The following is a 72089-nucleotide window of genomic DNA, read 5'->3' on the forward strand; positions in this document are numbered from 1 at the left end:
ATTGTTTGTGTGTTATATAAGATCCCATACGTCAGGAGGAGAATGAAATGAGGGTTCGTATTTACGGCAATCATAGCAGTGCGAGATTTTCATCAGGAAAATTTTGACCATAATTTTCGCTCAATCATCTATGAAAAAGCGTACAGTACCGTCTCTTCGTTGAGGTCGTTTTTACACAAACATCTCCATTTCCACCGCCTCTAACCCCGTGTAGCTAACCAGCCAATAATATGTTCCTAGATTGAGTGAAATACAAACATTCAGAACAAGAAATATTTTATATAGCTTCATACAAAATCTGCTTTTTTAAACTACCTGTCGGGAGACGAGTAATTTCTCAGCTGACCGCTTGTGTATTCCAGCCCGAACAACTGAGGATGGTCTCGATAGCTAATTATTGAAAATATCTGACAGAAAAAGAAGTTTTAAAACTATGATATACTATAATACACAAGTCTTAACCAAACGGTATATTCTGGAAAGTAACTGCAAAAATAAAACTATTTTAAGTCGGCTGGATACTTTTTTGCAATTGGACATGTTCAAAATGGAAACGTGAAATAAAAAAGATGATAAAAGCAGTAAACTTGAATCCAGGTCAGAAGACATGGAGAGTTTGGAGTGTTTGGAGTGTTTGGAGTGTTTGGAGTGTTTGGAGTGTTTGGAGTGTTTGGATTGTTTTGAGTGTTTGGAGTGTTTGGAGTGTTTGGAGTGTTTGGAGTGTTTGGAGAGTTTGGAGTGTTTGGAGTGTTTGGAGTGTTTGGAGTGTTTTTTTCTTTTAAGGTCTGAGATGAACAATTACTGGAACTGACATGGAATGTCGCATGACTTACTGAGCTAAGGGGATGAAGGCTGACGATGTTGAACATATATTATAGTAATAATAGTTTATAGTTTATTATATATTATAGTAATAGAGTTGATGTTCGCGGGCATAAATGTGTTTTTGGCCCTCCTCGCGGAACACATTGTAACCCTCGCTACGCTCGGGCTAAAATGAGTTCGAAGTCGGGCCAAAAACACATTTATGACCGCGAACATCAACTCTATTGTTATATTATTATCATTATAACATACACATGAGTATATACAAAATTAGTAAAATACAATAATTAGTAAATACAATAATTAGTAAATACAAAATTAGTAAAATACAATAATTAGTAAATAGATTTGAATAAATATAGTTCACCTGGTGCAAGGCACTTTTTAATGATAACTCCAAGCTTATACTTTTTGGATAATTTAATACATTCTATAGGGTTTAATGATCAATATAGGGATAAGTATCATAAAATTGTTTGGCTGTTGGGGTTTATAAACTATCAAAACTACAAAATTATATCCTGTCAAAATTTCGAATTTCTAAAATAATGCCGGGTTTATGGTCATTTGAATTTGCTTGCTACTTTTATAATATGCAAAAAAGTAGACTGTAGACACTGATTTTAAGTTCAAATTTATAATATTTCGAAAATATATTATGCATTATAAATTATATAACATACCTTAAATAAATTTAAAGTTTTACATGATTCAAGAACATTTTCATTTGTATACCGAACTGTTTCGCCTTTGGATTTGATTCCGTTCATTAGTCAAAGTACACTTCAAGATGTCGGGCTTCCCTTCAAAATTGTCGAGGCCAGGGATATGACGGTGCTAGTGCTGTGTCCAGCCAGGTAAAAGGTATTTCTGGGAGAATATTAGAGAAAAACCCAAAGGCGTTGCATGTTCATTACTCCAGTCATCGTTTAAACCTTATTGTTGCCAAAGCGTGTTCAATTCTTCCAGTGAAAAATATGTTGAGTCAGGCACAAAATATCGCCAGCTTTTTTATCAGTTTCCCTATCCGCTCACAGTATCTAAGTAAAAAGATGAAAGAGTTTGGTTTAACCCGTAACAAGCTCGCAAAGCCTTCCACGACACGATAGGTAGAACGAATAAGATCCCGCGATGGTTGTTTGGATGCATTCAAAGTTATCTACGAAACACTCAATTTTATGCAGTTTGGAGGATCGCAGGAAGAGCCATTTCCTAGATTAGCTAGTGACGCACAGTCTCATTTTCGCAACGTGGAGAAATTTGAATTGATGGCTGCTCTCATTATCACCCAACATGTTCTGGATCATACTTTGTCATTGACGGTCCAATTAAAGAAGAAAAAAAAATCGATATTGCGGAATCAATAAAACAGATTAATCTTTTAAAGGATGAAATGGCAAAACTACGTGCCTCTGTAGATTTATTCCACAATGAATACTACGACAAGCTGTTGGAATTAGCTAATAACCTCGACGTGGCTGAGTGTTTTCCCCGGGTATGTAAAGCTCAAACATAAAGTGATAATCATCGTACCAGTACAGCAGGTGGTTACAACAGATTAACAGTAACCATTAAGAGTCGTGCATAGGCCACGTGATAACGAAACATTCTGAGCTCATCAATGAGCAATTGTAAAGGTTTTATTGTAACTCATAGGAAAACCTAAGGATATATTTTGTAAAATCTATTATATTACGAGTGTCTTTCCCTAAGTCTACCGACCCCTGAATTCCCCACGCTATCGTCACCCTGTAATAAATAAGTAACGTTGCAAGTCCTCACCTTCAACCACAAGGATTAAATTACGTAATTCGAAGTGCAAAATTGAGATTACCGGTTTCTGAGTTTACCGGTTTATAATGCTCAGTATTTAATAATCCGTAAGACCAATTTATCATTATTATTACTTGACTTACGGATTCATTAAGTTTATCCTCGTCTTAACTCAAAAAAGTTTTCAAAGGACTTGCATCCGGAAGGGATTTACCAGGAACAGGCTAAAATTAAACAGATGTTGAGATTAATGCACGATGATGATTCGTGATCTTAAAATTGCTACCTTTTGAAACTCTTCACGAGTTAATAAGCCTTGACTGTTCCCTGTGAAAGAAAAATAGTAAATATAGTCATATTATAATATATATTTCCTCCATATTGCAAAGGTAATTTCGCTTGCCTTCAGTTTCTTCCTTGTGTAAAACAGTGTCTTTGGAATCTGGTACGACATCAATCTGAAACGATTGTAAAATGAAAAAGCTAGTCTAAATCAAAGATCTCTTTCTTTTCTGCTTCCCCTGCCAGTCATGTTAGTAGCAATGTAAGGGATGGATAGTGAATGTTCTTGCACGAAATAAATTTCATGCAAAGCGAGTTTGAAGAGAAATTCTTACCATAAAAGCGCTTGGTCCATATCTCGGACTACGACTCAAATATAGAGTTCGTTGAACAAATGCCGAACCAAGATTCAACTTTTGACCGGAATCTTGTAATAAAATCGACGAGGGTGAAGATCTGCCGTGTTCTGTATGCAGCATCTTTTGTTCTGCGCTGTCTAAAATGCAGGCAGATAATTTGTTCATTTCGTAAATGCGCCAACAATGGCCGATCTGTTTTAACATTACAAACCTGACTCCTTGAGTTCGGTTTTCTTCATTTCAACATCATCCCGGGTATCTTCAATATTAGTTTCCTCATCTTCTCTACACGATGCAAGGCGATCTTTGACAAGATCTACAATCAATGTACGCTGTCTGTGCTCTTGCTAAGAAGTTCTGTTGTAGTTTCAAGGCGTTGTCTGGCTCCTTCTTAATGAGTTCGGCCGATAAATCATCTGAAATACAACAATATCAATTTGACATTCCGCCAACGGAATGCCCAACCGAAACATTGAACAGGTTTGACCCATCGTTGACAAGTTGTGGGCGAAAACATTCAGAGCACAATTTGACTGAGAAAATAAATGGGCTTACCAAAGAGTTGTTTTGGAATTAAACTTTCATAAATCTCAGTCTTTCCCACCGCTGGTCGTCACAAGATGTTTGAGTCACGAGATTTCTGTACTGAGCATACGGTACCAGTGGCCTTTAAATTGCGGGTAAGAAGGTCAGATGCTTTGGTATCGAATTTTGTGTTTGGCACCTGGCTAGAATCATCTGCACGAGTTTTGCTATCAATGACAAATACGTTCCTAAGAGCTTTCACTAGAAGAATATTAAAACTTGGTCGCTCTGGCAAATATATCTATTGAAAATTCAGCAAGCAATCCCCCTGGCAATAGAATGACATGTGGACTTACTTTCGTAATAAATGGCACGAATTGTTTTCTTAACAATAGCGGACAGTTGACAAACCAGGATGAAATGACATTATCAGCAAGAGCTACAGTGTATTGAGAGTATCTAAGGTGAAACATATCAGTTCGTTTATATTTTATTCATTTTGACAAAACCAATAATAAAAAGTTTCAGATGTTATCGCGTTGAGCCAACTTCGATGATTCTGTGTAAGGCAAACATATTCCAAAGACTTGTTTCAACTGGATCGCTGTGAAGTTTTTGTACAAAGCACAAAGCTGTTACAATGCGATTTAAACGATTTATAAGAATGCTACCAACTTTTTGCCGAATACGATTGTGTGTTTACACAACCTAGCTCTCTTTAGGGGGTACATTGATATTTTGTAACAGATTTCATAATTTACGTAACTTCAAGAAACATACCAGAGGGAAATTCTAGCAGTGGTATGGCAACTTGAGACGTTGGCGAAAGTTTAGTAAACTTTTCCAGATATTGTGGGAGCAGTCTAAGGACAGAAAATTTAGTAATTATTACTTAAAAAATCATATATTTGTGAAGGAGTATCTGGCATCACAAGAGACGTTACGTTTAGGCTGAGTTTATTGAAAAACGTTTCTGTAAATTCACTGAGCACATTATCAAGGCACGATTTCAAATATCTCCAAATAAATAAACTTCTAAAACGCTGCAACTACTTAAATCAACTTCATTCTTACAAAGTGCTAATGGACATAAAAAAACGTCTCAAATTCCAGACTATTTTAAGTAGCCATACCTTGCCATAACTGAAGGCATTTCTAACATACATATGGTGAGACAAGATACGCTTAACGTCGCGAAATGAGCAACCAAGTACGCATTAGACAACACTAGACGAAATATACAACAACGTTTAAGCAAGAACAGACAACCGCTGAAAATAAAGTCACGCAGATTCTTACCTGTTCATCTTGACCAATAAAAATGTGGTACGTACACAGCTCCGTTAATACCTGCACGTGTTACAATAAAATATCCAATTAAATCATTAGTATGGTATGATATAATTATGGTATAAATTGGCTATGGTATGGTGTGATATAATTATGGTATGATATGCATGGTATGGTATGGTATGATTTCGTTATGGTATGGTATGGTGTGATATTATTATGGTAAGATATGGTTATCGTATGGTATGATTTAGTTATGTTAGTTATGGTATGATATGATTTATATGATATGATTATATGATATGATTATATGATATGATTATATGATATGATTATATTATGATATGGTATGGTTATGGTATGGTATGGTTTTGGTATATTTATGGTAAGATATTATGATATATGCAAAAAACTGATTGATAAGAACCGTACTGGAAAAATTCTAGCGTACAAATGAGGTCGGCGCATATCATTAGGAACACGAAATGATCCAGGAAGAAAATCGTAATTTGAAACCTGAATGCAAAGTAAAATTTTTAGTTCATGATTTTGGTGTGAAAGTACACAACTTCACTTCCCTTCCCATTTTAGAGAAGACTGTAGATATTGAACGTAAATATTGCTTTCCAGAAAGTATCAAGTTTTTATTTTGCAGTGCCTCTGGAAAGTTCCTCAGAACAACATCCAACACCTCCCATTCCAATTTCTAGAAAATGAAGAAAGTTGAACTTCAATCGAAACTTAATGCCAGATGATACATTATGATAGAAAAGTTTACCTGTTGTAAGCACACAAGAATAACATTCATCGCCTCGCTTGTCTTATCTTCTGCAGAACTAAAACAAAAATGAGAATGTATTACGCAAACAAGAAAAGGAATTTTGGAAGCAGAATACCTGACATACGTGGCACTATCGTCATTAACCAACCTTTTCTTTCTGAACAAACAAAATACGAAGTGAATTAAACTTTTCTACTTTTGTCTTGCACAAGGCCTAGACGTTGTCAGCTCGCAGACTGAGGAAACATTGAAGAATCTTTAAGAAAACACAATGTGAGACATCATAGAAAAATCGCGAGAATAAAATTGAATTTGCCTTACCGAAAGCCGTATTTCCGATGCACTATACGTCCGATAGCCATTGTCATAATGAGTTTTTATGTGGTACACTAATATATTGAATACTCGTTCGGCTCGTTCTTGAGGTTTACGAAACAATTTCATCTGCAAAAATAGAATGAAATTACTGAAAGAGAAGCAAGTGTTGCATTAAATTACACTTATTTTTGTTCACGAAAATAACTTCATCACAATGAACGAATATGTGTGGACAATCTTTGCATGTCCTTCATTACCTTGAACAAGCGTACTAATCCTAATACAGCCTCCTTGATGTCTTTCTACGCTGTTTCATCCTGAGGCTGCAGCAACAAAGACAAATTAAAGTGATTAGATGTAATTTTATGTCTGTAGATGTTCCTACATATACCTTGCAGTCTCTATAATTACCTTACATGTTCTTTACATGTCGCCATTGCAATGGCATAATCCTCAACAACTCCACCAAGTCCACCTTCGTCAATCAAGCCATTTTCAATATTGTAGTAAATCACATCTGTAAGTCAAAAGCAATTGCTTGTCAATACAAAACAACTTTATACTGAAATATGTAAAGTAGAATGGATATTAGAATAAAAACAAATTAAAAAAAAAATGTTCGTGATATTTGTAGCAATACAATCGACTTGCAAACTTCAACAAATGTTTTAATTCCCATCGACAACTCTGGTGACGGGTTGCAAATTTTAAGGTTGGGAAGGTTTGACTTGGCTTTCTTTGATAATTTTCCACTTGGTGAGTTTTTCTCTCCAAATGTTGCACTTTCTCTTCATGTCATAGATGTTTCAAAATATAAAGTGATTTTTTTTTATAGAGATGAATGAAAGAGTGCAATGGAATAATGGTTTTCAGTCGAGGCCTAAAGAGAAGTCTTTCAGCACTTTTTGTAAATAGTATAGCTAGTAATTTTCAATAAGTGACCGTAAGTAAGAACGGGTTCAAACGGCTCACTCCTTTCACTTACTTGCGAATGCCACTACAGAGAGAAAGATACATAAATATATGCGAGTGAATAATACTGATTATTACTGAAAATGAAAAAAATGAGGAATGATCTAGCAACGGCTTCAGCCAGTGCTTCTTCTCTCAGCAATAAAAAACTCCATAATTCGAAACTCGCTAAAGTGCAAAATTAATGTTTTGAAGTTTTCTGAGCGTCAATTAGTAATACCAGCAAAGTGGTGTTAAAGGTTTTGAGGTATACGATACTTCATCAAATTTAGATTAAAATTTAAATTACAAATAATGTATCCTACGTTTAATTTGTGCTATCGGAAACTGCAGTAGAACGAGATTGAAGCTATAAACACAAATTGAAAATACCAGTTACGGATTTTTGTTAAGCGTTGCAAAGTATTCTACAAACATCGTGCTTATAAAATGTCTCAATATTTTGAACCATGTTTCATGGTATTTGTTTTCAAGAAATAATAGATGGACAGAAGAAACAAAAATGAGGCTCACATCAAATCTCATAGTTGGAGAAAGAATAAAATTAGACCTCTAGATGTCACCCAACCAGGTTGATCTTTTTTGTTATTTTCGGAATAATTTTATTCATAAAAATTTTATCATGTTCGCTCTCTGTTGTCATTTCCTACCATCTGTTGAGACCTCTGTGCCGCTAGGCAAGCTACAGGGAAAGAGCACTGGCTTCCACTGTGATATCTTATCTGTGAAGTCTTATCAATGCCCGTTTCGTTGAAGAAACGATGAACCAAGATTCAACTTCGCGTCATAAAATCTTTGAAACATCAGCCCGACTTTCTTCATATTTCAACTGAAGGCATTTCCGTGAAGTACTTTAGATAAAAAAGTCATTTATATCCGGATTGGGTTCCTCCTCCAGGGCAAGAGTCGTACCTACATTGTTCCGGTACCGCATGAGAAACTCTAGCTCGAATCCTCTTGATCTGACGTATTCTTTGTAACCAATTACAGCCTAGGTATCTGTAGTTTTCTTCTGATTTTGGTGAATAACTGACGCAATCTTAAAAAGAAAAACATTCGTATACCGTCAATATCACATCCGGACATTTAAATTACCCTAAGTTACTGACCATATTTATTTAACATGCATTGCAATATGACGAACCAACTTCGACAGGTTTTTATCGGAAATAACTCTAGGGCCATAATTTGTATTGTTTAGAATATCCCTGAGTTCATCTTTAACGTTCAAACACACGATATTACTGTCGTTATCAATGGAAATGTCAAATACGTTCCTAAGAGCTTTCACTAGAAGAATATTAAAACTTGGTCGCTCTTGCAAATATATTTTGTTGTTTAAGCATGAATACGCTGGGCAGACAGTGTATGCCAATTTAAACAATGATACTGAAAGAATTTTCCTTACCTGACTAATTGAGGCCTCGTTTTTGTTTCTCTTAAGCTCAACTTTTAAAACCTCAGGCTCCGTGCCCTTCTGCAGTGAATCATCTCACACAAACACTTTTCCTGCCGAACAATATGCGCATGACATGTTCGAAGTTGCCCGCTTGTTGACTGTAACCGTGATCAACACATTGCCAAGCAACCAACTTCTTGACGCTCCATTGCGCAGGAGTCGTTCAACAACTGCAGTTCTATAAAAAAACAAAATAGTCATCTTCCCTGAAACACAGTGCAGAAAAATACGAAACCAACATACAGACCTTTTTGGTTGGGTCAAATAAGAAGAAAATGTATATTTGACCATCATATCACCCACGATTTCCATCATCTCTGAACTAAGTGTGTTGCTTGAGTCTTCCTTTGATTTCTCAAGGGAGTTTGGGAGTGAATGGAATTTGGTGGGGGGATTAGTGACTAAGGGTATGGGTTTGCAGCATCTGAAGATATATCTGCGTTGTTAAGACTCTAAAGGAATACAAGGACAAATGATTGAAAACGAGCTTGCATATAAGCAAAATTATGTAACATGAAATGGACAAGTTTATGTAACAACACTGCCTAAGCTGTATAAAGTTTAAACACCACTTCTTAATATCTATTGAAAATTTAGCAAGCAATCTCCGTGGCCATAGAATGACATGTGGACTTACTTTTGTAATCAATGGCACGAATTGTTTTCTTAACAACAGTGGACAGTTGACAAACCAGGATGAAATGACATTATCAGCAAGAGTTACCGTGTATTGAGAGTATCTAAGGTGAAACATATCAGTTCGTTTATATTTTATTCAATTTCACAAAACCAATAATAAAAAGTTTGAGATGTTATCGCGTTAAACAAACCTCGATGATGCTGTGTGAGGCAAACATATTCCAATGACTTGTTTCAAATGGATCGCTGTGAAGTTTTTGTACTAATCACGAAGCTTTGACAATGCTATTTAAACGTTTTAAAAGAATGTTAGCAACTTTTCGTCGAATACGATTGAGTGTTTATACAACCTAGCTCTCCTTAGGGGGTACATTGATATTTCATAAAAGATTTCTTAATTTACGTAACTTCAAGAAACATACCAGAGAGAAATTCTAACAGTGGTATGACAACTTGAGGCGTTGGCGAAAGTTTAGTAAACTTTTCCAGATATGTTGGGAGCAGCCTAAGGACAGAAAATTTAGAAATTATTACCCAAATAATCTTGTGAAGGAGTATCTCGCATAACAAGAGACGTTACATTTAGGCTGGAGTTTATTGAAAAACATTTCTGTAAATTCACTGAGCACATTATCAAGGCACGATTTCAAATATCTCCAAAGTAATAAACTTCTAAAACGCTGCAATTACTTAAATCAACTTCATTCTTTACAAAGTGCTAATGGACATAAAAAACGTCTCAAATTCCAGACAATCTTAAGTAGCCATACCTTGCCATAACTGAAGACATTTCTAACATACATATGGTGAGACAAGATACGCTTAACGTCGTGGAATGAGCAACCAAACCAATCTCCAAAGTACGCATCAGACAAAACTAGACGAAATATACAACAACGTTTAAGCGAGAACAGACAACCGCTGAAAATAAAGTGAAGCAGGTTCTTACCTGTTCATCTTGCCCAATAAAAATGTGGTACGTACACAGCTCTGTTAATACCTGCACATGTTACAATAAAATATCCAATTAAATCATTAGTATAGTATGATATAATTATGGTATAAATTGGTTATGCTATGGTATGGTGTGATATAATTATGGTATGATATGGTTATCGTATGGTATGATTTGGTCATGGTATGGTATGGTGTGATATAATTTTGGATTATATGGTTATCGTATGGTATGATATGGTTATCGTATGGTATGATTTGGTTATGGTTAGTTATGGTATGATATGATTATATGATATGATTATATGATATGATTATATGATATGATGTGGTATGGTTATGGTTATGGTATGGTATGGTTTTGGTATAGTTATGGTAAGATATTATGATAGATGCAAAAAACTGAATGATAAGAACCGTACTGGAAAAATTCTAGCGTACAAATGAGGTCGGCGCATATCATGAGGAACACGAAATAATCCAGGAAGAAAATCATAATTTCAAACCTGAATGCAAAGTAAAATTTTTAGTTCATGATTTTGGTGTGAAAAGTGCACAACTTTACATCCCTTACCATTTTAGATAACACTGTACATATTGAACGTAAGTAGTGCTTTCGAGAATGTATCAAGTTTTTATCTTGCAGTGCCTCCGGAAAGTTTCTCAGAACAACATCCAACACTCCCATTCCAATTTCTAGAAAATGAAGAAAGTTGAACTTCAATCGAAACTTAATGCCAGATGATATATTATGATAGAAAAGTTTACCTGTTGTAAGCACACAGGAATAACATTCATCGCCTCGCTGTAAGGCAGTGAAACAATCCCGGTTGTCTTATCTTCTGCAGAACTAAAACAAAAATGAGAATGTATTACACTAACAAGAAAAGGAATTTTGGAAGCAGAATACCTGACATGCCTTGCACTATCATCATTAACCAACGTTTTCCTTTCAGAACAATTAACATACGAAGTGAATTTGACTTTTCCACTTTTGTCTTGCACAAGGCCTTGACGTTGTCAGCTCGCAGACTGAGAAAACATTGAAGAATCTTTACAAAAAAAAATGTAAGACATCATAGAAAAATCGCAAGAAATAACATTGAATTTGGCTTACCACAAGTCGTATCTCCGATGCAATAGACGTCCGATAGCCATTGTCATAATGAGTTTTTATGTGGTACACTAATATATTGAATATTCGTTCTGCAATTACATAATAGGAAAGGGAGAATAAAAAAAAATTTTTATAACATCAGTGTAAAATGAATGATGGAACTGTACAGCAAAATATGGTGTAGGCATAACACGTGGCCCTGCGAAGTAGTTGGCACTAAGAACCATGCTGTCATGCCTGCCATCACCAGATATCATCAGATAATCTTGGTTTTTTAATGTTGAAAATAATCCGTTTTGATACTTTTTCCTATGAAGATATATCACAGGGAATATTTTTTCCTACAATTATTATATACAAGTACTATAATATCTAATTCCCGTCTGGTCCCTATTAGGCTATTACTCCTGACAATATTGTCGCACAGAAGAAAAACATTAAATATCTCAGCAAGTATTTGGGCTAAAGACCCCGGAATACCAGTAAACGATAGCGGTTAAAACGATTCTTTGAATAGTATATTCCAACCAGCATATAGTTATAACCTGCATTTGTATTATACGTGAAAACAAGAATTAAAATAATAGCTTGCTTTGTTATCTGAAATTACTCACCCATTGCAAGATATATTTTGGAAATTCCATATTTTTTCGCTTTTTTGGTCTCTGTTGTCTTCAAAATGTCTAGAATTTGACATGTTATCATTCTGTTTTAATTCTGAGTAATTCTTGGTGTAGTATGTGCAAAATAATCAAAGAAAGAGCATTTTATAAGTTCTAAGCGATAATCATTGCTAATCACGTGCTTAAGGCAAGCTCGAATCGGACCTAGGTCAGATTTTCGGCTTTTGGCCCGAAATTTTTATTATTGTGAAATATTATTGCCGGTGATGCGATAATTCATATCATCAGGTATGTTTATATAAAAAATGGGCAAAAATCTTCTAAAGGCTTGATTTTGACGCTAAAGATATCAAAATAATCCTGAATATGTGAGCTAAACCACTGCAACCGGTTTTCGTTTGCATTTGGGCAATATCCAAAGAATTAGGCCGCTTTGATGTGTAATATTGAATATATACAACACGTGAATATCGTAGCTGTGAATAGCTATGTATGCATGGCGGTAAAACGCCGTATTTCCACTGGAATTTGCAATATTTAGCCTTGAAATTTACTACATTTGCGAATTTGTCAGTTTGCTATATTTACTATTATTCCATGCCATGCCCAATTCTACAATATTCTGAAAGGTTCAGTAGTTAAATGTACCACAGAATTCAAGTGCTACAACAGTTTGAAAGATTTACTTGCCTTTTAAATTCCGACTTTCCTGTTCGATGGGGTTCTAAAGCTGGTAGGGGAATAAAGCCTTTTAATAATGATTGAACTGTAATTTCTTGTGAACTTCATGAGAGAAATAATCGAACAAATACACTCATACTGTGATACATTGCTTGGAATATGCTCCAAAACGTGTGAAATCGAACATTTGTTGTGCAATCACCTTGCAAATATCAAAGAAACGGTATCAAATTTTGAATATAGATTAACCAATCTGATTGGTTTTTATTGAACCAATCGTGGAGTACAAAAATTGACCAATGACAAATTGACCTGTGTACAGAAATAACCAATCAAGTTGTCTTAATTTTGCTGAATTATGCAAGAGCCTACAGGCTATAAAACAGAGCCGTCTGCGACCGTTTTTCTCAGGTAAGTGAGTTCTTTCTTTAGGTAGGATCAAGGTATGTATAATTAATTTTTTAAATAGAAGTAGACCCCGTGGCCCCGCTGTTAGCTAAGAATCTCTGTCCCCGTATCTGGAAACACGGCTCACTGCTTGTCTAACTGTGTTTTGCTTTTCATTTTCTAGGGAGCTACTAATATTTTTTTTTTGTGTTTTTCAGACAAAGACGATCGTAGTTTAGTTTCAGTATCCAACCCTAAGAAGCCACCCCATATCCATGCCGTCAGTTAAACCCAGCCAGCAATTGTCTTCATGCTAATTGTGATGCTTCATTTTCTAGGAACAACTCACCATATTTTTTGTCGTTTCAGCTACAGAGTTAGTGGGTTGTGGGTTGTTGGATGTTGTGTCGTCGGTTGTGTGTTTTGTGTTGTACTGTCTTGTCCTCTACGTTTCGTATTGTCTGCCAGTCGGTTTGGGAGAAGCCCTGTAGCTCTCTCTTTTTCCTGGCCACACAAAGAACACATTTTGGGGATACTCCTTTTTAGGAGTTCATGGGTTCGAATCCCATGAATGTGTCAATTTTGCAATGATATCTAATGTGGTCCGTCTCAAATACAAAAGCACAACATCCAACGGACAATCTGCATCCTTTCATCACACCAACTACAAGTGTTGTCCTCATACAACAGAATGGAACTTCCAACGGAGCAAAGAGTAACCAATACCCAAGATGAAGTTCTTGTACCTTCTCAAACAGGACAGAATGCGGCACTTGTTAATGAAGTATTCTCGATGTTTAAGGGATCCTCTCAGTTAGACGTCCGATCAGAGGATATTTCAAAGTGGTAAGCTCATTTAAACTTGTGATTACTCTGCGAATACTTCACCCATTTTAATAAATATGAGACCACTAAACTCATTGCTGTCCGGTCGTAAACGGCGCACACAGATAATTTCGGTTTTATCTGGAAGTGTTTTATCAATTCAACTAGAAATTGTATTATCTTAAAGAAAAAACATTTACCCATTTGTATAACTTTAGTTCATTTCAAAAGCTTTCCTATAAGCCAAGATATTTATTGCAGAACTTGTACTTTTTAAATTGAATGTTAGAGAAGCAAAAATACGCAAAGCCTTCCAAAAATCTCGCCTAAAAACCTCCAAATATTTGTAGCTTACATTGGGATCAATATTTTCATATATTTTACTCGAAATACAGTTGCTTTGGCGATTTGTAGTGATATTTCCAACAAATGTGTTTACAAACGGAAACCCGAAAATGTGCATATAATTATCACCATATTAGCGAAAATTTGACAATTATGACCTCTAGGGACAATTTTACCCAGAAATCGATTTCTGGGCTTATTTTACCCACGGGGTAGGCAACATTACGTTTTTGACACCTCTAACCTCACGCGACAACCACTTGTGCATGCGGCTGAGCAACGCCTCGCTATACACAATAACAAATAAAAAAATCTATATTTTTCGAGTTTTTCTGCCCATCCTGACTTAAATCCTATCAGAAAAGATAACTAATGCCTTTACAGTTTATATGTAACGGTTAAAAGACGACAGGATAAAAAATAACGAAGAAAATAACGAAATTCCAAAGGCGAGTTATATTTCCATTTTGTAATCCTGTGTAATTTGATATGATTTTTAGAGCTGCACTGCAGTGTCAGGTTAACAGCAATATTGATTAATTTCTTGATTAGAAATTTTCGAGCTATATTTTGGTGGTATTTTTGTGCTTTTTAAATTAAACGGATTAATTTCAACATTAAAAAACCAAGATTTCATGATATCTGGTGATGGAAGCATGACAGCATGGGTCATAGCGCTAAGTATTATGCGTACACAATATTTCACTGGTGTTATAAAAAATAGATTTTTTTTCTCCCTTTCCTATTATGTAATTGCATTTACCAATATATATGTAACTGTCAGGGGTTGGGGGTATTATGTGAATATGAAAGAAAACAACCTGCATTTTGTTCTGTATATTCTTGTGTTATAGAAGTCAAAAATACATGCTGTTACTATACTGTATAGGCCCTTGTGATTCATATACAATTATAGTTTCAATTGTGTGATAGTTATGTTCTTGTAATCTCAATTGTAGATTCTATGGCATATAGAGTTGAATTGGTACGGCAAAATATCTTTGAGAATTGAAGTTTATGGCGGTTCTTCAGGTATGTTCTGGCAATTCACTGAAATACTATTTGTTCGCTAAGGAATGTTGTCCCATGGTAGCGGTACGCATGAACCTGGGATATCACAATGCTGATAGCCTCACAACCCTGGACAATAATATAATAATTTACTTGTTCCTTGTGTTTCAATTTTAGATCAAATAAAGTATGGCAACCCAGGAGTTGCTAACAATTATTACCTTTCTCTTATCACTGACTACACCTCCATCCATCGCTGTGCCATACATGGATTTGATGGACTGACATACCAAGCAAGGTAAATATTGCAGGCTACATGGTATATGTTCAGTTTATTATTATGTCATATTAGGACTGTTGGACATTATTTTTTTATTCAGTAATTCCCCTATATGGGAATGTGATAAAATTCGATGTTAACCCCCAAGTAAAGATTTCACAAAATCAATGGAAATAACGCTGTACCTCGACTGGTTTCAATTCTGGAGGAGCCGTGTATGGCAAAATTATATGCATTATCATTTCATTTTTGTTGATGATTGTTCGATGGTGTTTTGGTGCCAGAAGATAATTGATACTAATTATTGGCCCACGTACTGAAGACACATAACATCCCAGATAATAGCAACAAGTGTTGGGAATGCGGATAAGTCGACAGGACATGGTCGCTTAAATGAGGCAGCTTCCTGGTCTGCACGGAAAAATAACCAGGACCAAATGCATTCGGCAAGAAAGATGTTTGTCGGAGCGATTTCACTCAAAGTCGTCGTGATTATAATTAGTGGGTGAAGACCTATTCTGTGTCCTGTAGTTCCGACGGGCAAAAATTCGATCATTACAAAATAAATGGACTAGTCAGGGTTAGCTGGATTAATAAGCAAGGCTTCTACAGATTACCCTGTCACGTTATATGCATCACATCATTTCCATGCGGTCATATATAACTTTTAATGTGTGATTAAGATTAATTGTTTAACAAATTATTCATTTCATTAGAGACTCGCTGGTGGAAAATGTCCTATCACCAACTGTAACCGCGCTTTACATCCGCATTCATCCAAAGACATGGTGCGCAACATATCTTTGAGAATTGAAGTTTATAGCTGTTTTTCAGGTATGTTCTAGCAATTCACTGAAATACTATTTGTTCACTAAGGAATGAGAAATGACTGAGAGATCCATCTGACTGAAATATATAGCGAAAATTTTTCAATAAGTGGCTTATGTAAGAGCGAGTTTTTGATTTAGAAATAAATTCTTTACACCCTACCAGCGGGTTTGTCAGGTTTTTTACTAACTTAGGTGCATTGGAATACAAGTAAAAATAAGGCGTGTTTTAGAAGTTATACCTGGACGAGGAATCCAGCATATCATTATGAGGAACAAAGCTATTATAGCGGTATATACTCAGGGCTATCACAATCAAGTTTAGTGTTATCGCTTTATTTTAATGTTTGCTGCACGGTCGGATTCTCACAATTAAAAGAAAATCAAGCGAAAAGTTTCACACGTACAAAAGTATAGGTATGGAACTGGGCCCGGTTGTTCGAAGGATGGATAACTTATCCAACGGATAAGTCCTATCCAACGGATAAATCTGGATAGTTATCCGTTGGATAAAAACGCGTTGCAGGAAGCGTGGATAGTGAAGTGGATAGCTACCCAATAGATAAGTTAAAATTTACCAGAAGAAAACAGGAATATTCTGAAATTTCGTACCTTAACGTCAGCTGTTGCTAAGCATTTACAACATTGAATTCATAATCATTACGAATTCTCGAGTATAGTTACTGAATGGAAAAGGCTTGAACAAGTGATTTGCTCGAACTTTGCACTTCACATCATAGTGATTTTATTAATTAAACACATTGCAATTTTATTCCTTGACCTTGCAACGCTTTGCCTTTCGGCCCCATAGCAAATTTAGAAACACTATTTTAATGTTCGTGAATGAAATTACTTAGATATTAGCAAGTTTCCTTGGAATAGTGTAACAGTGCACCTATTGTAATTAGATAAAGTAACAGTGCACTATTGTAATTAGAAATATGAGAGTCTTGAGCACATGTATATAGGGAGCACGAGGATGAAATAAAAGACACTTAGAAACTGGATCGAACGTGTGTGTGTCTCAGACAGCTCGGCCCGTTACAATTTGGTGAGCAGCGGTGCGATTTAAAGAACGGTTTATAGAGATGTCTACAGCAATTCTTCCCTCGAAGTTTGAGCGGGGAGATTTAACAATTTGGCTGCGCGAATTTGATGCTTGCGCTGAGGCAAATGGGTGGAACGCAGATGCGAAAATCAAGAAATTCCCAGCTTTTCTCCGGGGCGAAGCAGCGAGCCATTTTTACGCACTGGACGAGGAAGCTCGTGAAACATATGACGCTGTTACGAAAGCCCTAAAAGAGACCATGTGTCCTGCGGCGTGTAAAGAAGTGTACTTCGCCGAGTTCGAAGCGAGACTTTTAAAGCCAGGCGAGGACCCGACGGTGTACAAGTGGGAGTTGGAGCAAATTTTATCGAAAGCTCAACCAGATATTGATGCCGGAGCGAAAACCGCGTTGTTAACGAGGCAGTTCATGAAAGGTTTACCCAAAAACATTCGAATGAAGTTGCTAGAGAGTGACCCTACGCCAGATCTGAAAAAAATGGTGTCATTTGTTCAACGGTACAGGGCAATTCAGGAATTTAACGACCAAGGGAATGTGACGCAGAGTGCTGGTGTGGCAAGCGAAAAGAGTGGTGAAGAAATGACCAAATTGGTGGCGCTGGTGTCCGACATCGCCGTACGACAAAAGAATCTGGAGGAGAAGTTATCGCGGAATAAACGAGATGATCTATCGGCGCAAACGAAAGATCGAAGCAACAGAAAATGTTTTGTCTGCAAGAAAATGGGCCACATCGCCAGGGACTGTTGGCACAATCCACAACAGCAAAGCCAGACGTTTGATTCCACAAACAGATGTTATGAATGCCAGGGATACGGACATTTTGCCAAAGACTGTGCGAATCGTTTAAACTCCCAGCGGGCGATACGATAAGTGGGATCAAAGATCGCCCTGGGGTAAGTTTTAATACCTTCAATATTTCATTATCCACACAACCATATGTTAAATGTTTTGTAAATAATGTTGAAGTTCATGCACTTATTGACACTGGTTCCATGAGAACATTTATAAGCCATACTTTACACAGGATTATTGACTTTGATAGTAAATTAATTAACACTACTGTCGTTGCGTATCCATCACCGGCGGTAGTTTAAATATCCTTGGGTGCCTCGACACAAACATAACGTTCCCCAAAAGTAAGCGAGCGTACAAAGGACGTCTTCTTGTTAGCGACAACATCAGTTACGACTGTGTGTTGGGGTGGGACTTCCTCGAAGCAAATAGGTTGAGTCTACAGGGGGATATTCGCAGTGGGTCTAGCCCCTATTACTTAACGGGGTCTCACGGGCGGACTGAAGTTCTTTTATCACCCCTTTCCAATGGTGGACTGATATCTGGAGTGACTGAGGCAAGTGGTGACCCTTCTGGCGAAACGCCCAAAACATGCGTGGAGAACGATTCAACTTTCCTTATCCAGTCTCGTATGAAAGCCGAAATTGCCGTAGTTTTAGACCAAAATGTTGTCGTGCCCGCGAGATCTGAGATGATTGTAGAGGGTAGATTAGTAAAATCAGCACAGACAGAAATAGGCATGATAGCGCCTCTAAAGAGCGAGTCAGGTAACGACATTCATGTGGCACATACAGTAGTCTGCCCGCAAGGTAGAAACATTGTTTTACGAGTCATGAACGCACATAGCGAACCTAGCGAGCTAAAATTCGGTACCAAAATCGCAGCATTTAGCCCTCTAGTCCAATCTCACAGCAAAATAAGTAGCGCAAGCTGTGGTATTAAGGCAAATAACGGAAAGGGCGAAACAAACAAATTTGAAGGTGTTGTAAATTCTAATTTAAATCAGGCCGATAAAAGCTGTGTTCTTGAAGTCCTATCCGAGTTCGAAGATGTGTTTGAGGCTACATTAGGGCACACAAATGTAGTGACACATAACATCGATACAGGTAACTCTAACCCCATTAAACATCGCCCTCGCCGTTTGCCGTACGCGTATCGAGAAGAGGCTGACAGACAAATCAAAGATATGTTAGCACAAGGTATTATAAGTCCTAGTACCAGCCCATGGGCAAGCCCTATTGTGTTAGTTAAAAAGCGGTCAGGGGAACTACGTTTTTGTGTAGATTATCGGAAATTAAACGAAGTAACACTCAACGACTCGCATCCAATTCCAAACATTGCGGACATACTAGATTCTTTGGGCGACGCAACATATTTTTCAACATTAGATCTACGCAGCGGGTACTGGCAAATTAACGTTGACCCCCGTGATCGGCCAAAAACGGCTTTCGTGACAAGCTCGGGTCTGTTTGAGTTTAACCGCATGAGTTTTGGCTTAAAAACGGCTCCGGCAACTTTTCAGCGTGCTATGGAAATAGTCTTAGCAGGTCTCACGTTCGAAATATGTTTATGTTATCTTGATGATGTTATTTGCTTTGGGCGCAACCTTGGCGAACACAATGACAGATTGAGAGCAGTCCTTGACAGGTTTCGGCAGCACAACTTGCGCGTTAAGTTGGAAAAATGTCGGTTTGCGGAAACTAGGGTTGCATTCTTAGGTCATGTCATTTCTAAAGACGGCATCAGCCCTGACCCACAGAAAGTCGAGGCAGTACAGAACATCAGTGCGCCAACATGTATAACAGAGTTGCGTAGTTTTTTAGGACTCGCCAGTTACTATCGCCGCTTTATTGCGAATTTTGCAACAGTCGCCGCGCCTCTAACTAAACTTACAACAAAAGAAGCCGCCAGAACACCTTTTGATTGGTCGAACGAGTGCGAAATATCTTTTAAGGAAATTAAACGTCAGCTCTGTTCCGCACCCTTATTAGCTTACCCAAAATTCGATCGCGAGTTTACTCTTTACACGGACGCATCAGATGTTGGTTTAGGTATTGTACTTGCCCAGCACGATGACAATGGTATAGAAAGAGTCATCGCATACGGCTCTCGCAGTCTGACGCAACGGGAACGCAATTATGCGACCACTGAAAAAGAAGCGTTGGCAATTCATTACGGCACCCAACACTTTCGTCTATACCTCTTAGGGCGCAAATTCAGAATAAACTGATCATAATGCACTTCGTTGGCTAAATTCCATCGAGCCGAAAGGGCGTTTAGCCAGATGGCTAATGGATTTGCAAGAGTTCGAATTTGTGGTTCAACATCGACCGGGTAAATCGCATTTGAATGCAGATGTCTTATCACGCCTAGTAGCTAAGAAATGCGAGGAAACATGTCAAACTTCCGCTATCCACACGATTCCTTCAATGCTAACTGAATGGAAAGCGACGGCAAAGCGTCTCATAACAGCGCCTGTTATCTATGTGCTTGGGCTCCTTTTCATGCTTTGGGCTAGTTGTGCACGCGCTATCGATTTTATCACATTGCCGCAAAAATGCACTACAAACAAATTACTCAACCCACACGCGCGCGCTTTCCAACCGCAAACACAAGCAACTGAGAATACACCTGTCTTTAGGCATGAAAAAATTAACTCAATTACTGTAAGCCCAACTATAAACCTACATGAAGCACAACGGCAGGACAGCAATATCTCGAAAGTTTTGGAATTTAAGATGCACAAGAAACCACGCCCAGATTTCAAGGAGTGGAGCATTGACCCAGTTCTGAAAAATTTTTGGCATAATTACGATCGCTTATTTATACATAATGGTTTACTAGTACGATCTCGCCACAACCAGTACACATATCCTGATCACGCCATTGTGATTCCACAATCCATAGTGCCTAAGATACTCGACGGTATGCATGATAGTCCGTCGTGCGGTCATCTCGGCTCAGCACGAACCGAACAGCGTATTCGCGAAAGATTTTATTGGGCAAATCTGCGTGCCTCTGTGCAAGCCCATATCCAACATTGCGTATCTTGCCAGCGCCGCAAATCACCTTCGAATCCAGATAAAGCGCCTATGAAAACGATCAGTGTTAGTGAGCCTTTTACATTTTGGGCATTAGATTACATGGGCCCCATATCGGAGACCGCGAGGGGGAATAAATATATACTCGTTATCATGGACCATTTTACCAAATGGTGCGAGGCGTTCCCTACGAAAGATCAAAAGGCCTCAACCGTGGCCGACTGTTTAATATCCAAAGTATTCTCGCGTTTTGGACCGCCGCTCGTGCTGCACTCAGACCAAGGGTCAAACTTTGAAAGTATCTTAATGCACGAAATTTGTAACATTATGGGGATAACGAAAACACGAACCACAGCATACCACCCTTCCGGGGATGGCCAAGTGGAGCGACAGAATCGCACGCTACAAGATATGCTTGCGCATTATGTGTCTAACAATGCTGACGATTGGGATGTTTGGCTAGATCCCGTTCTCTTTGCCTATAATACAAGCAAACATGAATCTACTGGGCTCTCCCCGTACGAACTCGTATTCGGAAAAACACCTCGCATGCCTCTGGAATTAGAATTCGGTGTAACGACTGGGAATCCAAGCACTCAACCAGAGTACGCACAGAAAGTCCGCAATAACCTTAAGAATGTTAGGCAGCTAGCTAGAGAGCACTTAGATAAGGTAAGGTCAACCAGGTGTTCAAATCACGACAATAAGAACTGGAAGCCGCATGCAGTAGGTCAGACCGTTTGGGTGAAACGCCCAAAGAAAGGTAAGTTCGGTAGGAAGTGGATAGGGCCGTATAAGGTAGTGAAGAGAATGGGGACGACCTATCGAGTTAGCTCGAATGATGGAAAAGTTATGGTAGTTCACCACGACAACCTTAAGACAGGCTATATACCACTGGATAGCGGCCGAATCGTTGCTCCTGGTCGTGAGTCGGGTGATTTCGCAGTGGTTCACGCATTGCCCGAGCACCCCGTGTTACAACCACCTCCCTGTAGGCCTAGAGGTGACCCCCAACGTTATCAACTTCGGCAAAACATACGTCCTCCCGAACGTTATGCTTACGATTAGCTAAATCGTCGACTATGTAAAAATATGTTGTTTTCGGGGACGAAAACTTAAGTGAGGGGAAAATGTAACAGTGCACCTATTGTAATTAGATAAAGTAACAGTGCACTATTGTAATTAGAAATATGAGAGTCTTGAGCACATGTATATAGGGAGCACGAGGATGAAATAAAAGACACTTAGAAACTGGATCGAACGTGTGTGTGTCTCAGACAGCTCGGCCCGTTACAATAGGTTGAATCTTTCTTTGCATATTCGCGTTTATAAACTGATTAGAAGCGTATAGTAAATTTACCACCTGTTATAAATGCGAGGATGTCCAAAAAATCGCCGGTCGAACGGAATGTGTAGGCAACGTGAAACGCTGCTGCGACAAATTGCACTTCGAAAACATTTTTAATATATAGTGAATACAATCATGATGTGTATTAGTTTGTTGAAACACAGTAAGAGGAATATTGCATTTTTGTCCTATTTTATATAAATGTTTACAGTGTTACCTTGTATCTTTGAATTTATCCACTGGATAGTGGATTTAAACCACCTCCGGACCTTGGATAAATTTATCCGATAGATAGCGATTTTTATCCTCTGGATAAAGTTATACAAGCTTCGTGCAACCCAAATCACACGCTGGATAAAACTTATCCGTTGGATAGTGAGTTATCCGTTGGATAGCGACTTATCCACCTTTCGAACAACCGGCCCCTGTTCTTTTATTTATCGGAATAACTAGTGATGTGATCTTACATGAAGCATTTTCAGTCATGCTGCTAAATTGTCGTGCTGGCTACCCACTGAGTATTTTATTTGCTCGCAGAGCCTCGTCTGCTGAACGTGACCATCGGCCAGTCTTCACCATGTACGGTGACAGTTATTTTCTGCCTTTTAACTTGCCGACATGCAATGTTTCATTGCACGGTGAGTTTTCAACTTTACTGAAGGCGCTACTATACAATATGCAATTTTCCTTACAACTTGCAATGCAATTATAACTCCGAAGGATGTTAATTTGTAAAGAGTGTTCGAAATACTAAGGAAACGTTAGCCGATCGTAATAGATGTTCGTATTTGACAACTTTAGATGCCTCAGGAGTAGAATGGTTTTGCAATTTGCAAGGAAAGTTGCGTAGTGTAACAGCGTCTTGAGATTGTTTCGGAAAGCTGGTTAAATTTCGATGTAACTTGCAAACATGTAATGTTTCATTGCAATTGCAAGTTGAAAATAAGGGTCATTGGACGGAAGAACGGGACAAGTATCGTAGTTTTCAACATACCTTTTATAAGGGCGGAGACATTGATCTTCCATCCACGGTCAGTTTTATCATTTTTTCTGCTTTTTCTATCATTTCTTTATCCTACAAAAGACAAAAACCTTGTTAAATCGTGAATCAATCTAACACTTAAAAGCTTTCTCTCCTAACTGAACTAATTTTATTTATACCGTATAGTTCTATCAGTTCTAAATTGTCCTTCATGGAGGTCCAGTAGGGGTCATCCCGTATTGATCCAGTGTTACTACAGGAGGAAACCTGAACTAAACTGACTTTATTTATGCTGGATAGGTGTATCCGTTCTAAACTTCAACCAAACTAATTCTAACAATTCGAAAAAGCTGGGACTTCAGACGAAAAAGGTCAGCCGATTTTGAAAAATCTTAGATGCGGGGTGTTATAAGGCGGTTAGTAATTTCATCATCACCTTCATCCAAGGATGTTCCAGAGCTTCTGAAACCGTGATGCATTTTCTGTGACCAACAGTAAGCAGTTTTGTTATAAGATCCTTAGCTTCACTGCTAACATTCTTCCAGAGGTTGTTCGGAAATTTATACGACCCTTCTTTGACTTGTTTCTCCAATGGGTTATTTGCCTGCTTTGAAAATAAAGAAGATCCGGAAAGTCTAAAAGACGTTAACTTTTCATTGACGTACTCCAATTTTGAATTGAGGTTAACCTACCTCCAGCTTCATTACAAATCGTGTTCACTACGTGAATTTGAGTAAACTGAAGTATATGGCATACCAAACATATAACACACGATTTCTTGTAGGATCGTTCTTCAGGCTACGGGATTAACATTTTGGTAGCGAGGTAACTTGGTGTACCACAGAGTGTTCCATATAGGAGTTCTGATCTAAAAAATTAATTGTTATCATTGAGAAACTGTAACAATGAGAAATAACTGAACCTAAAACGTTTGCAGAATGCGCTCGGCTTTCGTAAAACGAAATCACGGACAAAAACTCGGAATTGAGATTATAGTGACTTCCAGGATTTGCTGGCAATGGTCACATCGAATGGTTTCTTCAAAGACAATTTAAAGGGCAATTTAAACACAAGTTCAATACACAACCGACACAAACCTTTATAAGCGTTTCGTCATACGAGGAACACAATAAAACATTTTCTGGCTAGAGAAGAAAAAGTTAAATTATGGTCGTTAAAGTTTAGGATATAAAGACAGTAGAGATAAATAAATTAGGGCGTGCTTACCTTCCAATCCCTGTTAGTGATGCCATTTTCATGTAAATGCTAAAAATACGAAACAGTATGAATAAAGTTAGTTTAGTTCACGCTCCTGCAGTAACACTGGATCAATAACAGATGATCCTTAGCTTGGGTCATTAAAAGCTCCAATCTCTTCGTGATATTTTCCATAAACTTTAGTCATCGCCTGTGAATGAAATATTCCAATTTGTTTAATTCATTCTTCGAAGGCTACACATAGCTACATTCGCGCTAAACGACATCCTCACCTGAAGGCACAATGCTTTCATAGTTGGTTTAGTTGTCAATAGGAATCAGTGATACAGATCGTTAGACAACTCGAGCCTGAAAACAAAATAGAAAAGTCGATCGAATCTTGAATGGTTTCATCCATGATTCTATACTTCTCTACTACATTCTGCAGGACAAATAACATTGCGTGAACTGTGCAGCAATATAGAGAATAGGGGGAAGCCAGACAGAAAAGCACATGGAAAGTAGTTTGAATATTTGCAAACCCTGATAGATAAATGTCGTGGACTCACACATTTGTTATCGGCGTCTCCTCGTCGTTTTGTTCCAACAAGACTCTCAAATAATAGTCACCTGATAGCAGAGATACGTTAATGAGTTTGATTCCTATCGAGGAATAAGGGGGGGACGCTTTATGAAGAACTGTTAAAAAGCTAGAGTAGTTAGGCTTATCACTAACCTATTTCAGTTCATCAGCTAAACATTCATACAGGACTTCAAACTAAAGGTGATTCCAAAAGACAACGTAGTTTCCACTCAGATCTTTTTCCATTGCAAATGCGTGCAAATCAGATTCGAATGTCCCAGAAGTTCCTCTCGCGTCTGTCACATTGAAAACATAAGAAATTGTTTCATACCCTTTTACGAGAACAGTTTAGAGAAAGAGGTCAGGACTATTGAATTTGTCCTGTTATACTCATAGCGACAGGAAATCCTCCATTACATTTCCATTTCCTATATTTTCAACGGAAACTAACCTTAACTTCGAGACTCACCTTGTAATTCCAAATCAGGTTGTACGCTGTCAGATCTTGACTGAATCTGTAAAAAAGATCCGCTTAAATATCATTGCTTTTTCATCTTTCAAACGACTAGAACATTTTCCCATTTTCTTAATATGAACACTTACTTTTAATAAAAAAACTGGATTTAAATTCTCACATTTTTCCTGGATTTGAATCCTATTTTTGTCCTCCAATGCGAGAGATATCCTTCAAGTTGATTCCTCAACGTTCCCCTCGTTTTTCCAGAGCTCTAAGACACAAGTATAGCACGTGAAATAACAGGCTTATACGTACATGCAAGCATGCATTATGAAATTTTGGAACGCGATTGTTGATTTAAAACGTACTTCTGCAAGCTTTACATTGTCACGAATTGATAAACGATCTTCTTCAGTCTCTGGTGGCTGAAGGAAAGATAAAAACTTTCCAACAAAATTGTTTCTTTACAAAAAGGTTTTACACTTCTGAATGAATTACCATTTAATTATTTCGTCAGGGGGGCAGTTGGCACAGTTTAAGGATGAATGATGGAGTTTAGTTACCAAAGCAGTTGATATCCCTTAGTCATGAATACGATTGGTCAGTCAGAATCACCTCAATGGGTTTATGTAAATAATGGCCCTCGCAAAAAAGTTTTCAAAGATTTCTTACTTCGTCAGGGCTTTCAAGGTAATAGAGCAAACCAGCAGGCTGTGAAAATCGTATTCAAATTTATTACATAATTGTTTATGAACCAAAAATTATGAACAGGAAATCTCGCATTTAAACTTTCTTGTATATTTTAGACATTAAAAACTATAACTACTTTAATACGAACATTATTCTCGCAAGTAATGCCATTGCTGTTGGATGATGCTATGCCAACAATAATGATTATAAATTACTTATGGAGTATGCTTGTTAGTCTCAATTGAACTATTTACAGATGGCTAGTATATAGAGGATTATAAAATCACATGTTTTAAGATGAATCTGAGAATGTTGCTAAATACAACTCAGGTCCTGCGGATGGAATAGAGGCTATACCTCTGCAACAATTTGTTAATTTATCACATTAATTCGCACCTGTTCAATAGCGAACGTCTATAAGTGCTTTGCATAAACATGGCCATGCGTAAGCGTTTTGGTAGAGCGCCCTCGGCAAGCGCCAGAACTTGTATTTTTGCCGCGGTTTCTTCATCAGCTTCCTAAAGTGAAGTTCTAACTAAATATCAACAGATGATTTTAGGCACTTCACACGATGCAGGAATATTCTTGAGGTTTTAAAGGGTCTTAATTTCGAGTGGTATTATACGCACTTCAAATTCAAGCAGGGAACAGTTGATGGAAAATGAGTCAACTATACGTCCTCAGTGACAAGAGCATTGCACCGGCATCGCAAAAGCGTAGGTTCGATTCCTGCCGGAGGATCTATAGTTCACTCATTTTTCCGTCATCTGTTCCTGGCTTGATTTGAAGTGTGTATAATACTTCTCAAAATTAAGACCTTTTAAAACCTCTTAAATATCAACGGAACTAATATGTACATTCATCACGGCTAAAAAAATGCAGAGCGTTATAAATGACGTTCGTCAAAGGCAGAAAATTCTCAATGGATGAATAAATGAGTAAAACGTACCTCAATTATCGCCTTCAGAACCATGCCAGCACCTTTCACAATTGTGGTCGACGGATGCTGAAATTGTTGAGGAACGAATTCAAAACCACGATTGGTAAGAACCATTAGCGGGGCAATAGTAAAACATACATAAGTGAAGAAATGGTAAAATTGGTGCTATTATTTAGTTTTGTCGTAAACCTACCTGGAACAATCGATAAATGCAATGACCCATTTCTAGACAAACAAATAACAGACTTCATGAGTTGCTCCTATGCTTGGGTCAAGCTAGTGGACGTGGTAAACTTCACCAAAAAGGTAAAGAGAGAAAGGCTATTTAATCAACTCTCAACCTCAGTCAAAGAGCCATAAACTACCAAGAAGACAAGTTGAATGAAAAGCTCCTCAAATTTCTTTGTAGCATACCTGCAACTTTTTCCAGTAATTTCCCAAACTGTTCATCATCTGTTGTCTCACTAAGAGGAATATGCAATAGTCGATTTATTGTAACAGACTACATGAGTTGATTCAAAATATTGGAAGCAATCACACCTTACTATTAGTTTAACATGAATGTCCAACTTCACCCCCGTATTATTTTAATATATTGCAAAGCAACTAGAACAAACCTGTAAGGAGGACACAGAGCAAACGTCAGAAAATCAAGCAATCCACTTATAACTAAAACCCCAGTAGAACGAATATAGAAGAAAAGTTTTCATGGTTAATCTATTTCTTGTGTTTAGTTAGAAAGGTAGTTCAAATTAGAAAGACAGTTGCTACGAATCACTTGCTGGGTTTTGCAAGGGAATTTCTCTTCCAAAACAAAGCTATATACATACAAGAGGGATGGAAAAATAAAACGCAAGGGTTCAGCATAGATTATAGGCAACCAACACCGCACATCTTACCACATTTATCGTGAGAATTCCAACAAACTGCTTAGAAATTTTTCAGAGGATAACAAAGAGCTTTTGTTTATCTGTTCTTGTCGAATGTCATAGTTATCGTGCGTTGGCTATATAAAAAAACAGAATTGGTTTCGATAAAATTGGATCCTGTTAACATTCAGATTTCAAAGTTGGCTGAGTTTATGTGGATTGCAAGTTAAACGGGTTACACTAATGACAGTGACAGATTTGGCAACATATTACCAGGAAATTCATCGTTAAAGTGTTGGCGTTTTCCTTTATACGGAAAAAACGGCCAGACCGGTCCTATTGTTGATCTCGGTACAGACAGATTACTGGTATTTTAGAGTGTTTCAAGAACTCTGCGTTCAAGTATATCGTTACTTGCATCTGTCTAGCTCGGAAATTTCGCAACTATATTCTTAACGAAATACTCTATTTTAAATTTAAATATGACCGGTCTGACCATTTTGGCCGCTTAAAGGAAAGCCCTCTCTTTACCTGCATCAGAGCACACAGCATGTCGACAGCGGCGTGAGTCACGGCTTCATTATTCCTCTTCAAAGCTTTCACAGTTTTCACACCAACCTTCTCATAGAAGCTGTAAAAACAAACAGAAACACGGTCTAGAGAAGTGAGCTGGTTGAGTAAACAGCGTGTGTGTTGTGGTTAAAGATAAACGTTTCTCACCTAGTGAGCGTTGTGAAACCTGCTTTGGATCCAACCTAATGCTCAAAGCGTGAAACAGTGCTTCGAGATCTTTATCTGATATTTTGTTTTGGTCTCCTGCAAATAGACGAAACATTTTAACTATTTTATGTATATATTGAACACCTGTGAAGGTAATAGCAGTCAGAATATGTATATTTTAGGGTGAACACTAAATATATTTATTGGCAAAGATATACAATACCTTCGTGAGCAATGAGCATTGTGATGGCATTAATGATAAGTCTTTCTTTATTCTCCGGGAAAAGTCCTTACAAAATATTTAAAATCGTTTGAAATATATATTGGAGTTTAAAAGACTTAATATTCCAGCCGTACTTCTGGCGAGAAAATTTCAAATCTACCATTTCATGGATTCGGACCCAGTCAACTCAGCAACCAGAGTTACCGCAGCGTAGTCCCTAGGCCTCTTAACGTTCCTTATACGCGGCGAGGCGGGAACTGAGAGGCCTAGAACAAAGTGTTTTGTATTTTGGCTATTTTGTCCCCACTTTCTGTATTGAGGTCAGTTTACGATCCACGACGCGGTTAACTGGCCTTGTTCGACGTCGCTAGTCAAATATTTGCTTGAAATAACCTACGGGATATTAATTATACTGTCAGGACTTCGAAATATCCATACAAACGTTTCAATGTCATTTGCTGTCGACGCTATCGACTATGAAGTAAACTCGAGTCCGTACGTACATGGTTTATGATTATAATAAGCTTCAATTGCCAATTTAAATTATTCTCGCTTCCTTTATAACGATTATTGTTGTAAATCTAGGTCAACTAATGCATACTAAAATATGCAGAAAACTAACGTGCGTATGAAAAACACGTGAGTGGAAAACAGCCTTAATCCAGATTTTGACAGAACTTAAAACTCAGTAAAAATGCAATAATATTCTCTACACAGGATTTTGTCTGCAGAAAAGTACAAAATAAGAAATTGTCAACTTACGTCTTGGGTGACTGCATGAAGTAGACCGCTGTAGGAAATATTGCAGTTAAATCTCTACACATCTTCGGTTAAATTTCCTGCAAGGAACCAGTAATAAGACAATATAAGCTTTTGGAGATATTTCAAAAATTTAAAGTGAAATAAAAAGAGAAATATTTCACCTGGAGACGCAGCGAGGAATTTTAAATGACTGCTTTCTACTTCTTCGTCAACAACGTTATACAATGGACCCCAACGATAACCTTGAAAAATATATCATCTTAAAAAAAAATTCTTCTTTTGCTGTATGTGATGTATTGGACTGACTAATAGGAATACCTGACGAGAAGTGTAATTGTTTGTGTGTTATATGAGATCCCATACGTCAGGAGGAGAATGAAATGAGGGTTCGTATTTACGGCAATCATAGCAGTGCGAGATTTTCATCAGGAAAATTTTGACCATAATTTTCGCTCAATCATCTATGAAAAAGCGTACAGTCTCTTCGTTGGGGTCGTTTTTACACAAACATCTCCATTTCCACTGCCTCTAACCCCGTGTAGCTAACCAGCCAATGATATATCCCTAGATTGAGTGAAATACAAACATTCAGAACAAGAAATATTTTATATAGCTTCATACAAAATCTGCTTTTTTAAACTACCTGTCGGAAGACGAGTAATTTCTCAGCTGACCGCTTGTGTATTCCAGCCCGAACAACTGAGGATGGTCTCGATAGCTAATTATTGAAAATATCTGACAGAAAAAGAAGTTTTAAAACTATGATATACTATAATACACAAGTCTTAACCAAACGGTATATTCTGGAAAGTAACTGCAAAAATAAAACTATTTTAAGTCGGCTGGATACTTTTTTGCAATTGGACATGTTCAAAATGGAAACGTGAAATAAAAAAGATGATAAAAGCAGTAAACTTGAATCCAGGTCAGAAGACATGGAGTGTTTGGAGTGTTTGGAGTGTTTGGAGTGTTTGGAATGTTTGTTTTTTTTCTTTCAAGGTCTGAGATGAACAATTACTGGAACTGACATGGAATGTCGCATGACTTACTGAGCTAAGGGGATGAAGGCTGACGATGTTGAACATATATTATAGCAATAATAGTTTATAGTTTATTATATATTATAGTAATAGAGTTGATGTTCGCGGGCATGATGTTCGCGGGCATTATGACCGCGAACATCAACCCTATTGTTACATTATTATCACTATAAAAAACACATGAGTATATACAAAATTAGTAAAATACAATAATTAGTAAATACAATAATTAGTAAATACAAAATTAGTAAAATACAATAATTAGTAAATAGATTTGAATAAATATAGTTCACCTGGTGCAAGGCATTTTTAATGATACTCCAAGCTTATACTTTCTGGATAATTTAATACATTCTATAGGGTTTAATGATCAATATAGGGATAAGTATCATAAAATTGTTTGGCTGTTGGGGTTTATAAACTATCAAAACTACAAAATTATATCCTGTCAAAATTTCGAATTTCTAAAATAATGCCGGGTTTATGGTCATTTGAATTTGCTTGCTACTTTTATAATATGCAAAAAAGTAGACGGTAGACACTGATTTTAAGTTCAAATTTATAATATTTCGAAAATATATTATGCATTATTAATTATATAACATACCTTGAATAAATTTGAAGTTTTACATGATTCAAGAACATTTTCTTTGTATACCGAACTGTTTCGCCTTTGGATTTGATTCCGTTCATTAGTCAAAGTACACTTCAAGATGTCGGGCTTCCCTTCAAAATTGTCGAGGCCAGGGATATGACGGTGCTAGTGCTGTGTCCAGCCAGGTTAAAGGTATTTCTGGGAGAATATTAGAGAAAAATCCGAAGGCGTTGCATGTTCATTACTCCAGTCATCGTTTAAACCTTATTGTTGCCAAGCGTGTTCAATTCTTCCAGTGAAAAATATGTTGAGTCAGGCACAAAATATCGCCAGCTTTTTTATCAGTTCCCTATCCGCTCACAGTATCTAAGTAAAAGATGAAAGAGTTTGGTTTAACCCGTAACAAGCTCGCAAAGCCTTCCACGACACGATGGGTAGAACGAATAAGATCCCGCGATGGTTGTTTGGATGCATTCAAAGTTATCTACAAAACACTCAATTTTATGCAGTTTGGAGGATCGCAGGAAGGGCCATTTCCTAGATTAGCTAGTGACGCACAGTCTCATTTTCGCAACGTGGAGAAATTTGAATTTATGGCTGCTCTCATTATCACCCAACATGTTCTGGATCATACTTTGTCATTGACGGTCCAATTAAAGAAGAAAAAAAAATCGATATTGCGGAATCAATAAAACAGATTAATCTTTTAAAGGATGAAATGGCAAACTACGTTCCTCTGTAGATTTATTCCGCAATGAATACTACGACAAGCTGTTGGAATTAGCTAATAACCTCGACGTGGCTGAGTGTTTTCCCCGGGTATGTAAAGCTCAAACAAAATGTGATAATCATCGTACCAGTACAGCAGGTGGTTACAACAGATTAACAGTAACCATTAAGAGTCGTGCATAGGCCACGTGATAACGAAACATTCTGAGCTCATCAATGAACAATTGTAAAGGTTTTATTGTAACTCATAGGAAAACCTAAGGATATATTTTGTAAAATCTATTATATTACGAGTGTCTTTCCCTAAGTCTACCGACCCCTGAATTCCCCACGCTATCGTCACCCTGTAATAAATAAGTAACGTTGCAAGTCCTCACCTTCAACCACAAGGATTAAATTACGTAATTCGAAGTGCAAAATTGAGATTACCGGTTTCTGAGTTTACCGGTTTATAATGCTCAGTATTTAATAATCCGTATAAGACCAATTTATCATTATTATTACTTGACTTACGGATTCATTAAGTTTATCCTCGTCTTAACTCAAAAAGTTTTCAAAGGACTTGCATCCAGAAGGAATTTACCAGGAACAGGCTAAAATTAAACAGATGTTGAGATTAATGCACGATGATGATTCGTGATCTTAAAATTGCTACCTTTTGAAACTCTTCACGAGTTAATAAGCCTTGACTGTTCCCTGTGAAAGAAAAATAGGTAATATAGTCATATTATAATATATATTTCCTCCATATTGCAAAGGTAATTTCGCTTGCCTTCAGTTTCTTCCTTGTGTAAAACAGTGTCTTTGGAATCTGGTACGACATCAATCTGAAACGATTGTAAAATGAAAAAGCTAGTCTAAATCAAAGATCTCTTTCTTTTCTGCTTCCCCTGCCAGTCATGTTAGTAGCAATATAAGGGATGGATAGTGAATGTTCTTGCACGAAGTAAATTTCATGCAAAGCGAGTTTGAAGAGAAATTCTTACCATAAAAGCGCTTGGTCCATATCTCGGACTACGACTCAAATATCGAGTTCGTTGAAGAAATGCCGAACCAAGATTCAACTTTTGACCGGAATCTTGTAATAAAATCGACGAGGGTGAAGATCTGCCGTGTTCTGTAAGCAGCATCTTTTGTTCTGCGCTGTCTAAAATGTTGGCAGATAATTTGTTCATTTCGTAAATGCGCGAACAATGGCCGATCTGTTTTAACATTACAAACCTGACTCCTTGAGTTCGGTTTTCTTCATTTCAACATCATCCCGGGTATCTTCAATATTAGTTTCCTCATCTTCTCTACACGATGCGAGGCGATCTTTGACAAGATCTACAATCAATGTACGCTGTCTGTGCTCTTGCTAAGAAGTTCTGTTGTAGTTTCAAGGCATTGTCTGGCTCCTTCTTTAATGAGTTCGGCCGATAAATCATCTGAAATACAACAATATCAATTTGACATTCTGCCAACGGAATGCCCAACCAAAACATTGAACAGGTTTGACCCATCGTTGACCTTACCAAAGAGTTGTTTTGGAATTAAACTTTCATAAATCTCAGTCTTTCCCACCGCTGGTCGTCACAAGATGTTTGAGTCACAAGATTTCTGTATTGAGCCTACGGTACCAGTGGGCTTTAAATCGCGGGTAAGAAGGTCAGATGCTTTGGTATCGAATTTTGTGTTTGGCACCGGGCTCGAATCATCTGCACGAGTTTTTCTATCAGTTGAAGAAGCCCGGAAATGACAAATACGTTCCTAAGAGCTTTCACTAGAAGAATATTAAAACTTGGTCGCTCTTGCAAATATATCTATTGAAAATTCAGCAAGCAATCCCCCTGGCAATAGAATGACATGTGGACTTACTTTCGTAATAAATGGCACGAATTGTTTTCTTAACAATAGCGGACAGTTGACAAACCAGGATGAAATGACATTATCAGCAAGAGCTACAGTGTATTGAGAGTATCTAAGGTGAAACATATCAGTTCGTTTATATTTTATTCATTTTGACAAAACCAATAATAAAAAGTTTCAGATGTTATCGCGTTGAGCCAACTTCGATGATTCTGTGTAAGGCAAACATATTCCAAAGACTTGTTTCAACTGGATCGCTGTGAAGTTTTTGTACAAAGCACAAAGCTGTTACAATGCGATTTAAACGATTTAAAAGAATGTTACCAACTTTTCGCCGAATACGATTGTGTGTTTACACAACCTAGCTCTCTTTAGGGGGTACATTGATATTTTGTAACAGATTTCATAATTTACGTAACTTCAAGAAACATACCAGAGGAAAATTCTAGCAGTGGTATGGCAACTTGAGACGTTGGCGAAAGTTTAGTAAACTTTTCCAGATATTGTGGGAGCAGTCTAAGGACAGAAAATTTAGTAATTATTACTTAAAAATCATATATTTGTGAAGGAGTATCTCGCATCACAAGAGACGTTACGTTTAGGCTGCAGTTTATTGAAAAACGTTTCTGTAAATTCACTGAGCACATTATCAAGGCACGATTTCAAATATCTCCAAATAAATAAACTTCTAAAACGCTGCAACTACTTAAATCAACTTCATTCTTACAAAGTGCTAATGGACATAAAAAACGTCTCAAATTCCAGACTATTTTAAGTAGCCATACCTTGCCATAACTGAAGGCATTTCTACCATACATATGGTGAGACAAGATACGCTTAAGGTCGCGAAATGAGCAACCAAGTACGCATTAGACAACACTAGACGAAATATACAACAACGTTTAAGCAAGAACAGACAACCGCTGAAAATAAAGTCACGCAGATTCTTACCTGTTCATCTTGACCAATAAAAATGTGGTACGTACACAGCTCCGTTAATACCTGCACGTGTTACAATAAAATATCCAATTAAATCATTAGTATGGTATGATATAATTATGGTATAAATTGGTTATGGTATGGTGGGATATAATTATGGTATGATAGGCATGGTTATGGTATGGTATGATTTCGTTATGGTATGGTATGGTGTGATATTATTATGGTAAGATATGGTTATCGTATGGTATGATTTAGTTAAGGTTAGTTATGGTATGATATGATTATATGATATGATTATATGATATGATATATGTATGATTATATGATATGATTATATGATATGGTATGGTTATGGTATGGTATGGTTTTGGTATAATTATGGTAAGATATTATGATATATGCAAAAAACTGATTGATAAGAACCGTACTGGAAAAATTCTAGCGTACAAATGAGGTCGGCGCATATCGTTAGGAACACGAAATAATCCAGGAAAAAAATTGTAATTTGAAACCTGAATGCAAAGTAAAATTTTTAATTCATGATTTTGGTGTGAAAAGTACACAACTTCACTTCCCTTCCCATTTTAGAGAAGACTGTAGATATTGAACGTAAATATTGCTCTCCAGAAAGTATCAAGTTTTTATCTTGCAGTGCCTCTGGAAAGTTCCTCAGAAGAACATCCAACACCTCCCATTCCAATTCCTAGAAAATGAAGAAAGTTGAACTTCAATCGAAACTTAATGCCAGATGATACATTATGATAGAAAAGTTTACCTGTTGTAAGCACACAAGAATAACATTCATCGCCTCGCTGTAAGGCAGTGAAACAATCCCGTTTGTCTTATCTTCTGCAGAACTAAACAAAAATGAGAATATTACGCAAACAAGAAAAGGAATTTTGGAAGCAGAATACCTGACATACGTGGCACTATCGTCATTAACCAACATTTTCTTTCAGAACAAACAAAATACGAAGTGAATTAAACTTTTCTACTTTTGTCTTGCACAAGGCCTAGACGTTGTCAGCTCGCAGACTGAGGAAACATTGAAGAATCTTTAAGAAAACACAATGTGAGACATCATAGAAAAATCGCGAGAAATAAAATTGAATTTGCCTTACCGAAAGCCGTATTTCCGATGCACTATACTATACGTCGATAGCCATTGTCATAATGAGTTTTTATGTGGTACACTAATATATTGAATATTCGTTCGGCTCGTTCTTGAGGTTTACGCAACAATTTTAACTGCGAAAATAGAATGAAATTACTGAAAGAGAAGCAAGTGTGGCATTAAATTACACTTATTTTTGTTCACGAAAATAACTTCATCACAATGAACGAATATGTGTGGACAATCTCTGCATGTCCTTCATTACCTTGAACAAGCGTACTAATCCTAATACAGCCTCCTTGATGTCTTTCTATGCTGTTTCATCCTGAGGCTGCAGCAACAAAGACAAATTACAGTGATTAGATGTAATTTTATGTCTCTAGATGTTCCTACATATACCTTGCAGTCTCTATAATTACCTTACATGTTCTTTACATGACGGCTTAACGTATCGCTTGAGAGGATCAACTGGACAGTGGCAATCTGGAATTGATAAATGAAATATATATCCTTTTACTTCACTGATGCGTTTGCATTCACGACCCCCGTGTAAAACGATCCAATTTGCGGATATATAGTTAGGTTCAGGTCAGGAAGCTTTCACTGATAAGAAAGAATTTTCTATTGAAGTACAGTATCAGCTCATCACGAATGAAGAGGGAAATTGGAGTGGAGAAATGAAACCGTCTGAAAATGATTGTATTGAGTACCTTCTCGATTATATGCAAACATCGCAAACTTTCGGTGAATCAGAGGATTCAATAACATCGACCAGAAGCTGGACAGCTCGGATCCGCACAGAAATATCCCGATCTTTGACAATGTGGTCTAAATGTGGCAACACTGAATTCTCAAGTATTTCTTCCTGTAAAAATCAAGGAGTTATAAAACTAGAAAAGATTCATAATATCGCTAATGTCTAGAAAAATGGACTAAAATTTATTCAAAGTACTAAAATTTTATACCTCATATAGTGGAGATAACGTTCCTAATATGTTACAAAGCACATTTAGAGCTTTAATTATGTTGGCCGTCCTCTCTTCACATCTAAAAAAAAATTCCCATTAGGATAAGACTGAGGCTACATAGAAATACATCACGAACTTAAACAAAAATCAACATACCAAAATATTACATTTTTACATAACAAAATATAAAGAAAAAAGAAGACCACACACTTGAAGTATTTCTCCACCAAATCTTTAATATTTTCAAACCAGTTTTCGCAGTAAGGATGAAGAGACTGGGAACGATGAGAAACCAGGAGAATAACTGAGGATTACTGCAAACAACGACATTTCATTTAGCTGCAAACAACGACATTTTATTTAGCTAAGTGGATTCCGTTAGATCTTCATATATTTTATTAATTTTGTCCTCAAAGAAAGTCATAAAATTGTTAGCTAGATTCTCATCAGATTGGCACACAGGATATTGAGAATCAGGGGTATAATGTAGTAACTTTCCAACGGTTTTAAATAATTTCTTTTGGTCACTCCAATTATCTCTAACAATTTCAGAATAATAACGAGTACAACTTTCCTATAATAGCTCACTGACACGGCGACATTGCTGACTGTATTTTAGACGATCACAGGATTGTCTTGACTTACGCCATACCCGCTCGAGTTTCCTTCTGATACGTTTTTCGTTTTTAATTTGTTCAGTGTACCAAGGTGCAGCTGGACGAATAATTATCTCTCTTGAAATAAGTGGTGCATGATGATCCAGAATTTTGGGCAGCTCCGAGTTGTATTGGTTGACTTTCGCACTTATATCAGCCGTGTTCCCAGTGTTAATCGGAGATAGCCTAATTTCATTAAGGAACGAGTCCATATTGATTGCTTTAATTTTACGTGACTCCACGACCCTTCTCTGAAACAATGGTTTTTTAAAATTGAGTTCATATGTAACCGTGTAATGGTCAGATATAGATGGATCATGAACGTCAATAGATTGAACAATATTTTCCTCATGGCGAGACAAGATAAGGTCTAACGTGTGACCACACTGTTAATTTTGCGGTGTCATATTGACACCAAAAAAGGTGTCAGATAAAAAGGTACAGAATAACACCATTTCGGGTGCTAAATTGACACCGCGAAATAAGGTGTCAAATTAGCACGATCTTTGGTGCTACTTTTACGCCAATTTATGGTGTTAATCTAACACCCGAAGTTTGTGTGGTTTAGTTTTTGCACTTTTAGCGCTAGCAATGGAGCGACTAAATAGCATAAGCTATAATCATACAAAGTGGACAAAATGCGATTTAAAAATATTTATTTCTACATATGTTGTGACAGGAAAATCTATGTACAAGAGTGTATAAAATGTCTAGGGTACTTAACGTCCTTTAAAAGTTTTTGTCCTAAGGCTTCCTGACGAGAGCAGTTTCCATTTGCCACACCAGCAATGTACTCCATGTTTAGTAGATAAAATAAGGTTGAGTCTGTTCTTGAATAAGTTAACATTTGCCCCTCCACCGCAATCATCAAAGTTTGAACATCTGAAAGGTCTTCTGAACCAATTATCCTGATCTATGGAATCAACAACCTATAATAAGAAACCAATGTTTTTTAAAAGGACTTTAAAAGTGTTTAAAAAACAAAATCAGCCCACATGCAGAGTTTCTTACACTTACAGAACAAATCTTAAAGAAGAGAGACTGAGATTCTCCTGCATTCTCCTTCAATGGTTCCTTCAAAATCTAAGCAACTGTGCTCTTGATGTCTGTTAAAAAAATTGTTTATCAATATAGATAGATTCTAAATAGGCCATATTTCATGTAGCAATAGCCTGTATTGCTATAATATTGTAATTGTGCCATTGGCTTTGACAAATTATTATTAATCGCATGATTTACCTGATTTCCCAGCAATTGCTCTCTCCACTCTGTTTATAAGAACCAATGTAGTTTTCTTGTTACATTTCTTGGCATAGTCCAAAACATTTTTCTGAATCAATGGATTGAAATTTGCCAACCATATCATGGATCAACTTGTAGTTTACTCTTTAAAATTCAGCTTTTACCTGAAAAAGAATTAATACAGTATGCTAGATACATTGTGAAAGAAAATTATTCTACTGGTAATTTAGAACCCATACTCTGTCAATTAACTAAAATATTAATGAGAATTTTACACGAAATATGACAGGCTAACTAAAAAGTTGCCAACTAGCACACATGGGTATTATGTCGAACAAAGAAATTTGGCAGTCAATTATCTGTTTGGATAGTTTCTCAACAAGAATTATGGCAAAGTGTTGAAATAGAGCACTTGATATCAATCAAACAGGTACTTTATATCAACATGAATGATGTAAACTAAAAGCAAACTTACCTCTGTAATAAGCTGGAGTGCAGGATATTTTTCTTAAATTGTTTCTACCCTTGGCCTTGTTATGATCCATGAACCCTGTATCAAAATAAATTGAATTATCAACATGTTTAACAAGTCAGATCCATTCCAGATGTTTAACAAGTCAGATCCAGGGTATCATAGAGGTGGTACACATAGATAATCATAAAGATTATGTATAACAACAAGGTTATCACTTACTGTTCCACCACAATTGAGTCAGCAAGAAAGGGATATTTCTAAATTATCATAGGTGAAATACTTTGTTTTTCTTCCATGGTTGGATACATTAATTGTATACACATCCCTTATTCCCTTGTGAATCATTAGAATTACAGTTTCCCCTTAATTTTCCACATTGAAGCCTTTGTTCACTCTTGGTGAAAACTTAAAATAGAAAAGAATAATAATTAATCATATAGATATTGTAGACTTATTTATAGTTGATAAATGTATCAGTCCACAATTCAACGTTACTATAGAACACAATCAATAGCTGGGCAATTGAATGACTGACAATTATAATTGTTAGAATACATGTTAAACTCAAATTTTTCAGCAGGCTATTAATAGTACTTTCAGCTAACCTGTAGCAGATTATACTTCTCAATAATTTTATCAAAAGATATATTACACAGGCATTGATATTTCATTAAACAAAAAACTTTCTCTAACATCAAATGTATCAAAATAGAGCATAAATTGTCAAATGTTGATATAGGATAAAATATCGTTAAATTACATCAATATAAGAGACTAGCGCAGATGCTTCATAAAATCACGATAAAAAAAATAAACATGAATAGATACCTATTATTGCAATGATATTTTCTTTGACCCAGATTGCTAAAGAGATCATCGCAGTATTAAAAGTAGAATTCATTTGGCTTCTCTATAATAAAAAATAACACACATTTGTTTGTTTGGCGATTTGGCCGTTTGAGCGAACATGGACCTCCGTACTCGATCAAATTCAATTCAATTCAACTTACCAAGATATTTCTGAGATAATGTCATAGCCAATTGTCTTGATATTTCCCTATGTGAGTTCGTTGTTGTTCAGCATATTCAGAAGTACCAAAATAGTTAAGAAATAACGCTCAAAACGTCTTCAACATGGCAGTATGAAGTACGTTTCAAAAGAGTTTTCAAACGACGCGCTCAAAAATTTGCATACAGGCGCTGATCACGTGTTACATTTTGTTCCTTATATGGACATACATATAGCGCAGGCGATTGCGAAATAAATACTTTGTAGCAATCAATACATAGGCAGTCCGAAAATATAGCGCAGAATAACATAGTTTGATAAAATGAAAAGGACAATGAATCACTATCGAATATCGATACTATCGATCTACCATTTGTCTAGTATTCGTCTCTATCGGTTTTTTTGTATCAGAACAAGCCGAATTTCCATGTCGTCAGATCACTCAGATGAATAGTTGCGCCAAAACGCACAGGAATTTCTTGTTCCAAAACATCTGATCATGAATTGAAAATACGGACTTATTTTCCAATAATTACTTAAAGAACCGCTTTTTTCCTATCCGCCATTTAGTGTTATTTTGACACCCCGTACTTTAGCTCTCAATATAGCGTTATTTTAGCACTTTCCGTCGGCAACAGAGGTGTTATTTCAACACATTACAATGGTGCTGAATTTAAAAGGTGTCATATTGGCACTTTTAGCGTAATGTCAGATTTGATGGTGTTAAATTAGCGCCGAAATTGGTGTCAAAATAGCACTTTCTATTTAGCACCACTGCATTGTGCTGATTTGACACCTTCGTTGGTGCTAGTTTAGCACCTCAAAATTAACAGTGCAGCAAAGTGTGTTGGTTGTTTTACACGTTGTTCCAGATTAAAAGAATCAACAAGATTGAGAATTTTTTTGTTGTTAATTCCGACTTATCGTCTACATGGAGGTCGATATAATACGATTATATTTAGAATTTGAGATGACACATTGATTTGCATACCCATCACTTCGAAAGACTTAATGTGTGAGAACATTTTCGCCGAGTCCAGCTTGACTTTTAAAGTGTTGTTGTATAGTATACCAATGCCTCCCCCTCTACCTTGTTGTCTCGAGATATTGTTAAAGGAGTAGCCCTTCGGGGTGAAATTCCCAAAAGATATATGATCAAATTTGTCAGGGTGAAGCCAGGTTTCTGTAATCGCAAATATATCAAATTCATTCTCAACCACATAGTCTTTGACTAAATTCGCTTTGTCCCGAATAGACCGTCAGTTGAGAAGACCAAAAGAACAAAACTGAGTAACAGCTGTATCAGGAGTGTTGGCAATGCCTGATAAAGGAATATTGATGAGATTGATTCTCTTAATATAATTTCTGCCATATATATTTACAGGCTTTGGGACACGGTCCGTGATTCTAACAGGGATAGCTTCCTGATGATTTGCAGGATGATAGTGTTTGTATAGTGTGGCGGTGGTGTTTGCGAAGTAGGTATTATAGCAAATATTCCTATAGGTCATATGGAACAACCAACCTTTCTGTAGATTCAACTGCCCAAGCATTGAACTATGCTCCTCAGGATTATTAGCGGGTCGAAACGTGTTCATCAAACGTAACTGCTTTCGATGTTGAGACATCTCATCCGACTGATTATTATCAAAAGATTGAGGACCAGGATTAGGCGAAACATCCACACACATTGTTAGATCCTGCTTGAAGGCTTCGTACACGGACTAGACTAACAAATCCATGTTTCGTTTCTTTAGCAATCGCAAATGAGACTTTGTATTTAGATTCAAAACGAACTCGTTGTATGTTGACCCGACATCGAAAAGCAATATCTCCACAAATACTCAAGGTTATGCCATCCGCAGCCAATCCATCCAAATCCGTGCAATTAGTACTCTTAAATGCCATATTAATTGGTCGAGATGTACGAAACTCGTTAGATGAAATAAATATCATAAAAAATATATAGAGCTGCCGACCAACCGACATATTGGTCGTGAATTAAGCAGTACGAAAACACAATATTCATTTCCATACACCAAAAGATGGTGATTCAATGATAACATCACGTTATCAGCTTTAGAGAATTTCTTTAAATAACTTGTTTAACGAATCGGATAGAAGCAAACGGGAACGAGAAGAAGAAGAAGTTGTGAAATCATTGTAAGTGTGTTTATTTCTATTTAAGCCCGACAACTTTACTTGTTCAGGGAAAGACATATTAGAGTTGTTTACTAGTAAAAGCTATGTACACACACCTTGGGTGGTGGCGGACAAAATATTGAATCATTGGTTATTTTTATTCTAGATCACTAGCTGCCTGTGAAGGAACATACAAAATTTTACTAAAATGCTACAAAAACAGCTGGATTGAAGGTTGTCAAACTGAAATGGTCTCCCAAGTGGCAAATCGATTGCTCGAATCCTACCATAACCGTGTTTCATTATAAATCTGTGAAAAGGATAAAGTAAATTAAATGAACGTGGCCGTTCAGCACAAGTACTTGTAGTCGATTGGAGAAGACAATTGTCTCCCAAGCGGTAAATCGATGGTTCGAATCCTACCATAACCGATTTTCATTATAAACTTCGTCAAAAGAAATACAGTAATTAAATAACCATGGCCATTCCCATAAGATCTTGCAGTCTAGTGGCTAATGCAATTGTCTCCCAAGTGTTAAATCGATGGTTCGAATCCTGCCATGACCTTTTTTCATTATGAACTTCGTGAAAAGAATAAAGTAAACTAAATAACAATGGCCGTTCAGCACAAGACCTTGCAGACTAGTGGCTAAGACAACTGTCTCCTAAGTAGTAAATCGATGTTTCGAATCCTGCCAAAACCATTTTTCATTATGAACTTCATGAAAAGAATGAAGTAAACTAAATAACCATGGGCATCCAGCACAAGACCTTTTGGTCTAGTGGCGAAGACGATGGTCTCCCATGTGTTAAATCGATGGTTCGAATCCTACCATAACCGTTTTTTCATTATGATCTTCGTGAAAGCGATAAAGTAGATCAAATAAACATAGCCGTTCCCCGAAGAACTTGTGGTCTAGTGGCCAAGACAATTTTCTCCAAAGTTTTAAATCGATGTTTGGAATCCTGCCAAAACTATTTTTATTGTGAACTTCGTAAAAGGATAAAGTAAACTAAATAACCATGGCCATCCAGCACAAGATCTTGCAGTCTAGTGGCGAGGACAATGGTCTCAGAAGTGGTAAATCGATGGTTCGAATCTTACCATAACGTTTTTCATTATGAACTTCGTACAAAGGGTAAAGTAAACTAAATAACCATAGCCATCCAGCACAAGACCTTTTGGTCTAGAGGCGAAAGCGATGGTCTCCCAACTGTTAAATCGATGGTTCGAATCCTACCATAACCTTTTTTCATTATGAATTTCGTGAAAGCGATAAAGTAGATCAATAACATAGCCGTTCACGCAAAGAACTTGTGGTCTGGTGGCTAAGACAATTTTCTAACAAGTGCATGTTAAATCGATGTTTCGAATCCTGCCAAAACTATTTTTTATAATGAACTTCGTGAAAGGATAAAGCAGACTAAATAACCAGGGTCATCCAGCACAAGACCTTACGGTCTAGTGGCGAAGACGATGGTCTCCCAAGTGTTAAATCGATGGGACGAATCCTACTATAACCGTTTTTCATTATGAACTTCGTGAAAAGGATAAAGTAAATTAAATAACATAACCGTGCAGCACAAGACCTTGTGGCCTAGTAACGAAGACGATTTTCTCCCAAGTGTTAAATCGATTGTTCGAATCCTACCATAACCGTTTTTCATTATGAACTTCGTGAGAACGGTAAAATAGATCAAATAAACATAGCCGTTACCCCAAAGAACTTTTGGTCTTGTGGCAAAGACAATTTTCTCCCAAGTGTTAAATCGATGTTTCCAATTCCGCCAAAACTATTTTTTATTATGAACTTCGTGAAAGGATAAAGTAGACTAAATCGATGGTTCGAATCCTACCATAACCGTTTTTCATTATGAACTTCGGAAGAACGGTAAAATAGATCAAATAAACATAGCCGTTCACCCGAAGAACTTGTGGTCTTGTGGCAAAGACAATTTTCTCCCAAGTGTTAATCGATGTTTCGAATCCCGCCAAAACTATTTTTTATTATGAACTTCGTGAAAGGATAAAGTAGAGAAATAACCAGGGTCATCCAGCACAAGACCTTGCAGTCTAGTGGCGAAGACGATGGTCTCCCAAGTGTTAAATCGATGGTTCGAATCCGACCATAACCGTTTTCATTATGAACTTCGTAAAAGGATAAAGTAAACTAAATAACCATGGCCATCCAGCACAAGATCTTGCGTCTAGTGGCGAGGACAATGGTCTCATAATTGGTAAATCGATGGTTCGAATCCTACCATAACCGTTTTTCATTATGAACTTCGTCAGAACGGTAAAATAGATCAAACAAACATAGCCGTTCACCCGAAGAACTTGTGGTCTTGTGGCAAAGACAATTTTCTCCCAAGTGTTAAATCGATATTTCGAATCCCGCCAAAACTATTTTTTATTATGAACTTCGTGAAAGGATAAAGTAGACTAAATAACCAGGGTCATCCAGCACAAGACCTTGCGTTCTAGTGGCGAAGACGATGGTCTCCCAAGTGTTAAATCGATGGTTCGAATCCTACCATAACCGTTTTTCATTATGAACTTCGTAAGAACGGTAAAATAGATCAAATAAACATAGCCGTTCACCCAAAGAAGTTGTGGTCTTGTGGCAAAGACAATTTTCTCCCAAGTGTTAAATCGATGTTTCGAATCCCGCCAAAACTATTTTTTATTATGAACTTCGTGAAAGGATAAAGTAGACTAAATAACCAGGGTCATCCAGCACAAGACCTTGCGGTCTAGTGGCGAAGACGATGGTCTCCCAAGTGTTAAATCGATGGTTCGAATCCTACCATAACCGTTTTCATTATGAACTTCGTAAAAGGATAAAGTAAACTAAATAACCATGGCCATCCAGCACAAGATCTTGCGTCTAGTGGCGAGGACAATGGTCTCATAAGTGGTAAATCGATGGTTCGAATCCTACCATAACCGTTTTTCATTATGAACTTCGTGAGAACGGTAAAATAGATCAAATAAACATAGCCGTTCACCCGAAGAACTTGTGGTCTTGTGGCAAAGACAATTTTCTCCCAAGTGTTAAATCAATGTTTCGAATCCGCCAAACTTTTTTATTATGAACTTCGTGAAAGGATAAAGTAGACTAAATAACCAGAGTCATCCAGCACAAGACCTTGCAGTCTAGTGGCGAAGACGATGGTCTCCCAAGTGTTAAATCGATGGTTCGAATCCTAGCATACCCGTTTTTCATTATGAACTTCGTGAAAAGGATAAAGTGAGTTAAATAACCATAACCGTTCAGCACAAGATCTGGTGGTCTAGTATCGAAAACAATGGTCTCCCAAGTGTTAAATCGATGGTTCGAACCCTACCTTAACCTTTTCTCATTATGAACTTCGTGAAAACGATAAAGTAGATCAAATAACATAGCCGTTCCCCCGAGAACTTGTGGTCTAGTGGCTAAGAAAATTTTCCCCCAAGTGTTAAATCGATGTTTCGGATCCTGCCAAAACCATTTTTTATTATGAACTTCGTGAAAGGATAAAGTAAACTAAATAACCATGGTCATCAAGCACAAGACCTTGCGGTCTAGAGGCGAAGATGATGGTCTCCCAAGTCTTAAATCGATGGTTCGAATCCTACCATAACCGTTTTCATTATGAACTTCGTTAAAAGGATAAAGTAAATTAAATAACCATAACCGTTCAGCACAAGATCTTGCTGTCTAGTGGCGAGGGCGATGGTCTCCCAAGTGGTAAATCGATGGTTCGAATCCTACCATAACCGTTTCATTATGAACTTCGTGGAAAGGGTAAAGTAAACTAAATAACCATGGTCATCCAGCACAAGACCTTGCGGTCTAGAGGCGAAGACGATGGTCCCAAGTGTTAAATCGATGGTTCGAATCGTACCATAACCGTTTTCATTATGAACTTCGTAAAGGATAAAGTAAACTAAATAACCATGGCCATCCAGCACAAGATCTTGCAGTCTAGTGGCGAGGACAATGGTCTCAGAAGTGGTAAATCGATGGTTCGAATCCTCCATAACCATTTTATTATGAACTTCGTGAAAGGATAAAGTAGACTAATAACCAGGGTCATCCAGCACAAGACCTTGCGGTCTAGGCGAAGACGATGGTCTCCCAAGTGTTAAATTGATGGTTCGAATCGTACCATAACCGTTTTCATTATGAACTTCGTAAAAGGATAAAGTAAACTAAATTACCATGGCCATCCAGCACAAGATCTTTCTCTGGCGAGGACAATGGTCTCATAAGTGGTAAATCGATGGTTCGAATCCTACCATAACCGTTTTTCATTATGAACTTCGTAAGAACGGTAAAATAGATCAAATAAACATAGCCGTTTACCCGAAGAACTTGTGGTCTTGTGGCAAAGACAATTTTCTCCCAAGTGTTATTCGATGGTTCAAATCCTACCATAACCGTTTTCATTATGAACTTCGTGAAAGGATAAAGTAAATTAAATAACCATAACTGTTCAGCAGAAGACCTTGTGGTCTAGTGGCGAAAACAATGGTCTCCCAAGTTTTAAATCGATGGTTCGAATCCTACGATAACAGTTTTTCATTATGAACTTCTTGAAAACGATAAAGTAGATAAAATAAACATAGCTGTTCCCCCGAAGAACTTGTGGTCTAGTGACTAAGAAAATTTTCTCCTAAGTGTTAAATCGATGTTTCGGATCCTGCCAAAACCATTTTTTATTATGAACTTCGTGAAAGGATAAAGAAAACTAAATAACCATGGTCATCCAGCACAAGACCTTGCGGTCTAGTGGTGAAGACGATGGTCTCCCAAGTGTTAAATCGATGGGACGAATCCTACCATAACCGTTTTTCATTATGAACTTCGTGAAAAGGATAAGTAAATTAATAACCATAACGTGCAGCACAAGACCTTGTGGCCTAGTGGCGAAGACAATGGTCTCCCAAGTGTTAAATCGATGTTTCGAATCCTGCCAAAAGCTTTCTTTTTTTTATTATGAACTTCGTAAAAGGAGAAAGTAAACTAAATAACCATGGCCATCCAGCACAAGACCTTGTGTCGAGTGGCGAGGAGGATGGTCTCCCAAGTGGTAAATCGATGGTTCGAATCCTACCATAACTGTTTTTCATTATGAACTTCGTGAAAGGAATAAAGTAAATTAAATAACCATGGCTGTTCAGTACAAGATCTTGCATTCTAGTGGCTAAGTCAATTGTCTTCCAAGTGTTAAATCGATGATTCGAATCCTACCATAACCTTTTTTCATTATGAACTTCGTAAAAGGATAAAGCAAATTAAATAACCATAACCGCTCAGCAAAAGATCTTGCAGCCTACTGGCGAAGACAATCGTCTCCCAAGTAGTAAATCGATGGTTAGAATCCTGCCATGACTTTTTCATTATGAACTTCGTGAAAAGAATAAAGTAAATTAAGTAACCATCGCCGTTCAGCACAAGACCTTGCAGTCTAATGCCTAATACAACTGTCTTTTAAGTGGTAAATCGATGTTTCGAATCCTGCCAAAACCATTTTTTATTATGAACTTCGTAAAAGGGTAAAGTAAACAAAATTACCATGGCCGTCAAGTACAAGACCTTGTGGTCTAGTGGCGAAAACGATGGTCTCCCAAGTGTTAAATAAATGGCTCGAATCCTACCATAAACCGTTTCATTATGAACTTCGTGAAAGGATAAATAAATAAATAACCATAACCGTTCAGCACAAGACCTTGCAGTCTAATGGTTAAGACAACTGTCTCTTAAGTGGTAAATCGATGTTTCGAATCCTGCTAAAACTATTTTTATTTTGAACTTCGTAAAAGGATAAAGTAAACTAAATAACCATGGCCATCCAGCACAAGATCTTGCGTCTAGTGGCGAGGACAATGGTCTCATAAGTGGTAAGTCGATGGTTCGAATCCTACCATAACCGTTTTTCATTATGAACTTCGTGAGAACGGTAAAATAGATCAAATAAACATAGCCGTTGACCCGAAGAACTTGTGGTCTTGTGGCAAAGACAATTTTCTTCCAAGTGTTAAATCGATGTTTCGAATCCCGCCAAAACTATTTTTTATTATGAACTACGTGAAAGGATAAAGTAGACTAAATAACCAAGGTCATCAAGCACAAGACCTTGCGGTCTAGTGGCGAAGACGATGGTCTCCCAAGTGTTAAATCGATGGTTCGAATCCTAGCATAACCGTTTTTCATTATGAACTTCGTGAAAAGGATAAAGTAAATTAAATAACCATAACCGTTCAGCACAAGATCTGGTGGTCTAGTGGCGAAAACAATGGTCTCCCAACTGTTAAATCGATGGTTCGAACCCTACCTTAACCTTTTCTCATTATGAACTTCGTGAAAACGATAAAGTAGATCAAATAAACATAGCCGTTCCCCCGAAGAACTTGTTGTCTAGTGGCTAAGAAAAATTTCCCCCAAGTGTTAAATCGATGTTTCGGATCCTGCCAAAACCATTTTTTATTATGAACTTCGTGAAAGGATAAAGTAGACTAAATAACCATGGTCATCCAGCACAAGACCTTGCGGTCTAGAGGCGAAGATGATGGTCTCCCAAGTCTTAAATCGATGGTTCGAATCCTACCATAACCGTTTTCATTATGAACTTCGTTAAAAGGATAAAGTAAATTAAATAACCATAACCGTTCAGCACAAGATCTTGCTGTCTAGTGGTGAGGGCGATGGTCTCCCAAGTGGTAAATCGATGGTTCGAATCCTACCATAACCGTTTTTCATTATGAACTTCGTGGAAAGGGTAAAGTAAACTAAAAACCCATGGTCTTCCAGCACAAGACCTTGCGGTCTAGAGGCGAAGACGATGGTCTCCCAAGTGTTAAATCGATGGTTCGAATCGTACCATAACCGTTTTCATTATGAACTTCGTAAAAGGATAAAGTAAATTAAATAACCATAACCGCTCAGCAAAAGATCTTGCAGTCTAGTGGCGAGGACAATGGTCTCAGAAGTGGTAAATCGATGGTTCGAATCCTACCATAACCATTTTTTATTATGAACTTCGTGAAAGGATAAAGTAGACTAAATAACCAGGGTTATCCAGCACAAGACCTTGCGGTCTAGTGGCGAAGACGATGGTCTCCCAAGTGTTAAATCGATGGTTCGAATCCTACGATAACAGTTTTTCATTATGATTTTCGTGAAAAGGATAAAGTAAATTAAATAACCATAACCGTTCAGCACAAGATCTGGTGGTCTAGTGGCGAAAACAATGGTCTCCCAACTGTTAAATCGATGGTTCGAACCCTACCTTAACCTTTTCTCATTATGAACTTCGTGAAAACGATAAAGTAGATCAAATAAACATAGCCGTTCCCCCGAAGAACTTGTTGTCTAGTGGCTAAGAAAAATTTCCCCCAAGTGTTAAATCGATGTTTCGGATCCTGCCAAAACCATTTTTTATTATGAACTTCGTGAAAGGATAAAGTAAACTAAATAACCATGGTCATCCAGCACAAGACCTTGCGGTCTAGAGGCGAAGATGATGGTCTCCCAAGTCTTAAATCGATGGTTCGAATCCTACCATAACCGTTTTCATTATGAACTTCGTTAAAAGGATAAAGTAAATTAAATAACCATAACCGTTCAGCACAAGATCTTGCTGTCTAGTGGTGAGGGCGATGGTCTCCCAAGTGGTAAATCGATGGTTCGAATCCTACCATAACCGTTTTTCATTATGAACTTCGTGGAAAGGGTAAAGTAAACTAAATAACCATGGTCTTCCAGCACAAGACCTTGCGGTCTAGAGGCGAAGACGATGGTCTCCCAAGTGTTAAATCGATGGTTCGAATCGTACCATAACCGTTTTCATTATGAACTTCGTAAAAGGATAAAGTAAATTAAATAACCATAACCGCTCAGCAAAAGATCTTGCAGTCTAGTGGCGAGGACAATGGTCTCAGAAGTGGTAAATCGATGGTTCGAATCCTACCATAACCATTTTTTATTATGAACTTCGTGAAAGGATAAAGTAGACTAAATAACCAGGGTTATCCAGCACAAGACCTTGCGGTCTAGTGGCGAAGACGATGGTCTCCCAAGTGTTATTTCGATGGTTCGAATCGTACCATAACCGTTTTCATTATGAACTTCGTAAAATGATAAAGTAAACTAAATAACCATGGCCATCCAGCACAAGATCTTGCAGTCTAGTGGCGAGGACAATGGTCTCAGAAGTGGTAAATCGATGGTTCGAATCCTACCATAACCATTTTTTTTTTTATATGAACTTCGTGAAAGGATAAAGTAGATTAAATAACCAGGGTCATCCAGCACAAGACCTTGCGGTCTAGTGGCGAAGACGATGGTCTCCCAAGTGTTAAATCGATGTTTCGAATCGTACCATAACCGTTTTCATTATGAACTTCGTAAAAGGATAAAGTAAACTGAATAACCATGGCCATCCAGCACAAGATCTTGCGTTTAGTGGCGAGGACAATGGTCTCATAAGTGGTAAATCGATGGTTCGAATCCTACCATAACCGTTTTTCATTATGAACTTCGTAAGAACGGTAAAATAGATCAAATAAACATAGCCGTTCACCCGAAGAACTTGTTGTCTTGTGGCAAAGACAATTTTCTCCCAAGTGTTAAATCGATGTTTCGAATCCCGCCAAAACTATTTTTTATTATGAACTTCGTGAAAGGATAAAGTAGACTAAATAACCAGGGTCATCCAGCACAAGACCTTGAGGTCTAGTGGCGAAGACGATGGTCTCCCAAGTGTTAAGTCGATATTTCGAATCCTAGCATACCCGTTTTTCATTATGAACTTCGTGAAAAGGATAAAGTAAGTTAAATAACCATAACCGTTCAGCACAAGATCTGGTGGTCTAGTGGCGAAAACAATGGTCTCCCAAGTGTTAAATCGATGGTTCGAACCCTACCTTAACCTTTTCTCATTATGAACTTCGTGAAAACGATAAAGTAGATCAAATAAACATAGCACTTCCCCCGAAGAACTTGTGGTCTAGTGGCTAAGAAAATTTTCCCCCAAGTGTTAAATCGATGTTTCGGATCCTGCCAAAACCATTTTTCATTATGAATTTCTGAAAGGATAAAGTAAACTAAATAACCATGGTCATCCAGCACAAAACCTTGCGGTCTAGAGGCGAAGATGATGGTCTCCCAAGTCTTAAATCGATGGTTCGAATCCTACCATAACCGTTTTCATTATGAACTTCGTTAAAAGGATAAAGTAAATTAAATAACCATAACCGTTCAGCACAAGATCTTGCTGTCTAGTGGCGAGGGCGATGGTCTCCCAAGTGGTAAATCGATGGTTCGAATCCTACCATAACCGTTTTTTCATTATGAACTTCGTGGAAAGGGTAAAGTAAACTAAATAACCATGGTCATCCAGCACAAGACCTTGCGGTCTAGAGGCGAAGACGATGGTCTCCCAAGTGTTAAATCGATGTTTCGAATCGTACCATAACCGTTTTCATTATGAACTTCGTAAAAGGTTAAAGTAAACTAAATAACCATGGCCATCCAGCACAAGATCTTGCAGTCTAGTGGCGAGGACAATGGTCTCAGAAGTGGTAAATCGATGGTTCGAATCCTACCATAACATTTTTTTATTATGAACTTCGTGAAAGGATAAAGTAGACTAAATAACCAGGGTCATCCAGCACAAGACCTTGCGGTCTAGTGGCGAAGACGATGGTCTCCCAAGTGTTAAATCGATGGTTCGAATTGTACCATAACCGTTTTCATTATGAACTTCGTAAAAGGATAGAGTAAACTAAATAACCATGGTCATCCAGCACAAGATCTTGCGTCTAGTGGCGAGGACAATGGTCTCATAAGTGGTAAATCGATGGTTCGAATCCTACCATAACCGTTTTTCATTATGAACTTCGTAAGAACGGTAAAATAGATCAAATAAACATAGCCGTTTACCCGAAGAACTTGTGGTCTTGTGGCAAAGACAATTTTCTCCCAAGTGTTATATCGATCGTTCAAATCCTACCATAACCGTTTTCATTATGAACTTCGTGAAAAGGATAAAGTAAATTAAATAACCATAACTGTTCAGCAGAAGACCTTGTGGTCTAGTGGCGAAAACAATGGTCTCCCAAGTGTTAAATCGATGGTTCGAATCCTACGATAACAGTTTTTCATTATGAACTTCTTGAAAACGATAAAGTAGATAAAAAAAAGCCGTTCCCCGAAGAACTTGTGGTCTAGTGACTAAGAAAATTTTCTCCTAAGTGTTAAATCGATGTTTCGATCCTGCCAAAACCATTTTTTATTATGAACTTCGTGAAAGGATAAAGAAACTAAATAACCATGGTCATCCAGCACAAGACCTTGCGGTCTAGTGGTGAAGACGATGGTCTCCCAAGTGTTAAATCGATGGCGAATCCTACCATAACCGTTTTTCATTATGAACTTCGTGAAAAGGATAAAGTAAATTAAATAACCATAACCGTGAGCACAAGACTTGTGGCTAGTGGCGAAGACAATGGTCTCCCAAGTGTTAAATCGATGTTTCGAATCCTGCCAAAACTTTCTTTTTATTATGAACTTCGTAAAAGGATAAAGTAACTAAATAACCATGGCCATCCAGCACAAGACTTGTGTCGAGTGGCGAGGAGATGGTCTCCCAAGTGTTAAATCGATGGTTCGAATCCTACCATAACTGTTTTTCATTATGAACTTCGTGAAAGATAAAGTAAATAAATAACCAGGTTGTTCAGACAAGATCTTGCTTCTAGTGGCTAAGTCAATTGTCTCCCAAGTGTTAAATCGATGTTCGAATCCTACCATAACTTTTTCATTATGAACTTCGTGAAAAGGATAAAGCAAATAAATAACCATAACCGCTCAGCAAAAGATCTTGCAGCTACTGGCGAAGACAATGTCTCCCAAGTGTAAATCGATGGTTCGAATCCTGCCATACTTTTTCATTATGAACTTCGTGAAAAGATAAAGTAAATTAAATAACCATCGCCGTTCAGCACAAGACCTTGCAGTCTAATGGCGAATACAATGTCTTAAGTGGTAAATCGATGTTTCGAATCCTGCCAAAACCATTTTTTATTATGAACTTCGTAAAGGTAAAGTAAACTAAATAACAATGGCCGTCAGTACAAGACCTTCGTGTCTAGTGGCGAAGACGATGGTCTCCCAAGTGTTAAATATGGTTCGAATCGTACCATAACCGTTTTCATTATGAACTTCGTAAAAGGATAAAGTAAATAAATAACCATCCGTCAGCACAAGATCTTGCAGTCTAGTGGCGAGGACAATGGTCTCAAGTGGTAAATCGATGGTTCGAATCCTGCTAAAACCATTTTTTATTTGAACTTCGTGAAAGGATAAAGTAAACTAAATAACCATGGTCATCCAGCACAAGACCTTGCGGTCTAGAGGCGAAGACGATGGTCTCCCAAGTGTTAAATCGATGGTTCGAATCCTACCATAACCGTTTTCATTATGAACTTCGTAAAAGGATAAAGTAACTAAATAACCATGGCCATCCAGCACAAGATCTTGCGTCTAGTGGCGAGGGACAATGGTCTCTAAGTGGTAAATCGATGTTCGAATCCTACCATAACCCTTTTTCATTATGAACTTCGTTAAAACGTAAAGTAGATCAAATAAACATAGCCGTTCACCAAGAACTTGTGGTCAAGTGGCTAAGACAATTTTCTCCCAAGTGTTAAATCGATGTTTCGAATCCCGCCAAAACTATTTTTTATTATGAACTTCATGAAAGGATAAAGTAGACTAAATAACCAGGGTCATTCAGCACAAGACCTTGCGGTCTAGTGGCGAAGACGATGGTCTCCCAAGTGTTAAATCGATGGGTCGAATCCTGCCAAAAGCTTTTTTTTTATGAACTTCGTAAAAGGATAAAGTAAACTAAATAACCATGGCCATCCAGCACAAGACCTTGTAGTCGAGTGGCGAGGAGGATGGTCTCCCAAGTGGTAAATCGATGGTGCGAATCCTACCATAACCGTTTTTCATTATGAACTTCTGAAAAGGATAAAGTAAATTAAATAACCATAACCGTTCAGCACAAGACCTTGTGGTCTAGTGGCGAAAACAATGGTCTCCGAAGTGTTAAATCGATGGTTCGAATCCTACCATAACCGTTTTTCATTATGAACTTTGTGAAAAGGATAAAGTAAATTAAATGACCATGGGCGTTCAGCTCCAGATCTTGTAGTCTATGTGATATATATATTGAATATTTAATTAGGCTGTAAGGTATAAATATGCATGCGTAATTAGCACGTTGTTGGCTTGCTGGATGATGCTGTAACATAGAATAAAACAGAGAATAAAACATTTTATGAAGACTAGATCAATCTGTATCAATCCGTATCAGAGACAAGGCATATACACTACAATTGGGCTCACTGAGGAGAAAGTCAGGGCTGTGGTGAATGCTACGGAGCCGAAAACAGCCTCTGAAGTTCGGAGTTTTCTTGGTCTGGTAAATTTCTGTAGTCTGTTCATTCCAGATTTAGCTATAACGGCTGAACCCCTGCGGAAGTTAACCAGGACAACTACACCTTTTGTTTGTGGAAATGAACAGAATAAGGTGTTTCAAGAGCTTAAGAATACGATGTCTACCGCTGATTCATTGGCTTTTTTTGATAAAGATGCAGAAACGTCGATAATCTCAGATGCTAGTCCTGTTGGTCTTGGTGCAGTGCTTGTGCAAAAGCAACAAAATGTAATGAAGGTTGTGGCATATGCTAGTAGATGTCTTTCTGACATGGAAAGGCGGTATTCTCAGACGCAGAAAGAAGCATTAAGTATAGTATGGGCTTGTGAGCGTTTTCATGTGTATTTGTTCGGGATTCACTTTGAGGTTTTGACAGACCATAAACCATTAGAAGTGATTTATTCCAAAACCCATAGGCCCTCTGCACGAGTCGAAAGTGGGTTCTGAGATTGCAGAATTATGATTTTACTGTTAAGTATCTTCCGGGTCCAGAAAACATCGCGGACACGTTGTCTCGGAAACAGTTGTTGAAGAAATCGATCGTCCAGCGGTCGTGACTGTGAAGTTTCGCGTCAAAACGGATAGCTATCGCCTAAACCAAGAAGGCAGTGTTGGCCTCCTAAACGTTTTGGTGATTATTTACTATATAAGTAATTCGTAGTACTTTATGATACCTTATAGTACTATATATATATATATATATATAGAAGTTTTAGAAACAGTAGAATTAAGCGAACATTATCATGTATACAAAGTGCGAAAACCTATGGAAAAATCATTTAAAATCTGTTTCTAAAAAGTGTTTGCAACATTTCTTCCATAGCATGTTACTAGCCCTATTGGTGCCACTGGGTTATATGTAAATGTTAAATATGATACTGATTTAATGAATATTTAAACAGTAAACATATACTCTATAGATATGTAAATATATAATCTAGTACAATGTAATTAAAAAAAACAACTTATCTCCAATATTAAACATCACAACGAGTAAATCCTCTTGGCATAAATTTTAAGTTCCAAAAACAACAATGGTATGTGCAGTTGCAAGCAAACTGCGTGTTTGCACCGACTATAACCATCATGTGAATGATTGTACAGTATAATATAAAACAAAATATTTACGAAGGAAATAAGAAATTTATGTAATGTGATTTTATAAATAGACTATTAAGGCAAGGTGTTCCCCCAAGGGGATACGCCTTGCCGACGATAATTAAAAATCTTATATTATGGGCTTTGCGTCCTATCTAAAAGACCGACAGGTAATGGATGGCACGCAATATGGGAAAGGTGGTCAATGGCCAGCAGCAAATCGAAAACTAACAAAGACCGAATACCCAAACCATAAACGGTCAGTTTAAGCGTGACATCGCGAAAGACAGATCTCCTTTAAAGTTGAAAGGTATTTACAGAAGTGTTCTACTTGTTTTTCTATATATTTATATATTGATATACATATAGATAGTAGCTACGAATACACAATGGTACCCCCAAAAGTTTTGGTCCTGGGACACTCATTTGTTCGTCGCCTACAGTGCGACCTGAAACATAAACGGGATATTCGCATGTGCCCAACCTTTAAACTCAAGGGCACAGCGAGAGTTTCTCTACACGGTATAGGGGTAGAACAGTGAAGAAGATTCGCAAATTTGATTTAGGCGTAGTTTCTCGGTGTGCCCCAGATATTGTTATTCTGGAGATAGGCACGAACGATTTGTCCTCCTTAAGGCCGAAACAGTCGGGTCACGCATTGACGACTTGGTTGCTTTATTGCTGGATCAATATCACGTAAAATTGGTATGCGCATGCATGATTTCCCCGCGAAAGAACAACCCTCTTTTTGAAAAGCAGCGTTTAATGCTGAACAATTATCTACAGGTAGTTTTAGAGAAGGTCCCGAGAGTGTTTTTATGGACACACCATGGCTTTATACGACCTTCCGTGACGCCATTTCTACCTGACGGGGTCCATTTTAATCGAATCGGGCAATATAAATTATACCGAAGTTATCGGGGGGCCATTCTTCAAGCAACTAAAATGTTATAAAATTCTCTATCTATATATATATATATATATATATATATATATATATATATATATATATATATATATATATATATATATATATATATATATATATATATATATATATATCAAAATTTAGAATCAAAATTTAGAAAGGTTGTTATAGCAAATCAAGAGTGCACAAGCCGAAGCGTGCTTTATTTAAATTTAAATTTACTGAGATAGTATGAGGAGCTACAAGCAGGACATCATATTACTATTGCTTACCATGATCAACTCCACTTTAGCTACATACAATAATATTCCTTCCCCTCACCGATTTCTCATTCCAGGCTTGGGACTGGACAATGGCTGGTTTAAAAAGGAGGAAGGAAACCAACACACAAACATAAAAGAGATTTTATTCATGATATGAAGATGGTGATGTTATTGTATTATATTACTAATGTGGGATTATTACTAAAACGCATTCACGTGTTATTCACATGAGCGGGACAATCAGTCGCGAGCTGTCATACAGAATTTACTATAACGAGAGTGCACAAGCCTAAGCGTGCTTAATATCAAAATTTAGAAAGGTTGTTATAGCAAATCAAGAGTGCACAAGCCGAAGCGTGCTTTATTTAAATTTAAATTTACTGAGATAGTATGAGGAGCTACAAGCAGGACATCATATTACTATTGCTTACCATGATCAATTCCACTTTAGCTACATACAATAATATTCCTTCCCCTCACCGATTTCTCATTCCAGGCTTGGGACTGGACAATGGCTGGTTTAAAAGGAGGAAGGAAACCAACACACAAACATAAAAGAGATTTTATTCATGATATGAAGATGTGATGTTATTGTATTATATTACTAATGTGGGATTATTACTAAAACGCATTCTTATTATATATTATTCTTATTATTCTTATTATATATATATATATAACAAGCTGTCGTACATTACATTTACTTTTATAATATAACCTTGACATTTGACAAACTTTACTCGTGATTACTTCTTAAATACCGCTTTAGCGCCTTTATCTATTATATCTTTATCTTTTATCTATATGAGAGTTCTCACACTGTTTGTGAGTTTTGTTGGCCATATGATGAACGGTGCGGCGATCTTCTGATCTGCCATGTTCATCCTGCTGACGTTTGATTTTGTCTTTATCTCTCATCTATATGAGAGGTCTCACACTTTTTGTGAGTTTTTTGTTGGCCATAGGGTGAATGGTGCGGCGATCTTCGGATCTGCCATGTTCATCCTGCTGACGTTTGATTTTGTCTTTATCTCTCATCTGTATGAGAGTTCTCACACTTTTTGTGAGTTTTGTTGGCCATAGGGTGAACGGTGCGGCGATCTTCGGATCTGCCATGTTCATCCTGCTGATGTTTGATTTTCTAATCATTCTTTCACAAGTTCCAATTTTCAATTACGACAAATAACGGACGAATCCTCACTATTGAATGTTCGCCATTACGGGGGATAGTTTTATTTCTCGCACAACGACAAAATTTGGGTGCGGTTGCTTTACTATCTAAAAACTCATTACGCCATAAGTATCTATTTCTGCTTTTAAAGTTTTATTTCTTAGAATGCCACCCGTACGTCGTTCTAAGCGTGTCGCCGCTCCATCAGCCGTTTTTGCGAGAGTCTGTTCAGAACCAACCAACAACATCTCGTCGAACTCGAAGTTCGTCCAATGCTGTATCTGTTGGTGCCGCCCCGTCAACGTCAACTGTGCCCGTGAGTCAAGCGACTTTGCCCTCTCTTTCGAGTGAGCTTATCTCAACGCTGGTGTCTTCCGTTACCGAGGCAGTCACGCAAAAGCTAGCTGGTTTCTTACCAACCTCTGCGTCTTCCACATCCACAATGGCGTCTGCCCCAACGGATTCTACCTCCGGAATCGAAATCTCAAACCAGGGTCCCAATGCAGATTCTCTGGTCAACGACGCGCTCACGTCCATACAAGAAAACCTTACAGGTCAGACCACTCCTTTTTCTCTTCAATGTTCAAGTGCCCCGGGTCCACGGGAATCGTTCCACTCTGCCGCTTTGCCTCTTGATTCGCGGATTCCGGATAAAATAAAGCTTAAAATATGGAATGAGGAGTTTGTCGATATAAGTACTTTGTCAGGTGGCCCAGACGCGGCCGCTAAATACGAGATTAGTGTACGTACCTCTGACAACGGTCAACCTGCTTCTCTTCTCCTTGAGCCGACTGCGAAATCCAAAAGGGTGAAAACTATTAGCGATTGGCTTCGTTCGTTTCATATTTTTGTTTCCATTTATACACAACGGTACCCCCATGAGTCCCCCGCGCTCATGAAATATTGTCAAATCATCCAGGATTTGGCCAATAGGGGTCATAATTGGTTTTACTACGATGAGAATTTTCGATTTTTGCGCCAAACACAGGCCACGCGGGTTCCCTGGGCGACTGTTCACTGGGAGTTATGGTTGAAATGTCAATATCCCACTACTTCTAAGCCGAACACGCAAGGCAGCAATCATACGCGCCACCCTTCAAAAGTGTCTGTTCCTCGGGGATATTGTTTTAAGTTTCATCGCGGAACGTTTTGTGCCGGTTGTGATTTCAAGCACATTTGTTTTAAATGCAACGGATCGCACCGTGCCGTGAATTGTAATTTTCGTGCCAACAACAGACCATCTCCCACTGATCGATCGCCTAGGCCTATTTCAACAACGTCCGTTGGCAACACCCGTAAAACTTCATAATTTACAAATATTGTTAGAAGGTTATAATCCAAGTATTGTTGATACACTAATTTCCGGATTTACTTCGGGTTTTCGCATCATTTCTCTGGCACAGAACAGTCGTTTGAAGCAATAAATTTACGGTCTGCTCTTGACAAACCAGAAGCGGTTGACCAAAAATTAACGAAAGAGTTAGAGGCATCTCGCCTTGCTGGGCCATTTAATTATCCGCCTTTTCCAAATTTTCGTGTTTCGCCTTTGGGCCTGGTTCCTAAAAAACAACCGGGTGATTTTCGCATGATTCATCATTTATCGTTTCCAAAGGGAGCATCGGTTAATGATGGTATACCCGATTTCGAAACATCTGTGCGGTACGCTATCGTTGACGACGCTATTCAACTTATTAAAAAAGCGGGCCGTGGTTGTTTCCTGGCGAAAACAGATATAAAAAATGCTTTTCGAATCATTCCTATCAGCCCAGCGGATTATCACCTCTTAGGCATAAAATGGCGGAGTTTGTATTATTACGACCGGGCAATGCCAATGGGTTGCTCCAGTTCGTGTCGCACTTTTGAGATTTTTAGTGCGGCTATCGAATGGATCGCTAGGGAAAGGCTTAACATCGGCAAACTCCTTCATTTGCTCGACGACTTCCTGTTTGTTGCACCGGATTATTCTGCTTGTAAAACAAACTTACAAGTATTCATTGCTCTTTGTGATTTCATTGGCGTGCCTATAGCACCGGGAAAAACCATGGGTCCCTCAACAACCTTAACGTTCGCTGGGATTGAATTAGATACAATACAATTCCAGGCCCGATTGCCGATGGATAAAATCGAGAAATGTGTTCAATCTATCGCACGCTTTTTAATTCGTAAAAAGGTTACACTCAAAGAACTTCAGTCCTTAATTGGATTACTTAATTTCGCATGTTCGGTCATTATGCGTCAGGTCGCGCATTCCTGCGACGCTTAATTGATCTAACGCGTGGCATTTCACACCCTCATTTCTTTATTCGCTTAACGCAAAGTGTGAAACATGATCTTCGTGTCTGGCAAACGTTTCTGTCGAATTTCAACGGCAAATCATTCTTTTTGCACAACCATTGGCGTAATAACTCCCATTTGAATTTATATACTGACGCTTCGGGTAGTATTGGTTTTGGGGCCCTGTTTGGTTGCGACTGGTGCTATGGCGCATGGCCAACTGACTGGCGGAGTTACAATATTGCCGTTCTAGAGCTATATCCGATTGTCCTCAGCCTGTGTTTATGGGGATCAAAAATGCGCAATCATTGTATTTTGTTTCTCACGGATAATGAAGCTTTGGTGTCTGTTATTAATAAGCAAACATCAAAGGATTCTTATATCATGACACTCGTTCGCCGGATGGTTTTAGTTTGTTTAGAATACAATATTTTATTCAAAGCAAAGCATATACCGGGTAAACAAAATGTCCTAGCTGATTGTTTGTCTCGTTTACAGCTCCAAAAATTTTCACAATTGGCGCCGGCCGACATGCATCGAGCTCCAACGCCTATTCCCTTTCACCTGCTGCCGGAAAATTGGCGACTATAGTTTCTCAATTAGCTCAAAGTAGCTTGCAACCTTCTTCAGTGCCGACTTATAAACGGGCATGGGCACTTTTTACGCAATTTCATGTGGCAATTTTTAATGAGGGATCGTTCACTTTGCCTTTGTCGCCCTCAGTCGTTGCGTTATTCATAGCGTACTTATTTGACCTCAAGTACGCCTCTTCAACAGTTAACACTTATGTATCTGCACTTGGTTATACTCATCGCATGTCCGATCTACCGGATCTAACGAGAGTTTTCTACGTAACGCAAATCTTAAAGGGGTATGGTAAGAAAGGCTTCCGCTTAGATAGTAGGTTGCCTATAACTTTACCAATTCTCAATCGTCTTATTGAGGCTGCGCCTCATATTGCTGGGTCACCGTACCAAATATGTCAATTCCGGGAAATGTGCTCTTTAGCATTTTTCGCGTTCCTGAGAATTGGAGAAATAACTAAGAAGTCAAATAACGAACCCCTTCAATTGCGACAACTCTCCAAAATATCTCCCGATGATGGCCGGGTTGCTGGCATAAGGTTGCCTTTCGAGGACTTCAAGCACAATTATAACAGTAGACCTTTCAGTTTGGAAATTTACAGGCAAACGGCATGCTGTCCTGTTCGCTTATTAGAGGAGTACATGATTTTGCGAGGTACCCAGCCCGGAGCTATTTTTCTATCGCAACTGGGCATTCCAGTCTCGTGTGACGAGTTTGCCAATCTTCTTAAAAAGGCTTTCCGCTTCTATGGACTCGATACTTCCAAATATAAGTCTCATTCATTTCGAATAGGCGCCGCTTCCCACGCAGCTGAACACGGGCACTCTGATGCCCAAATTCGAACTATGGGGCGTTGGAAATCGAACGCATTCCTCAAATATATACGTTTTTCTTCCCTATCAACATAGTTTGGATGAATTTTCGAGCGTAAAACGTGCGGGGAGTTTTCTGCTCGAATTGTGCGGTTATTTTATTTCTTCTTCAGCTTGCACATGGTCAGCAAGGGCGATCGTTTGCATTCCGGGGGGGGGAAATAAAGTGCTTATAACAGGGTGATGGAGAAGCTTCTTCTGGGCGCGGTAATATTGTGACTCTGCTAAACTAATATCAGTTAAGTGTAGATTATCAGCAAGGGCGATAATCTATGCCTTTTAACGGGCTTTGTAAGTGCCTTTTTGCCCATGTTCGTTTATACGGTCGCGCAGACCGCTGATCCTGTATTAATGTATTACGAAACTTTCTGAAACTTTCTGCATGCATCCCTTTCCTTGGGGTGGGGTCAACTTGCTTTGCTTCGTTGTTTTGGCGGTAATTTGCCTCCACCCTTTTCTGAGCGTAACTATTTGGAATTTTAATGCAATGTATTAATAAATATCTTTTGTTTAACAGAAATAAAGCGGCTAGGAGAACCATTACTCCTAGCCAAAATTATCCCAAAACGGCGTAAAATTTAATGTGTCATTATTGATGCTCAGAAAACTGAGCTGCGGAAAGAGTATGCAAAATTCATGCCTGGCAATATATCTATGCGTAAATAAATCACATTACATAAAACAAAATATTTACGAAGGAAATAAGAAATTTATGTAATGTGATTTTATAAATAGACTATTAAGGCAAGGTGTACCCCCAAGGGGATACGCCTTGCCGACCATAATTAAAAATCTTATATTATGGGCTTTGTGTCCTATCTAAAAGACCGACAGGTAATGGATGGCACGAAATATGGGAAAGGTGGTCAATGGCCAGCAGCAAATCGAAAACTAACAAAGACCGAATACCCAAACCATAAACGGTCAGTTTAAGCGTGACATCGCGAAAGACAGATCTCCTTTAAAGTTGAAAGGTATTTACAGAAGTGTTCTACTTGTTTTTCTATATATTTATATGTTGATATACATATAGATAGTAGCTACGAATACACAATGGTACCCCCAAAAGTTTTGGTCCTGGGACACTCATTTGTTCGTCGCCTACAGTGCGACCTGAAACATAAACGGGATATTCGCATGTGCCCAACCTTTAAACTCAAGGGCACAGCGAGAGTTTCTCTACACGGTATAGGAGGTAGAACAGTGAAGAAGATTCGCAAATTTGATTTAGGCGTAGTTTCTCGGTGTGCCCCAGATATTGTTATTCTGGAGATAGGCACGAACGATTTGTCCTCCTTAAGGCCCGAAACAGTCGGGTCACGCATTGACGACTTGGTTGCTTTATTGCTGGATCAATATCACGTAAAATTGGTATGCGCATGCATGATTTCCCCGCGAAAGAACAACCCTCTTTTTGAAAAGCAGCGTTTAATGCTGAACAATTATCTACAGGTAGTTTTAGAGAAGGTCCCGAGAGTGTTTTTATGGACACACCATGGCTTCATACGACCTTCCGTGACGCCATTTCTACCTGACGGGGTCCATTTTAATCGAATCGGGCAATATAAATTATACCGAAGTTATCGGGGGGCCATTCTTCAAGCAACTAAAATGTTATAAAATTCTCTATCTATATATATATATATATATATATATATATATATATATATATATATATATATATATATATATATAACAAGCTGTCGTACATTACATTTACTTTTATAATATAACCTTGACATTTGACAAACTTTACTCGTGATTACTTCTTAAATACCGCTTTAGCGCCTTTATCTATTATATCTTTATCTTTTATCTATATGAGAGTTCTCACACTGTTTGTGAGTTTTGTTGGCCATATGATGAACGGTGCGGCGATCTTCTGATCTGCCATGTTCATCCTGCTGACGTTTGATTTTGTCTTTATCTCTCATCTATATGAGAGGTCTCACACTTTTTGTGAGTTTTTTGTTGGCCATAGGGTGAATGGTGCGGCGATCTTCGGATCTGCCATGTTCATCCTGCTGACGTTTGATTTTGTCTTTATCTCTCATCTGTATGAGAGTTCTCACACTTTTTGTGAGTTTTGTTGGCCATAGGGTGAACGGTGCGGCGATCTTCGGATCTGCCATGTTCATCCTGCTGATGTTTGATTTTCTAATCATTCTTTCACAAGTTCCAATTTTCAATTACGACAAATAACGGACGAATCCTCACTATTGAATGTTCGCCATTACGGGGGATAGTTTTATTTCTCGCACAACGACAAAATTTGGGTGCGGTTGCTTTACTATCTAAAAACTCATTACGCCATAAGTATCTATTTCTGCTTTTAAAGTTTTATTTCTTAGAATGCCACCCGTACGTCGTTCTAAGCGTGTCGCCGCTCCATCAGCCGTTTTTGCGAGAGTCTGTTCAGAACCAACCAACAACATCTCGTCGAACTCGAAGTTCGTCCAATGCTGTATCTGTTGGTGCCGCCCCGTCAACGTCAACTGTGCCCGTGAGTCAAGCGACTTTGCCCTCTCTTTCGAGTGAGCTTATCTCAACGCTGGTGTCTTCCGTTACCGAGGCAGTCACGCAAAAGCTAGCTGGTTTCTTACCAACCTCTGCGTCTTCCACATCCACAATGGCGTCTGCCCCAACGGATTCTACCTCCGGAATCGAAATCTCAAACCAGGGTCCCAATGCAGATTCTCTGGTCAACGACGCGCTCACGTCCATACAAGAAAACCTTACAGGTCAGACCACTCCTTTTTCTCTTCAATGTTCAAGTGCCCCGGGTCCACGGGAATCGTTCCACTCTGCCGCTTTGCCTCTTGATTCGCGGATTCCGGATAAAATAAAGCTTAAAATATGGAATGAGGAGTTTGTCGATATAAGTACTTTGTCAGGTGGCCCAGACGCGGCCGCTAAATACGAGATTAGTGTACGTACCTCTGACAACGGTCAACCTGCTTCTCTTCTCCTTGAGCCGACTGCGAAATCCAAAAGGGTGAAAACTATTAGCGATTGGCTTCGTTCGTTTCATATTTTTGTTTCCATTTATACACAACGGTACCCCCATGAGTCCCCCGCGCTCATGAAATATTGTCAAATCATCCAGGATTTGGCCAATAGGGGTCATAATTGGTTTTACTACGATGAGAATTTTCGATTTTTGCGCCAAACACAGGCCACGCGGGTTCCCTGGGCGACTGTTCACTGGGAGTTATGGTTGAAATGTCAATATCCCACTACTTCTAAGCCGAACACGCAAGGCAGCAATCATACGCGCCACCCTTCAAAAGTGTCTGTTCCTCGGGGATATTGTTTTAAGTTTCATCGCGGAACGTTTTGTGCCGGTTGTGATTTCAAGCACATTTGTTTTAAATGCAACGGATCGCACCGTGCCGTGAATTGTAATTTTCGTGCCAACAACAGACCATCTCCCACTGATCGATCGCCTAGGCCTATTTCAACAACGTCCGTTGGCAACACCCGTAAAACTTCATAATTTACAAATATTGTTAGAAGGTTATAATCCAAGTATTGTTGATACACTAATTTCCGGATTTACTTCGGGTTTTCGCATTCATTTCTCTGGCACAGAACAGTCGTTTGAAGCAATAAATTTACGGTCTGCTCTTGACAAACCAGAAGCGGTTGACCAAAAATTAACGAAAGAGTTAGAGGCATCTCGCCTTGCTGGGCCATTTAATTATCCGCCTTTTCCAAATTTTCGTGTTTCGCCTTTGGGCCTGGTTCCTAAAAAACAACCGGGTGATTTTCGCATGATTCATCATTTATCGTTTCCAAAGGGAGCATCGGTTAATGATGGTATACCCGATTTCGAAACATCTGTGCGGTACGCTATCGTTGACGACGCTATTCAACTTATTAAAAAAGCGGGCCGTGGTTGTTTCCTGGCGAAAACAGATATAAAAAATGCTTTTCGAATCATTCCTATCAGCCCAGCGGATTATCACCTCTTAGGCATAAAATGGCGGAGTTTGTATTATTACGACCGGGCAATGCCAATGGGTTGCTCCAGTTCGTGTCGCACTTTTGAGATTTTTAGTGCGGCTATCGAATGGATCGCTAGGGAAAGGCTTAACATCGGCAAACTCCTTCATTTGCTCGACGACTTCCTGTTTGTTGCACCGGATTATTCTGCTTGTAAAACAAACTTACAAGTATTCATTGCTCTTTGTGATTTCATTGGCGTGCCTATAGCACCGGGAAAAACCATGGGTCCCTCAACAACCTTAACGTTCGCTGGGATTGAATTAGATACAATACAATTCCAGGCCCGATTGCCGATGGATAAAATCGAGAAATGTGTTCAATCTATCGCACGCTTTTTAATTCGTAAAAAGGTTACACTCAAAGAACTTCAGTCCTTAATTGGATTACTTAATTTCGCATGTTCGGTCATTATGCGTCAGGTCGCGCATTCCTGCGACGCTTAATTGATCTAACGCGTGGCATTTCACACCCTCATTTCTTTATTCGCTTAACGCAAAGTGTGAAACATGATCTTCGTGTCTGGCAAACGTTTCTGTCGAATTTCAACGGCAAATCATTCTTTTTGCACAACCATTGGCGTAATAACTCCCATTTGAATTTATATACTGACGCTTCGGGTAGTATTGGTTTTGGGGCCCTGTTTGGTTGCGACTGGTGCTATGGCGCATGGCCAACTGACTGGCGGAGTTACAATATTGCCGTTCTAGAGCTATATCCGATTGTCCTCAGCCTGTGTTTATGGGGATCAAAAATGCGCAATCATTGTATTTTGTTTCTCACGGATAATGAAGCTTTGGTGTCTGTTATTAATAAGCAAACATCAAAGGATTCTTATATCATGACACTCGTTCGCCGGATGGTTTTAGTTTGTTTAGAATACAATATTTTATTCAAAGCAAAGCATATACCGGGTAAACAAAATGTCCTAGCTGATTGTTTGTCTCGTTTACAGCTCCAAAAATTTTCACAATTGGCGCCGGCCGACATGCATCGAGCTCCAACGCCTATTCCCTTTCACCTGCTGCCGGAAAATTGGCGACTATAGTTTCTCAATTAGCTCAAAGTAGCTTGCAACCTTCTTCAGTGCCGACTTATAAACGGGCATGGGCACTTTTTACGCAATTTCATGTGGCAATTTTTAATGAGGGATCGTTCACTTTGCCTTTGTCGCCCTCAGTCGTTGCGTTATTCATAGCGTACTTATTTGACCTCAAGTACGCCTCTTCAACAGTTAACACTTATGTATCTGCACTTGGTTATACTCATCGCATGTCCGATCTACCGGATCTAACGAGAGTTTTCTACGTAACGCAAATCTTAAAGGGGTATGGTAAGAAAGGCTTCCGCTTAGATAGTAGGTTGCCTATAACTTTACCAATTCTCAATCGTCTTATTGAGGCTGCGCCTCATATTGCTGGGTCACCGTACCAAATATGTCAATTCCGGGCAATGTGCTCTTTAGCATTTTTCGCGTTCCTGAGAATTGGAGAAATAACTAAGAAGTCAAATAACGAACCCCTTCAATTGCGACAACTCTCCAAAATATCTCCCGATGATGGCCGGGTTGCAGGCATAAGGTTGACTTTCGAGGACTTCAAGCACAATTATAACAGTAGACCTTTCAGTTTGGAAATTTACAGGCAAACGGCATGCTGTCCTGTTCGCTTATTAGAGGAGTACATGATTTTGCGAGGTACCCAGCCCGGAGCTATTTTTCTATCACAACTGGGCATTCCAGTCTCGTGTGACGAGTTTGCCAATCTTCTTAAAAAGGCTTTCCGCTTCTGTGGACTCGATACTTCCAAATATAAGTCTCATTCATTTCGAATAGGCGCCGCTTCCCACGCAGCTGAACACGGGCACTCTGATGCCCAAATTCGAACTATGGGGCGTTGGAAATCGAACGCATTCCTCAAATATATACGTTTTTCTTCCCTATCAACATAGTTTGGATGAATTTTCGAGCGTAAAACGTGCGGGGAGTTTTCTGCTCGAATTGTGCGGTTATTTTATTTCTTCTTCAGCTTGCACATGGTCAGCAAGGGCGATCGTTTGCATTCCGGGGGGGGGAAATAAAGTGCTTATAACAGGGTGATGGAGAAGCTTCTTCTGGGCGCGGTAATATTGTGACTCTGCTAAACTAATATCAGTTAAGTGTAGATTATCAGCAAGGGCGATAATCTATGCCTTTTAACGGGCTTTGTAAGTGCCTTTTTGCCCATGTTCGTTTATACGGTCGCGCAGACCGCTGATCCTGTATTAATGTATTACGAAACTTTCTGAAACTTTCTGCATGCATCCCTTTCCTTGGGGTGGGGTCAACTTGCTTTGCTTCGTTGTTTTGGCGGTAATTTGCCTCCACCCTTTTCTGAGCGTAACTATTTGGAATTTTAATGCAATGTATTAATAAATATCTTTTGTTTAACAGAAATAAAGCGGCTAGGAGAACCATTACTCCTAGCCAAAATTATCCCAAAACGGCGTAAAATTTAATGTGTCATTATTGATGCTCAGAAAACTGAGCTGCGGAAAGAGTATGCAAAATTCATGCCTGGCAATATATCTATGCGTAAATAAATCACATTACATAAAACAAAATATTTACGAAGGAAATAAGAAATTTATGTAATGTGATTTTATAAATAGACTATTAAGGCAAGGTGTACCCCCAAGGGGATACGCCTTGCCGACGATTAATTATATATTTGCGTCCTATCTAAAAGACCGACAGGTAATGGATGGCACGCAATATGGGAAAGGTGGTCAATGGCCAGCAGCAAATCGAAAACTAACAAAGACCGAATACCCAAACCATAAACGGTCAGTTTAAGCGTGACATCGCGAAAGACAGATCTCCTTTAAAGTTGAACCCACCTCCTCCCCAAAGCCTCCGCTAACAATTATGTACATTGGACGATTTACCGTAGCTGATATATATAGAGAGAGGAACGTTATATCTCAATTAGTGATGGTCGTAGGCCGTATCTACAGGTGCTGGCGGTAATTTGCCTCCACCCTTTTCTGAGCGTAACTATTTGGAATTTTAATGCAATGTATTAATAAATATCGTTTTGTTTAACAGAAATAAAGCGGCTAGGAGAACCATTACTCCTAGCCAAAATTATCCCAAAACGGCGTAAAATTTAATGTGTCATTATTGATGCTCAGAAAACTGAGCTGCGGAAAGGGTATGCAAAATTCATGCCTGGCAATATATCTATGCGTAAATAAATCACATTACATAAAGGCCTAGAGTTGGAAGTGGAAGCACTGCATGTTTACGCTTTTCAGTCCCTGTATAATTTATAACCTAATTTCATGTAAATCAAGCCAAATCCATAATACATGCACACAGCAAAATCGTGAGTCTTATTTTAAGAAAAAAAATACAAACAAGTAAAATTGTTCTTGTCAGTATAGTAAGAATATTATTCTTGGCAAGAATCCAGGCAAGAATATTATTCTTACCTGGAATCTCATTTTAAGAAAAACAATTCTTGCAACAAGAATTTTCTAAAGAAAAAATACTCGTTTTAAGTAACACATTGCTTGAAATAAGCAAAATTATTATTGTATATTAAGGAACCTACTCACACAATTCTTACCTAGAATGTTACAAATAAGAAAAAAACTACTTAAAACAAGAATAATTTTACTTATAATAAGTACAAAATTTTTAGACAAAAGAAAACATCACAGATACATTATTCTTATACATTATTTTAGTTCAAAATATTAAAACTACTTATTTAGTGGCCATACTAAATATATAAATGCCATACATTTACATCTGACAGAAATAGTTTTTTCAAAGTACTGCTAGGTTTGTGCAATACCTTGCTCAAATAAACAAGTCTTTCAAGGACTTAATTAAAAATTGCCAATTGGCAAGTTTAGGAAAGTATCCGATAGAGCTCAGATAATGAAATTAAGCCCTTGTATGAACCCAGAAGTAGTTGAATAAAAATATTCATGGAAGAAGACAAACACATCTATGCAAACTCACTGCATGTCTTCAATTATTACACATAAGCTAAAGTCATTCATTCCTGAGCAATGTTTCCCTTTGATTATTGACCAGCTGTTCTTAAATTTTGTATATCATGCCAAACATGAAAATATTTATAAGATCACCTGGAGTATTTTTTTCCTTGAAAATTAAGTGCTGAAACACTGTGGGTCCAATTAACCATTGGTATAGCAAATTTTCCACTGAATTTCTTGCTCACTACCTCAATCCATGTTCCTAATAAAACAAAAAAGCAAGCATACTTGAGAAATCAGAGTTAAGATAACAAATGTTAAAGAAACTAAGCAGTGCATAATATGTGTGAAATATATGATTGGGGATGCTATGCACAGTTTTGCATGCTCTGACAGATATAAAATTAGGCATAAAGGGTAGTCATCTGGTAAGCTGTCAATGATTTTTCCTTTTATCTATTACATGATAAATAAGTATATAATCAATTGGTCAATAAGTATATAATTACCGGTATATTATTATACATTAAAAACTAAGCCATATGCTTAGGTGAATAATCTAACAGCATTGCACAATTCCTTATAATGCATTACTTACCACAGATATTACTTTCAATGAGACCTCTTTCATTACAGGTTTAGACATAAACATCACCACTTGTTAATCCACCATCTAAGAATGCATATAAAAAAATTTAAAAGGCAATATAACAGTTATTTCATCCTAATTCTTAATCAAAACTTATGTATATCCAGTAACCAAGATTCAGTATATCATGATCCTAAGATTGAGTACAAATGTTTCAGCTAAAATTTGACCATGGTTTTATAGCTAACGTCAATATCACGTACACTTTTTATGGCATAGTGCCTATAGTATAACCACGTTATAATATATTATATAAACGTCGTTCATTTATCGGGAATGATGAGTATTAAAACTGTGAATATATCTGTTTATTGTTTATAAATACGTTTACTGTTTACGCGGCAAATTCAAAAATAGCTTTCGTCTGTTTGCGCGTATAATTTTAAATCCTTACCTCTTAGAAGACTGAGATTCCCAGCCACTTTTAAAACAATCTGCGCAATCTTCTGCAGGAAATTTTGCGACATAATGTCCAGTAAATCCTATCCACAGTAATCCACAATAATCCACAGTTCTTTCCGCCAGTTGGCAGTTAGCGAAGTTTAAATATATATTTTCATAAGAAACGAACTACGTCCATTCAGAATGCTTAAATAGGCATTAAAACCTTCATTTCGTCTGCATATGAAACGAAACTTGCGAATCTTTGCTCGGTTATTAAATGTTACTTAGTAAGAATGTAAAAATATTCTTGGTTGTTTGAAATAAATTGGTTGTTTGAAATTAGTATTCTTGGCAAGTGAATTGGCAACAAGCGTTTTTGATTGCCGGTTTTAAGTTAACAATGTTTCTTGCCAAGAATCCACAAAGACGCTTTCCTTGTTTTAAGAATACCAAAATTATTAGTTAGAATACAAGCTAGAACATTTACTTGTTTTAAGAAACGGTTATTCTTGCTTAAAAAAAGTTTACTTATTCAAGTAAAATTCATTCTTGATAAGAATAATTTATCCCCTTTTACTTATTTTGAGCAAACTTTTGCTTAAAATAAGAATTTCTCAAGAACATTATTCTAGGTAAGAATTCTCGATTTTGCTGTGCATGTGCATGATTATATAAAT

General features: G+C 37.9%; 1 protein-coding gene and 4 long non-coding RNA genes across 5 annotated transcripts; all 5 read right to left on the reverse strand.

The window, feature by feature from the left end:
- Nucleotides 1-1770: 1770 nt before the first annotated feature.
- Nucleotides 1771-2925, reverse strand: LOC114542755. The gene is made up of 3 exons (XR_003689751.1): nt 2885-2925; nt 2742-2822; nt 1771-1865 (listed from the first exon to the last, which is right to left on the reverse strand). It is a non-coding gene; the product is annotated as an uncharacterized LOC114542755 (long non-coding RNA).
- A 20557-nt stretch (nt 2926-23482) lies between these two features.
- LOC114542757 (calcium/calmodulin-dependent protein kinase type II delta chain-like) lies at nt 23483-24341 on the reverse strand. Its single transcript, XM_028562220.1, has 3 exons — nt 24196-24341; nt 23940-24110; nt 23483-23596 (listed from the first exon to the last, which is right to left on the reverse strand). Exons 1-3 carry the CDS (start codon nt 24205-24207, stop codon nt 23519-23521), a joined length of 261 nt encoding a protein of 86 aa, XP_028418021.1. The 5' UTR covers nt 24208-24341; the 3' UTR covers nt 23483-23518.
- Nucleotides 24342-25005: 664 nt separating this feature from the next.
- LOC114542753 lies at nt 25006-25478 on the reverse strand. The gene is made up of 3 exons (XR_003689749.1): nt 25437-25478; nt 25270-25363; nt 25006-25069 (listed from the first exon to the last, which is right to left on the reverse strand). It is a non-coding gene; the product is annotated as an uncharacterized LOC114542753 (long non-coding RNA).
- Nucleotides 25479-25780: 302 nt separating this feature from the next.
- LOC114542754 lies at nt 25781-26148 on the reverse strand. The gene is made up of 3 exons (XR_003689750.1): nt 26109-26148; nt 25919-26011; nt 25781-25798 (listed from the first exon to the last, which is right to left on the reverse strand). It is a non-coding gene; the product is annotated as an uncharacterized LOC114542754 (long non-coding RNA).
- Nucleotides 26149-38226: 12078 nt separating this feature from the next.
- LOC114542758 lies at nt 38227-39851 on the reverse strand. The gene is made up of 5 exons (XR_003689752.1): nt 39773-39851; nt 39554-39628; nt 39076-39242; nt 38854-38942; nt 38227-38765 (listed from the first exon to the last, which is right to left on the reverse strand). It is a non-coding gene; the product is annotated as an uncharacterized LOC114542758 (long non-coding RNA).
- Nucleotides 39852-72089: the final 32238 nt, after the last annotated feature.

The sequence above is a fragment of the Dendronephthya gigantea genome, unplaced genomic scaffold (assembly GCF_004324835.1).
Source record: "Dendronephthya gigantea isolate DGI-Jeju-01 unplaced genomic scaffold, DenGig_1.0 000390F, whole genome shotgun sequence".
NCBI classification, from domain to species: Eukaryota; Metazoa; Cnidaria; class Anthozoa; order Malacalcyonacea; family Nephtheidae; genus Dendronephthya; species Dendronephthya gigantea.

What these genes read in the sequence shown, in the direction of transcription:
- LOC114542757 (XM_028562220.1), bottom strand. An exon ending in TGGAACATCCTTGGATGAAG is followed by an intron (nt 23,597 to 23,939) that starts GTGATGATGAAA and finishes TGTCTTTTGTAG; the next exon opens with GATAAAGAAATGATAGAAAA.